This window comes from Lutra lutra, chromosome 16 (assembly GCF_902655055.1).
Source record: "Lutra lutra chromosome 16, mLutLut1.2, whole genome shotgun sequence".
In the NCBI taxonomy this organism is placed as follows: domain Eukaryota; kingdom Metazoa; phylum Chordata; class Mammalia; order Carnivora; family Mustelidae; genus Lutra; species Lutra lutra.
Genome location: NC_062293.1, coordinates 19,120,535 through 19,190,307, shown reverse-complemented (window position 1 = coordinate 19,190,307; position 69,773 = coordinate 19,120,535). Strand labels below are relative to the sequence as shown.

Here is a 69,773-nt window from a genome sequence, read left to right as displayed (position 1 = left end):
CTGGAGTGTTTACTGAAGGGGGTCCACCTGCCCATCTCAATTCCCTTTCTCACCTTCCTTCCATCAGAAGTCCTGAAATCTTTTACTCTTTCTTTTCTTTCCTCAGTCCCTCCGGTCTCATCAGCAGCCGCTTGACTGCTCACCCACGACTCCCGACTCCCGTAAATTCTTCAAAGACCCCAGAGCCCCCTACCCTTCTGTGAATTATGCATGCACAGCTTCGTCTACCTGGGACAGCTTTTTAACCCCTTCACCTGGCACCCTGTTCTGGAAGGCTCCGCTGAAGGAATTTCTTCTTTCAGGAGGCCTCCCCATCACCCCATTCAGGGCAAAGTACCACTCTCTCTTCCGTATTCCCATAGCTCCTTGATTCTCGAACACTGTAGCCCACATCGGAATCACCCAGAGGGCTTGTTAAACCACAGATTGCTAGGCTCACCCCCAGTTTCTGAATCAATTGATCTGGAGCGGGACCTGCAAATTGGCATTTCCAAAGAGATCCCTGGAGATAGCCGAGCTGCTGTCCAACCCCCCGCCGCCCACCACTGTGACCACCTCTACCGACAGAACCCAGAACCGCTAGGTTGCAATGACCTGTTTGTTTGTCCTTTCCTTCCTCAAGGAGGGCTGGGGCTGTCTTTTTCGCCTCTCCATCCTGATGCTCAGCACAGCCCCTGTGCCACAGTGAAGTTGCCCACCAGAGGTTCGTTGATTGAACGAACCGTGCAGACGTTTGTGTGTAAAAACGACGAGCTGGGCTGCAGAGCTCAGCGGACGGAAGGAGGGCAGCAGACAGAGCCTTCCCTTTCAAGGATCGGTTCCTGTCTTCCAGTGGGACGTTGCTGGGCAAGACGGCCGGTTACTGGGGCTCTCAGGCTCATGAGTGGGAATCACCAGTTAAGGTGAACGAGTGCAACCCCCTTCACACAGAGAGCGGGAAACAGGCAAGCCACTGATTCAGCTTCGAGCCAGAGATGCCAGAAGGAGGGATGGGGAGTCAGGACCTCCATTTCACTTTCTCCCTCTGGGCATGCCCGAATGCAGAAGGATGCCAGGGACTATCTCCCTTCCCTTGAGCTGGGTCAGAATCCCAGCAGTCTTTCCTGTTACTTTATGTTCCAGCCACACAGTGGGCTGAGATCTCACCCTTTCCCCCAGACTCTGAGGACACATCCTATGTCTCAGTCACTTCTGTAGCTATCCCTTCCCCTTCTGCACTTAGAACTGTGTTTTGTGCAATTTCTTTAACGCACCCTTTCTTCTTATTTATTTATCCATTTGAGAGAGAGAGAGAGAGCGAGCGAGCCAGGGAGAGCATGCGCAGGAGGAAGGGTCAGAGGGAGGAGGGAGAAGCAGACTCCTGGCTGAGCAGAGCCCCGAGAGCCCAATGTGGGACTCGATCCCAGGACCCCTGGATCATGACCTGAGCCGAAGTAAGACTTAACCGACAGCCACCAGGTGTACCTTGAATGCACCCTTTCTTTCCGATGCCCACACCTTTGCTCATGCTGTCACCCCGCTCAGTGCTCCCTTTGTTTCTTCTTTGCTAGGGGACATCCAATGCAGTCAAGGCTAAGTCAAGGCTAAGTCCAAACATGGCCACCTGTGTGCAGGTCAGAAGCTCACTGTCTCCCCTGGGCTCGCACACGGCAGCAACCTGCTGCCTCTTGTGCTAGTTCAGATGGGTTTGGTTCCAGCCCCATGTGGGGAGTCTTGCCGATGCCTCTGCCTCTGTTCTCCCGCCTGGGGTTCCAGCGGGTGCTCAGGGCACATTGAATCAGATCGCATCTGCTCATCTTGGAGAAGATGCGGGGGTGCAGGAGGATCAGCTTGGGGCATCACTCACGCTTTCACTGCCAGGGCCGCTTGGCTGATCAAGGCTTCTCCATTCCACGCGCATCCCTGTCTAGACATGTGCTCAGCTGAAAGGGATAACAGGTTGGGATGAAGGGGGAGCTAGGGTCCCATAGCTGGTGTGTCTCAGAGAGCAGGCGTGCAGAGTCCAGTGGGAGAGGGCTGGAAGCTTGGTTCTGCTTCTTATCACCTCTGTCAACTTGAACATGTTGCTTGTCATTGAGCCTCGGTTTCTCCTTCTGTAAAATGGGGACAACGACCCTCACTTCCAAGGCTGTGGCAAGGAATAAAGAGGATAACGTATGCCAGGCTTCAGGCATAGGCCTTGGTATGGGTGCCTTCCCCCTTCTTCAGGATAGGGTCCCTAAGCTTTCTCTTGGTATGTCCCAGAAGTGGGCAGCTTTCCTCAGATCCCTTCCTTCATTTTCATGTGGTAATAGAGGACAGCAGTCTGAGAAGGGCTGGGAGCAAGCGGTTTCACCCAGCTGATTTCAGCTGGAAAACCAGCCCTTAGATAGGAGGGAGGAAAAATTATTAAAGGATTAAATCCCAAATAATCCTATAAGCCCCAGGAGGCTCAGAAAGCAATAAGCCACAGACTTAAAATCTGATCTGTGAATTCACGGGGGCGGAATCAGCATCCGAAGGCTGGGAGTGGGTTTCAAGTGTGCAACGTGCGCGGTCAGACCTCTTCTAAAAAGCGGCCTCATTTTCGTTGCTCGGACAGCATTTTTCTTTTTCTTTTTTTTTTTTTCTCATCTTGTCATGGTTTTTAATAACAATGGGTAAGCTGTAGGAGTAGGGGAACTTTAGCTAAAATTGCATAAAAATAAAAATTTAATTAAAATACACAAGTCGTGAAATTCCATCCTTGTAAAGTGAGATGTCTTGGGACTCTGCCCCAGCAGATCTTGCTCCCCAGGCCCCAGGTTCACACTGGCTCCTCCTCGACCCCTTGCAAGGAGGAGAGACTGAGAGGCCGGCAGCCTGGCCTCCCATAGCCAGAGGAGCTGGAGGAGCTTCCGGTCCCTCCTCCCCCACTGTCTCCCAGGTGAAGGAGATCTTGACTGGCCAGAGAGGCTGGGGGGTGGGCGCTGGAGTGGGGGCCATTTTTCGGGACTGAAGGCAGTCCGCTGTGTGTGGGCTGTGGGAGGGACTGACCACCCTGACCTTTTGGGGCAGAAAGTTTGTTTTTCATATTTTCCCAGGCAGACAGAAGAGCACAGACCCAGCCACTGGAGCCCAGGTGTCATACATTCTAGTCCCAGTGATGTCATAACTTGGTGGACCACTTGAGCAACTCACTCCTTTGTGGGCCTCAGTTTCCCCATCTGTAAAATGAATTGATTAGTCTAGACCAGGGATTTTCCAAAGTGCAGACTGAGAAGTCTTAAGGATTTCACAAAACCTCTCTGGGTTCTTGGAGGATTTCCCTTGATGGTTTCCCTGCCCACTTTTGTCTGTCTCACAAACTGGGTTTTTATTTCTCTCTTTCTCTCTCCCTCCTTCCCTCTCTCCCTCCCTTCCTTTCTTTATTATTATTATTTTTTAAAGGTTTTATTTATGACAGAGAGATGAAGAGCTCAAGTAGGCAGAGCAGCTGGCAGAGGCAGAACCAGGCTTCCCACTGAGCAGGGAGCCCAATGCGGGACTTGATCCCGGGACCCTGGGATCATGACCTGACCTGAAGACAGACGCTTAACCTACTGAGCCACCTAGGCATCCCTCTTTCTTTCTTTCTAAGATTTTCATTTATTTATTTTAGAGGGAGAGAAGGCGCGTGTGTGAGAAGGGGTGCAGAGGGAGAGACGGAATCTCAAGCAGACTCCCTGCAGAGTGCAGAGCCCACACAGGGCTCGATCTCACAACTCTGAGATCATAACCTGAGCCGAAACTGAGAGTTGGAAGCTTAACTGACTGAGCCACCCAGTGCCCCACGGATTAGGTTTTCTTGTTAAGATTTAGTTTGAACAAAGAGTGCTGAGCCTGAAAATGTTGAAACATGTCTGTCTCAGGGCTCTTCTGATTGGAACAGCCTGTGATGTGCCCATTAGGGCCTGAGCCCAGCTTTCTTTGCCTGGCAGTGTGCTCCTTCCTCCTGCGCCTGTGCGTGAGGCCTCTTGATCCCCCGCTCCCCACTCCCATCTCCTTTCCCACCCCATCTTGTTTTCTGAGCCATGGGATTCTTCGAGAATTAAATGAAAACTACCAATGCTCCCCCCAGAAAAATACACATAGAAAAAATATATACGTGCTGTGAAAATATAACTATTTTACCATCCAGTCTCCTTTTTTTCTTTAAGATTTTATTTATTTCTTTGTCAGAGAGACAGAGAGAGCACAAGCAAGGGGAGCGTCAGGCAGAGGGAGAAGCAGGCTCCTCGCCGAGCAAGGAGCCCGATGTAGGTCTTGATCCCAGGACCCTGGGATTTTAGACCTGAGCTGGGAGCAGATGCCCAATGGACTGAGCCACCCAGGCGCCCCCAGATTCCTTTGGAGAAAAAAAAACACCTTTATTCAAGATTAGCTGATGGGGTTGTAGGCCCCAGGTCAGGGTATGAAAGGTGGGAGTGAGCACAGAATCAACTATCTTGCATGAGAGAATGGCTCAGTCTGTGAGCCTCTCACCATCCGGCAGGTACCTCCCTCTTTCTGCTCTGGTTGGCCTAGACATGGAATCAGCCCTTCCCCATGACCTCAGTACCAAAAAATGTGTTGCAGACTTGGCTAAAGGTTTGAGGACCAGCAAAGTAGAGTAGACGGAAACCCTTTCTGTACTCAGCCTTTTGGTAGCAAGTGATGAAATATCAACTCAAATTTCTTTAGGGAAAAAAAAAAACCCCAAACCCAGGAGAAATGAAATATATTGGCTCACTTGACTGGGAAGTTGGCAGTGGAACCCATATCCCACTGAGTTACAAAACTCCAGGGAACACCATTAACCCTGTGGCTGTTCTCACATTGGCTCAAGGGGATCCAGGACACATCGTTTCTCATCTCCTTGTCTCTCTTGGCTTGGCTTCTCTTGGAATTGGCTTCATTCTCTTTCCTGGAAAAAGGCCTCTTCCATACAGTTGGGAAGATGGTCCCGGTATTCCCAGGCCTACCTCACACCAGCTAGGGCACCTCAGTATCTGGGGATGGATGCCTTAATTGGATTGGGCTGGGCCTGGGTCAGGGGCTTACCCTGGCTGATGGCTGGGACACTATACTGAGTGACATTTCCAGAAACATGGAATTAGGGAAAAGTAGTTCTCTGGGGATTTTTTGTTTGTTTGTTTTGATTTTTTTTTTTAGATTTTATTTATCTATTTGACAGACAGAGATCACAAGTAGGCAGAGAGGCAGGCAGAGAGAGAGAGAGAGAGAGAGAGAGAGGAGGAAGCAGGCTCCCTGCTGAGCAGAGAGCCCGATGTGGGGCTCCATCCCAGGACCCTGGGATCATGACCTGAGCCGAAGGCAGAGGCTTTAACCCACTGAGCCACCTAGGCGCCCCAGGATTCTATTTTTGTATGAAATCTCTGCACCCCACATGGGGCTCGAACCCACAACTCTGAGATTAAGAGTTGCATGCTCCACCGACTGGACCAGCCAGGCGTCCCAGCAGTTTCTTGTTTTTAGTGGGTGGTGGAAGGGACACTGGGCAGATAAAGCACACACACACACACACACACACACACACATATACAACAACATCAAAACAAAACAAATGTCTCATCTACCTTTCTGGTCCTTGAAACTTTACCCATATAACATTCTTTGTATGGGGGCGCCTGGGTGGCTCAGTTGGTTAAGCATCTGCCTTCAGCTCACGTCATGATCCCAGGGTCCTGGGATCGAGTGCCGAATTGGGCTCCTTGTTCAGCAGGGAGCCTGCTTCTCCCTCTCCTGCCGCTTCCTGCTGCTTGGGGTCTCTCTCTCCCTCTCTCTCTCAAATAAATAAATAAAATCTTAAAAAGACCCAATCATGCTGTGTATGAATGATTCCGTGTGTGTACTGAAGTCATGGAAGGAGGCTGATTTCGACCTCTGGGTGAGTCCAGTTCCAGCAGGGTGATGAGATGATCCACAAACCGAACTAATTTGGAAGAGGGAAGATTCTTGGGAAAGTCATAGGCAATATCCCAGTGTCCCTGGTGGGGCTGGGAGGAGTGCATGTGGGAGGGGCAGATACTGACTTTAGTCAGACTCAGAGGACTGGGGGTCTTAGCTGGAGACACCGGGATCACACACACTAACTATTGCCTACAGTCCTGGGGACTTGGGATGCCTTGAAACCCATCCGGTGGTGAGCCCCCATCTTGGACCCTACTTCCTTCTGGCTGTTATCTTTTATCTTCATGCTCATTCACTCACTTAAAAAAAAAAAAAGATTTATTTATCTATTTGATAAATAAGAGGGAGCATGTTCCTCCAAGCACCAGTGGAAGGAAGGGCAGGGGGAGAGAAGTTTCAAGCAGACACCCTGGCTGACATCTGGGCCAGACTCAGAGCATGACCTGAGCCGAAACCAGGAGTCGGATGCTCGACCCGCTGAGCCACGCAGGTGCCCCATCCATGCGCTTTTTTTCAGGCAGCAGATTCCGAGTCTGTAGCCCCAACCTCACTTGGTTGCCTCTAACTCCGCACTGAGTTGTGATACCTACACTCCCACGAGAATTTTCTAGGCGGTTCTCAAAGGACGACTCAGCAAGCCTGCCTGCTGCATTTGTACCAGATTTCCCGGGGCTCAGGATGAGGTACTAGTTCTAGGAGATTAAAAACATCCCGCTATCCCATCCCTCCCGCCCCCACGGCTGTGAACCTGTCCTTCCCGATGATGTCTTCTCTGGCCCCCGGAGGTGCCAGCTGGAATGAGCAGCTACAGATGACTTGTGACAGGCAGCGCCAGGCAGGAGAGCTGCCACAACGTGGTGTGGGACCTCGGGGTTTACTGCTACCTGTTTTCTTTGGGACCAGGCAACTGGTCCCAAGGATTAGAGACAAGACTTTGCATTTGTCACAAGGAAATAATTCAAAAGACACAGGCAAGAAGGGGTCCACTGGTATGGTAGTGACATTGACAAGTGGCATGCTGAAGGTCCAGTAACGAGGGGAGCAGAATTTTGCCCTGCCGGTCACGTTTCTCCACCTGCCCTCCCAGTTACGTCACGTGCTAGGTAGGCACTTGGCTCAGGCTTCTACAGTGGGTGAGAGGCAGAGCTAGACTTTAAGCCTGAGCTCTTTCAGTTACCTGTGATGTGGGAATCAAAGACTAAAGAAAAATTAAATTTCTGTACTATTCACAGCCCATCAACAGGTCCTTGAGACAGACAGACTGACCTTCCCTTGGGAACTCAGGGCAAAAGGCAATCTTAGCACGACCCCCAGGATCCTGTAAGTCTACTTTAACATGTAAAAATTCCTTTGGAAACTCCCTTTATCTCTACCCCCCCTGCCAAGATATATGTTGGCAATCATCCTCCAAGCAAATGACCCATCAATATACATCAGAAGGGTCTCATGACTATGGTTTTATTGGACAGTAATAAATGACCTTTTCCTAATAATAGCTAGTCCCCTCAAGGTCCTGGAAACCTTGATCCCAAATTTCCTTAGAGACTTATGCTCTCCCTAACCCCCTCCCAACCTTTCCAGCTCTTTCTGCCCACAGGTTCTGTCCCCAAACTTTCATAAACCCACCTTTTCCCACCAAAGACCTCTCAAGAATTCTTCCTTGGTCATCGGCTCTGAACCTCATCATCTTTCCTTCATCACCTGCTCCAATTAGATTCCCTCTGTCTGGTTTTACCACTTGCCTTGCACAGTTCAGGTGAGCTAAAAATGTCTTCGATTTAAAAAATTTTTTTAAATTTTAAAAGATTTTATTTATTTATTTGTCAGAAAGAGAGAGAGAGGCTGTGCAAGCAGGGAGAGCAGCAGGAGAGGGAGAAGCAGGCTCCCCGCTGAGCAAGGAGTCTGAGGCAGGGCTCCATCCCAGGACTCTGGGATCATGACCTGAGTCAAAGGCAGACACTTAACCGACTGAGGCACCCAAGCATTCCAAGAATGCCTTCGATAGATTGTGTTTTACTTGGTGCCAGACACTGTACCAGACACACTGCATATGTGCTCCCATCACATCTTCTCCAGACCTTGTGGGATGGATGTTATTTTAAAGATGATGAAACAGGCTCAGAGTGGGTAAGCCATTTGCCCAGCATCACAGCTGTCTCTGTAGCACTTTCCGGAATCTAGCACTCACTCTGAGCCAGGCCTCAAGTTTCTGGTTGTCTTGGAGGGCTGTGGGTAGAGGCTGAAAGCACAAGGAAATGGGGAGAGCTGATCTGGTTCTCCTGGTCTGCAGAGCCCTGTGCTGAGCTGCCCCTCTCTCAGCTGCAGCCGCCAGCATAGACTGACTACGATGTAATGCTTACTGTAGGGCCCTATTTAGCCAGAGCGATTCCATCTGGTTAAACAGTGATTTTGTTGTTTATACAGTAAAACTTAAACTGTCCCTGCCCCTCCAGGGGACTTACTTAAAAACAAGTCCTGAAAACCAGTCCCAGATAACAAAGCCCAAATACAAGGGCGGGTCAGGCCAGGTGGAGGTATCCAATCAGGGGGGTGTGTACTGTCTCCCTAGTTACCAAGGATATGGGCCCTGCCCTTTGGGCGCCTTTTGGGTGCCAATTCTGACCAAGGTGATAGGCTAGTTTAAATATCTACTATAGGGTAAATTGTAATTCAATTGGTCACTTATGTGTGATCTAGCATGACTGTGCAGCTTTCTCTGTGTGTTACAATCTCATTGGCCACCTGTGTGTGGCCAGGCCTAACCACGTGGCCTTTGCTCTATAAAAGTTAGTCTGTAAGGCAGAGAGAGTTTCCCTCTTTGTAAGGGGTGGCCCCAGCCGGTCAGTTTGATTCTCGATGCTTGGTGTGAAATAAAGCTTTGGTTGACCTTCGCTTTGTATCAGTCTCGCTCCTTTGATTACGGACCCAACACTTACCATCCCGTTACATTGCCACACCTCTCAACAACACAGTTCTCCACGGGCACTGAGCGGGAGTCCCACAGATAAGCCTCAGTTCTGACACTGTGCATCTGGAGATAGCATCAGATCCCAAAGGGTAAGGGCCCAGTCCCACGAGACGGTGGCTCCCACATCCACCCCCATGCCAGACCCCAACAGCAAGTCCTCCTGCGCTTCTGACTTAATAGATCAGAGGTTCCCGTCACTCCCTCCTTGGGTTCAATTAATCTGCTAGAGCCGCTCCTGGAACTCAGGGAAACATTTTACTTACTAGATTACTGGTTTATTATAAAAGGATATATCATGTAGGAACAGCCAGCTGGGAGAGGTGCATAGGGCTCAGCATGGGGGAGGGATTGTGGACCTTCCCCGCCCTCTGAGTGAGCCAGTTTCCGGGAATGATTCAATCATTGGTTTTTGGTGACTGAACTCAATCTCCCGCCCCATCTCTCAGATCCTCCCCAGATATCAGGAGAGGAGGGACCGAAAGTTCCGACCCTCTAATCCCGTGGTTGTTTCCTCTGGTGACTGGTGAGGAGTCCCCTGTCCTCAGGTGGCCCAGGTGTTTCCTCAAAGCAGCTCATTAACATCACGAAAAAACACACTTGATCACTCTGGGAGCTTAAGAAATTCTAAAGGTTTTAGGAGCTCTGAGTCAGGAAGGGGACAGAGACCCTGTATGTTTCTTCTTAGAAATCACAGTATCATACCATGTCATAGTGTCATCATTTATTTATGTATCTGTCCCCCTCCTTAGACTGGAAGTGCCTCGAAGTTTCTGGAGCCCAGCACTTGGACCAGCGCCTGGCACATGACAGGTGGCTAGTAAATGACTATTGATTAAATAAATGAGTTAATCGGAGAAAGTGTGGGTAAGAGGAAGGATGGGGACAGGATCACGGATGAGAGGGAACCAGAGCCTCTAGGCTGGTTGGTTTTGCTGCAGTAACACCCCAGAATAAGCCAACCTCACACAACCAGCGTTCGCATATTTCCCAGCTCACAGCTGTACTTAATCCAGGCTGAGGGTCATCTTCTTGGGCAAGCTGCTATTTGGGACATGCCCCTTTTGTAGCGAACAGCAGGAGGAGAAATTGCGCCTGGAGGCTATTGCTTGGCACTGGCCCCTTGTCACTTCTGCTCATGTTCCACTGGCCCAGACTGGTCATACGTCCAAACCCAACATTACCACAGTGGAGAAATATATATACATACATTTTTAAAGACTTTATTTATTTATTTGACAGACAGAAATCACAAGTAGGCAGAGAAGCAGGCAGAGAGAGAGGAAAGGAAGCAGGCTCCCCGCTGAGCAGAGAGCCGGACGCGGGGCTCCATCCCAGGACTCTGGGATCATGACCTGAGCCGAAGGCAGAGGCTTAACACACTGAGCCACCCAGGCACCCCGGAGAAATATATTCTGCCTGCAGGTCTCAAGGAGGGTGAGAGCAGACCTGAGAACAGTCTACTGCACCCTCCCTTCAAACCAAACCCAGAACCTTCTTTATGCCTTCAGCAAGAATCTAGAAGTGTGCCCGCTGATACCAGAGTTCCAGTTGAGTTCCATGTAATGCCCCCCCGCCTGCCCCATTTCTCTTCAGGTTTATGGCAGAAAGTGACAATTGCCCCCATCATCCATTGCCCCTTTCTTGTTTTTAGTGATAGAACACCAGATTCTATGTAGTTGAGCACATGGTGCTCACTGGAGGCCATGCTTCCCAGCCTTCTTTGCGGCCAAATGTGGCCACGTAAAGGTGTGGCCAATGGGTGAGCGGAGAAGCTGCAGGCACCTTCTGTCCCCACCGGTGTGAGGAGGCTGCCTGTCCTCCCCTCCTCTCTCCTCCATGCCTTGGTGAATCACAGATGGAAAATCAACATCAGTTGGCGAGTATTCCAAGACTTTGCCTGTGGCAGTGCCAGTTGGAGCTCTGTCCTACCATAGGTGACTCACCCCATGGGCTCCGCCCCTTCTCACCCTCACCTTTCAGACTTTCCAACTGGTACAGCTCTCTAGCCACTTTGTGGAATTTCTTGTTCCCCGGCTGTCAGCCTGCTTCTAGCCAAGCAGCACCATCTTGCTTCCTGCCCTCTCAGGCCTGGGGTCCTGGCCACACTCTTCTTTCTTTCCTGGCCAAGACTGGGGAGGTACCTTTTAGCCCCGCGAACCCTTCTTCTTCTTCTTCTTCTTCTTTTTAAGATTTTATTTATTTACTTGACAGAGAGGTAGAGATCACAAGGAGGCAGAGAGGCAGGCAGAGAGAGAAGAAGGGAAGCAGGCTCCCTGCTGAGCAGAGAGCCTGATACGGGACTCGATCCCAGGACCCTGAGATCATGACCTGAGCCGAAGGCAGAGGCTTAACCCACTGCGCCACCCAGACGACCCCTCGAACCCCTCTTCTAAATTCCGGCTTCAGTTCACAGTGACTTGCGTCAGCCCTGGGCCATGTCAAGACTCTGATGATGAAGACTGCGGGTAAGCTGTGACCCAGAGTCCTGTGCAAATTTGACATTTGGAAATCCCAGGATCTCACAATTCCTTCAGCACACAATAGCCTTTGCTTCCACAAGAAGGAAGGGAGAAAGGAAATACCGAATGAGCATCTACTCTGCCCTAGGCATTTCCCAATTTGCTTTCTCCTCTAGCTGCCAGGTAATACGGAGACAGCAGAGGCCCAGAGAGTTGAAGGCGCTTGGCCAGCACCACCCAATCAGTAACTGGAAGGGCTGGGGTTTGAACTGAGGTCTCTCAGACTCCAAAGTGTGGGCTCTTCCTCTGTGCAATCCCCAAACAAGAATGTGCCCAGACCCTCAGGGGTGCGGAGGGGGAGTGTTTGGCCAGAGATGCAAGAAGATAGAGGGGTCAAATGGGACCTGGGGGGCCAGATAATGGAGGACCGAGATGATGGAGAAGGAAGGTGACAGACAAATGGGGGAGCGAGGTGACGGGAGGGTCAAAGGGTTCTGCTTTGACAAGGGACTTAGGATTCAAAGCATGAAGCCTTTTTCCACGCTTGCTTTGCTGGAAACTCCTTCTCTCTCCACATGCGATGAGCTCACCCTGTTGCTGGCACCCACCCGCCTCTCTTCCTGGCCCCGGCGCGGACACACCAACATTTCTGCAGGAGGGATAAAGCAATAACAGGAATCTCATTTTTCTCCCTAAAATAATACTTCTCTGTTCTGCCAGCAAGCCGGGAGCCGCTCCTGCCAGCAGTCCTGTGGGAAGCCCATTCCCAGTCCTACGGGCTTATTCTGCTGCTGGCTTCCCAGGGGCCCTCAGCAAGCGAGGCAGCCCTCGGGCCTCCTGAGCTCCTGGTGACACATCCCTGCCACCTTCCTTAGCCCTGGAGGATCACTCACCTCTGTGACCCTGGGCCAGGTTCTCCAGGGCCAAGGGACATGGCTCTCACGAGCGTGGGCCTCAGGCTCCAGTAGCTGGTGGTTTCTTAGGCATCTCTTTAGGATCTAAGCAATTTCCTACAAGGAAAGGATCATTGGAAAAACCATTTTGAACAGGAAGAATTTAATTTTTCTGCAGCAGGCTTTTTTTCCTCTTAAAAAAAAAAAAAAAAAGAGTCCTCATTTACCTAAAGGTCTGAACGCCTGGAAATTTCTTCCCTATGTGCACATTATCCACTTCCTGGCTTCAGGGATGGAAGGACTCACAGAATTTGGAGGACATTAAACAGATTCGTAATGGGCCCGGCAGTATAAACATGTCTCAAGTGCAGACAGAAATGCCACAAGCTCCTAGTCGGTTTAATGTAAAACATACACCAGTTGTGTCTGCGTTCCCATTTTACTAATAAACAAGGTGAGGAGATGGACTCGAAATTGTCCCCAGGGATCCAGGTGCCCCCATTCCTTGCAATTTCCAGGCTGCTTCTGCCCACAAACAACTCAGAAAAGAACGCTTAATGTAGCCTGGGGCACCACTGCCAAAAGGCAGAGCAAATGGGAGGGGCCCGGCCAAATGGTCTACAACCCTTCCTATCCTTTGCAGGGATACCCCAATGGCTGGGGGGCTCCGAGCCCCTGAGAGCCTGTTACCAGCAGGATGGGCCGAGCGGCCGGTAAGGAGCAGGTTCATCAGGGGACCTGGGTTCAAATGTCGCCTCTGTCCCCAACGCCAGCAGGCTGCGAGATCCCAGGCAGGGGACTGTCCTCCTCCACTTCCCCCTGTGAAATGGGGGAACAGTCCCCCACCTGTGTACCTCACTTAGCAATGGTGAGTGCCTCCTGAGACAAAGTGGGTCAAAGTCCTTAGTCAAGAGGCAAATGATCCTGGCCATTTCCCCATTTTCATTCAAAAGCAGTATTTCCTACCACTGATTCTTTCAAACCCAGAGGTGGAGGGACGTGTCATTGTCAGAAAGTCTAAACACATCGAGGCAGGATCATTGACTCAGGGGCCAAAATGACTAATTTTGGCTCAGCGTGGGGAAGAAGAGCCAAACCAATGAGCCGGCTGGATTGACCAGAGGTTCTGTCCGATCGCGCTGCCCCGGGGCTCCAGCGGGGGCCTGGCCCACATCTGGACAGGGAAGGACAGTAGATGAGACATTGGAAGGATGGATTGTGGAGCCAGGCTGCCTGGGTCTTGCTGGGTAGCATGGGGCAAAGTCCCTAACCCTCCTAGGTCCCGGGTTCCTCATCTGCCAAATGGGGAATAATCAAAGGGCCCTCAAAGGCCCCCGAAGGAGAGGATGGGATGACGTGTGGCTGAAGTGTTTCAGAGGGTGCCGGGGCTCCAGCAGGTGCTCTGCAAACGTCAGCTATGACTTGTGTCAGGGGAATTCTGGACATTAATAGTGAGACGTGTTTCTTTTTTTTTTTTTTAAGGTTTTATTTATTTATCTGACAGAGAGATGGAGAGAGGTCACAAGTAGGCAGCACGGCAGGCAGAGAGAAAGGGATAAGCAGGCTCCCCACTGAGCAGGGAGCCCATCGCAAGCCTCGATCCCACAACCTTGGGATCATGTCCTGAGCCAAAGGCAGATGCTCAGCCGACTGAGCCACCCAGGCATCCCTGCTTTTAGAGAATAAAATAAATTCAGATGAGGAAACCAAGGCGTATCAACGGGACATGACCTACTGAAAGTCATACAAGGTCAACCACCATGTGACGGACATTTCCCAGGCCTTGTGATCATGGTAACAAGCATGTGGTTAACCTTTATTGATCTTTGCTCCATTCCAGGCACAGGGCTAAGCACATCTTGGGCTTTACCTGATTAAATACGCACCAGCATTCTGTGCGGAATACAACACTATCTCATTTTATAGATGAAGAAATTGAGGCTCAGAGAGGGATAGGACTTTACCTGAGCTTGAACAGCTGGTAGCTGGGATTAGGAGAGCTGGGTGTAGGTCTGGGGTCTCAGCGTCCATGTTCTTCCTCTTCTTCTTTAAAAATTTTTTTAAAAATTTAGTTGAGAGAGAGAGAGAGAGTGGAAGCAGGGGAAGGGACAGAGGGGGAGGGAGAAAGAATCCTTGAGCAGACTCCCCCTGAGCACAGAGTCCGACATGGGGTTCCATTTCACAACCCTGAGACCATGACCTGAGCCGAAATCAAGAGTCTGCTGCCTAACTGACCGAGCCACCCAGGCACCCGGAGTCCGTGTTCCTCTTCCCCAGAAGGCTCACCAGCCCTTCAGCCAGACCCAGGCACGTGGTTCTTGAGTCTTGATGCAGACTGTGGTCCTCTCTGAATTGCCCCTGTGACCTCTTTTTATCTCACCTAATGGAGGGGTTTGGGACAGGAAGGCTTCATGCCCAGCCTTGGGCCTGGATCTCCTCTCTGGGGTGGGGAAGGACATGTGTCACCATGTCCCCAAGTGTCCTTGTCCAGCACTGCATTTTCCACTGTGCTCCGTGAGTGCTTGGAGTAACCCTCTCCCTCCAGGTTTTGCTCTGCTCTTATCTAAGGCTCTAAAGATTCTCTGTTTTCAGACAATCCATTAGAAGCCTCAAAGCCTTTCAGAGATGTGGGATGGGAGATGTTAGCAGCTCTGAGGCCTGAGGAGGCCTTAGACCTCACCCAAGAGTTCCTGGCCTTCTGGTTCATACATCCCCAAGGACGTCTGATCTCCCACTTCTCTGACTGGGTCGTGTGTGAATTATCCCCAAATTTGTCCCGAGGAAAATAGAAGAGAGAGGAGCAGAGAATGAGAGCGAGAAAGTGAGGCGAGAAATCTCAAAATCTTGGGGAGAGAAGAGGGATCCATCCACCTTACTATCACTTTGGAGCAGTACCTTCTGCCTTCATTGGGCAAAGGGCCCCTTGACCTGATGGCCGGTTCCTCCAACCACACCTGGATCCATGGGGTGAGCAGTGGGCAGGGTCAAGCGAAGGTGTCCGCCTCGAGCCAACAGCCCCTTCCTCCACCACGCTGGATGTCCCTGGGGCCTGGGGGCCTCTTCCAGGATCTGCACGAAGTTCTTCCCAGAATCCATTGTGCCAGACATGCTCTACTTCTAGCTCTACAGCCGTTTGGGTGTGTATGTGTGTGTGTGTGCGTGTGCATGTGAGTGTGCATGCTCACGTGTGCATGGGTTAGATCTGACAGCTGGGCTATGCTCATGGGTCTGCATGACGCCCTTACACGGCGGTGGGAAGAGGAGGGAGCTCTGGGTGGTGGGCCAAGGGGGGCAGGAGGCCGCCTTTCCCATGCCATGGTGTTTCCTGTTGAGCTCCAAGGAGTCTAACCCCAAAGCCAGACTGGACCTTCCAGATTCTTAGGACAGAATATATATTTTTAAAATTTTATTTATTTATTTGACAGAGAGAGAGATCACAAGTAGGCAGAGAGGCAGGCAGAGAGAGAGGGGAAGCCCGCTCCCTGCTGAGCAGAGAACCAGATACGGGGCTCTATCCCAGGACCCTGAGACCATGACCTGAAGGCAGAGGCTTAACCCACTGAGCCACCCAGGTGCCCCTTACGACAGAATATTTATCAAAGTTCGAGGCTACCAGGTATTTCATCTAAGAGCCTGTTAGTGTCGAGCTCCCCAGGATTCAGATACATGCAAGTGAGCCTCCCTCTGTACTCTGGCTCCAGGCCCTGCACTGCTGGGGTGGCCCTGGTTTCCAGAGCCCCTCTCATGTCCCTTCCCACCTGTTTCGTCACCACAGCAAACCCATGAGCTGGGTCCAATCATCTTTGCTTCCGAGTGAAGACTCCGGAGGCGCGGAGGTCTGGGACACTTGAGAGCACCCGCAAAGCTGGGCAGCGGCCCCTCCAGCTCCACGTCTGGCTCTTCCTCCTCCCTGGACCCCCTTCCTGCATGGGGACCTGAGCGGCGCTCCTCTGCGGGCACGCAGGCCCCGTGGTCAGCCAGGCGGAAGGGGGCACCCGAAGGCTGCCTGGCCATCTCACAGGACAGATGCCCCCGCGGCAGGGGAGGCTCTAACCTGGGGTCAACCAAGAAGAGCGCCTACTTAGAAGAAAGAAAAACGGAGCCTCGTCGTCCTTCAGATTGGCAGTTCCTGACAGCAACTATTTCAAAACCATAACCTCATCAGATTCCCCCCCATCGGCCGCCCTCAAGGCCCCCCTCTCCCAACTTAGAGTTTTCCATTGTAGAGAAGGGAAGAAATGCGGCTCTAATCCTCTTTGTTCCATGATTTCATCTCCTTCTCTGTCTTCCCAGGGGAGTCCCGGCAAACAGTCAGGGGAGGGAAGGTGGGGCAGGGAGGGTAGCCAGCACTCTTTTCATGGTCTGGGGGTGTTCCCTCAGACCTGCAGGGTGGGGGTTTGGGGAGCAGGAGGGGATAATCTACCTCGCCCCCAACAGCCAAATGGGAGCTGGAAACCTGGGAGGCTTCCTTGGGCCACCCTCCCTTCCCTCTGCCCCAGTTCACACACCACTGATTTCACCTCCTTGACTCTGTCCCCAATGATCCATCACAAATACGTTTGCTGCCTGAGTGCAGGCGTCATCATTTCTCACCGGATTTTGCAACAGCTGCCTAAGTGGTCTCCCAGACTCCAGCGTTGTCTGCCTTGGGCCCCTCCTCCACCCAGCTGCCCAAATGAGCCACCAGGCCACCGCTCAGTGGCTCCGCATAAGCCGCGGGATAAAGTCCAAGCTCCCTGTGTGGCGCTCTCGGTCCTCCTGTCCTCTCCTCGCCTTCTCCCACCCGCAGCTATCCCAGCATCCTCTTGGCTCTGGGCTAGTCAGCAACCCTGCAACCCTTATGGTGCTGTCCTTCCCCTCTGAAATGTGGCTCCTGCTGCTTTTCCTCCTCCAGGATGCCCACACACACACACATACATGCATAGACACGCACACTCACTCACTCACTCTGGCTGCACCGACCCATTTACAGGGGCTCCTGTAACCCTGTGCTTGTCTCATGTACACTAACCACTTAACAAAAAACTCATGCACTTCTCTTTCACCCACTAAGCACCTTGAGGGGAGGATCTTCTCCAGGTTTGTACATTTTGGCTTTCCCAGCCCTTAGCAGAGCTCTTGGTCAATCAGCCCGCACCCTCCACCCCCACTCGTGCTTCAGGAAATCAGGCAAGCGACCAGCTCCAGGAAACCAGGCAAGTGACCAGCTCCCTAACCCTCCGCCGCCTCTCATTTACCTCCAACCAGTCTCTCCTGCTACCTGACACAACCCCACCCTAGAGCCCTTCTTTTCTCCCTTTGAAAGAGGGCAGATGAGGGGGTCCTGGCTGGTTCAGTTGCTGGAGCATGCTACTCTTGATCGGGTGGTTTTAAGTTCGAACCCTATGTGGGTGTAGAGATTACATTAAAAAAAAAAATAATAATAATAAAAGAAGGCAGATGAATGTGCACCCGTCAACTTTTGCTCCCTCCCAAACCAAAATCACACTAAAACAACAACAACAACAACAACAACAACAATTTTTTTAAAGGCATGAGCCCACAAGAACAAAGAGACCAGAAGAGGAAACAAGCCACAGCAGAAGAAAACTCAGCCACAGGGATAGCTGAGAACCAATCTGATTTTCACTGCCTGGATTTTAGCGCGGGGAACCGTGACACTGAGAACCCCCTGGAACCTCTGCGGAATATGAGTGTGTGCTCAACTAAAGAAGATTGGTTGGCAATCTGACAAACCGTGTCAGATTCCTGCCACACTCTGAACGACTGGTGGCGCAGGACTTCTCAGGGCCTTTAATAAGCTGCCATGCAGTGTATGTTGAGGCTGTCCAGAAAGGGGATTCACTAGGTAGCATATTATAAACATTCTTTTTCTTTTTTTAAAGATTTTATTTATTTATTTGCCAGAGAGAGAGAGGGAGAGAGAGTGAGCACAGGCAGACAGAATGGCAGGCAGAGGCAGAGGGAGAAGCAGGCTCCCTGACGAGAAAGGAGCCTGATGTGGGACTCGATCCCAGGACGCTGGGATCATGACCTGAGCCGAAGGCAGCTGCTTAACCAACTGAGCCACCCAGGCGTCCCTATTATAAACATTCTGATCCTTGAAATATTTTGTTTTCCACCTTTTAATGTCTTGAGGGACATAGCTCGGGCAATGTTGTAAAAATTAGCCCGTGGCTGGGAAGGGGTTGGGGACACCTGTCAGAGGTTAGTCCAAGTCACCATTTGAGAAACCTGGAGACTCAGGTCAGCTATGTCCTGTAATTCATTCCTTCCTTTTCCCCTTCCTACCTTCCTTCCTTCCTTCCTCCATCAATGTTTATTAAATGCCAGGTTGGGCACGCTGTGGAAACAAAGGTGAATAAGACATCGTTTCCACCCTCATGGGGCTGACTTCCTAGTGGGGAAGTCATTCTGTGCTCCCATAAGGCCCCATCCAGATAACAGAAAGATCCAGCCTTTTCCGTTTCTCTCCCGAGAACCACCTTGTAGAATATTCAGAGGCGTGTTGCCTCTGTGGGCTCCCAGATCATAGCCCTCTGTGTGCCTTCCCTCCTCCCTGGCTCCCCCTCTTAGAACCTGCCCAGTTCCGTCTGGGGCCTCCTCCCCCAGCTGCTGGTTCTCCTGAGCTCCATTAACAGAGCTGGAGGCTCTTACAAGCTTTCACTCGAGGCTTGAGCTAATATGAGGTTTTCAGACAGAAAGCCACTCGAGATTGAAAATCACCCATTGCTAGACCAGGGGTCAGCACACTTTTTCTATAAAGGCCCAAATAGTGAACATGTCCGGCTTTGCGGACCAAGAGGCAAAAGCAAGCATATTAGGTGTGTCTTTATATACCAATAGAGAGAGCGTATTTTCCACAAAATTTTAATTAATGAAATGCAAAGCATAGTGATAATTGAGTAAATTTCTTTGTAATACAGGTCTACTAATGAGAGGAATGGAATCTTCTTTTGGGGGGTAGTAAAACATTTTGTTTAATCAGTGTTCAAATTCAGTGTTTCCTATCAAACTAATTGCAAATGATCACCTGTAAAACCCACTTTTAGCTCACAGGCCTCACGAAAACAGGTGGCAGGTGGATTTGGCCTGTGGACCATGGGTTGCGAGCTCTGGCTTAGACATTCATCAGCCATTCCCTGCCTCCCTCGCTAGCTCTCAAGCTGGGCTGTCATCAAATTGTCTTCTTCTGGCCTTTCTTCCCATCTTTCTCTGTCTACCCCTCCCCCACCCCACATCATTTCTTTATTATGGGAAGCATTTAAATCTGGTTAGGCAAAATGTTTCCTCTCTAAGCACCCCAGAATATTTTCTTCTAAAACAGCTTTATTGGGGCGCCTGGGTGGCTCAGTGGGTTAAAGTCTCTGCCTTCAGCTCAGGTCATGATCTCAGGGTCCTGGGATCAAGCCTCACATCAGGCTCTCTGCTCAGCAGGGAGCCTGCTTCCTCCTCTCTCTCTGCCTGCCTCTCTGCCTACTACTTGTGCTCTCTGTCAAGTAAATAAATAAAATCTTAAAAAAAATTAAAAAAATTTTAAAACAGCTTTATTGAGATACCATTCACACACCATATAATTAAAGTGTACATTTCAATGGTTGTTAATATTTACACAGATATGTGCAACCATCACCACAATCAATTTTAGGATATTTTCATCACTCCAAAAAGAAACTCTGTACCTTTTACCAGACATTTCCCTACTTCCCTAGTCCCCCAGTCTTAAACCGTTACTAGTCTACTTTCTGTGTCTATTAAGAATAGTTTTTATATTTTTAAGTGTTTTTTAAATTTTTTATTTCACTTTTTAGTTTTATTTAAAGATTTTACTTATTTATTTATTTGAGAGAGAGCGTAAGAGAGAGATCACAAGCAGGGAGGAGGAGTAGAGGGAAAGGCAGACTCCCTACTGAGCATGGAGCCCGAAACAGGGCTCTATTCCACGACCCAGAGATCATGACCTGAGTCAAAATCAAGACTTGGATCCCGACTGTGCCACTTAGGTGCCCCTCTAATACCCGTTTTTTAAAACAACTTCTTCTTCTTTTTTTTTTTTTAAGATTTTATTTATTTGACAGAGATCACAAGTAGGCAGAGAGGCAGGCAGAGAGAGAGGAGGAAGCAGGCTCCCCACTGAGCAGAGAGCCCTATGCGGGCTCGATCCCAGGACCTGGGGTCATGACCTGAGCCGAAGGCAGAGGCTTTAACCCACTGAGCCACCCAGGTGCCCCAAGAAATCTTTTAAAAAAACTTTTTTTTCCTTGTGACAAGAACTTCTAGGACCTACTCTCTTAGCACCTTTCAAATACACCATACAATAGTGTTAACTACAGTTATCATATGCGTTTTGACATTCTTATTAGATTTATTACTATTTTTAGAAACAGCTCTGAATGGGAGTTCATGGGGGATAGCCCCGTGGCGTGGTCTGTACCAGCTCTGAGCACCAGAAGTAGAGCCGTGCGTCATTCTAAACCGTCTAGTAGTCATGTTAAAAAAAAGGCAAAGCTGAAGTGGTAAAATTAACTTTCATAATATATTTTATTGAACCCAATATATCTAAAATATTATCATTTTGATGTGCAAACAGTAAAACAGACGACTCAGTGATATATTAGGTATTGTTTTCATATTAAATCTTTTTTCCTTGTTTTCATATTAAATCCTTGTTCCTGTTTTCATATTAAATCTTTGAATAAGTGTGTATTTCACACAGTTTTTTTTTTTTTTTAGATTTTATTTATTTATTTGACAGAGAGAGACACAGCGAAGAGAAGGAACACAAGCAGCAAGGGAGTGGGAGAGGGAGAAGCAGGCTTCCCACTGAGCAGGGAGCCCAATGCGTGGCTCGACCCCAGGACCCTGGGACCATGACCCAAGCTGAAGGCAGATGCTTACCCAACTGAGCCACCCAGTCCCCCAACACACAGTGAGTGCATCCTGATGCAGACTTAGGCACGGTTAAACACCCAGGAGTTACCACGCAGCCAACGGGACCACACTGGACAGCACTGTGTGTCTCCTAGCTCCCCATGTCCTGATTGCCCAGTGCAGGCAACCAGCTATGAGACTCCCTTCACTGACCTCTTTTCCTTCCCTGACATTTCCTCCCCCCAATAAACCATGTGCCCTTGAAGACTTGTTCCAGGGTCTGCTTCTGCGAGAATGTGGCCCCGAACAGGGGGTGAGGGGGCTCTTTTATCCTCCCGCTGCTTCAGGGAAGCTGGGAAGAAAAGTCTCTTTTTCTTTAGAAGGAGTGCTGGGTGCACAGAGGGCCTGAGGGTTGCTGACTGTACCCCAGCAGGCTTGTGACCCAACCACGTGCAGAAGGTAAGTGTTCTCCCTTCCTGCTTGTACCTACACTGGACAAAGTATTTTCTAAACCAGGAGAACAGTGTTTGTTTGCTGCCTGTGCCCCATGAAGGTATCTTGCCCTGTAGACAGTCCTGCCTGGCTGGCAGTGAGATCCCAATGGAGGCTGTGGACACATCCCGAGACATCCGTGAGGGCCAATGGCAGCTGGAGGGGACTTGGGCTCCCTCGAAGGGCATGATGGGAAGATTGCCCTTGGGTCCCCTAACCTCATATATCCAGCAAGGGCAGCAGACAAGATCTCCTGGAGTGGGGGGGGGCTGGGGGGGTGGGGTGGGGGAGGCAGGGAAGGAAGGAAAAAAAAAAAATCTCCCATCTGTTGAGTATTAACCTCTGAACCATTTAACCAAACATTGGCTTCTTCTGTCATTTGATAAGGTGTATCCAGCGAAGGGAGATGAGAAAATTGGGGGGTTATTCTTTTAAATGACATCAGCAGGGAGTTTGTTCCTGCCACAGAGCTCGGAGGGTCCCGTCTGAGCCATCACATCACCACCAGCACACTCAAGGACAGATCTGAGTGCTTTCCTCTGCCTGGGCGTTCAGGCATTTGCAGGGATATTAAAAAAAAAAAAAAAAAAAAAAAAGGAGAAAAGAAAGAGCAAGAGGGATTTGAAAATAAAGCCCATGCACGGCAGGCTGTCTGCCCTGGGCCAGTGCTGCAGGAAGGGTGATTATGGAGGAAGGAATGGTTTGTGTCACCGTCACATGGAAATGTCCGACGGCTTTTCTGCAGAGACAACACCTCTCAGTCTTCCAGAGACTCTGTGTGCAGACTTCCGGAGCTGTCGGGTACCTCCGAGGCCATCTTGCCCGTCCCGGCCCCCTTGAGTGGAGTTTCTTGGTGGGATGGGCCAACAAGCAGTCTAGACAGATAGGGACCTCCAGGGCTGGCCAGCTGGCTTCTGCTGGCAGATCTGACCTGTCGAGAGGACATTGGGTCCTGGACTGAAGCTGGAGGAGCCCAGGCTTTGGCTGCTGTCTCTGGTCCAGCTCTCCCTCTCCTGACCTCCAACTGATGGGAGCAGGTCATCTCCCCAGGCCACACCCAGGCCTCCTGGGAGGTGAACTGTGTCCTGGAGGGAGTCAGGAATCTGTTATAAGTGCCTTGTATGACCCTGAACTAGCTCCTTCTCTGTGGGCCTCAGTTTCTCTGTGGGTCAAAGGAGCTGGATGAGGTGGTCTCTGCGATCTTGTCTCTGTTGCTTGGCAGGTTTGTTCATAGCCTTCCTTCAATGGGGAGGAAGCTGCGCTCTCTGCTTCTGCCGGTGGCCCGAAGCTGGGTGTCAGAAGTCTTTTCCGCCCTCTTTTCTCGACCTGTCTCCCTGAAGCTTTACTCTCTTTCTCAGGCCCTCCCTCCCCAGTTGCCAGAACTGACAGGGTCTCACTTTTCACCTGTCTCCTCTCCTGGACTCACTAGTCTTGTATGTCCTACATCACTTCTCTGGGGGAAGAGAAGGGCAATCTGCTCTTCCTAAGTCCTGACGAGCCCCAGGCTCCGGGCTGGGCTCTTTCGTACATGTTAGCTCATTTAACCTTCCCAGCCCTTCAGAGACAAGGATGAGTCTCACTTCAGGGGAAACTGAGGCTCAGAGAAACCATGGCTTGGCTAAACTCCCACACTAGGAAGAGGTAAGCCAGGACTCAGACCAGATCAGTTTGATTCTAAAGGCCAGATTCTTTCCGCTGTATCATAGAACACCTACCCTGTGTCACTTAGCCTTCTGGAGTCTTCCTGGGCGAGATTCCTTCCTGGGTGAGGCTCCAGGCTCCTTCAGGGCAGAATGGTAGAACAGGCCAACCATGGAATCTTCCTCTAAAGACCTACCTCCTCACAGACAGGGGAAGAGGAAGGTAAGTAATAAGTCTCCGAAACTGATCGGGACATGAAAATAATTAACTTGAGCCCAGGGTTCCCCTGTGTGTGACCTCATGCCAGTTCCATTTTCCACCTCAGGCCATGCCCAGTTTCATCCACCAACCTGGCTCACTAGAGTTGACTTCTGTGAGTCCCACACAGCAGCCCAAAGGGGCATAAGGCAAGGTGCCATCACTTCCCACACAGTATAGCTGTGTTACCTTGGGTTAAGTGGCTCCAACTCTTAGAACTTGGTTTCCTCATCTGCATAATGGCCATAATCACCCACCCGCCTTAACAGACAGTGACCGTGAAGGGACTTCATTGGTTCTGATGTAAAAAATGCTCTTTTCCCTCCTCTGTCATAGTGCCTATCCCAAGGGTCACTGGTAATGCAGGCCTGGAGGACATTTGTTGGATGCATACGAGTCACGAACCTTCGGACAGCCCTTTAAAGTTTACCAAATGCCTCTACACTCTAGAGTCGTCACTTCTCCCAACAGACCTTTCAGAAGGCAGGGCTGCCCTTACTCTTGGTCTTAGTTTACAGTCAAGGAAACTGAGGCCCATCTTTTATGGCTCCCAGTGGGCCAAGGGGTTGGGCGCTTTCCGCTGACAGCTCTCTGTCTTTTTGTCATTTGGAGAGAGCAGGCCTGGAAGGGCAGCTCCGCCGCCAGCTGCGGCCCAGATGTGGAGGCCTGGCCGGCCACAAAGGAGGTGGATGGGTGGGAACATCCTGCCATTTCCTCCCTCGAAGACAAATGGCTCAGGGGCCACTGGAGGCTCTGGAGGTTGTGGCTGGATTAGGAGGCTCCCCAGAGCCTCAGTGAGGCGGGAGCCATGCTCATCCTGAAAACAGCTCCTCTGTGTGAGGTGGCCACTGGGAGGATGCGGTCCGAGGGCCTGCGCTCCGTAAGCGGCCTCCCCTCTCCTCAGAGCACGATTCTCTAAATAAGTCTGTTGAGGCCCTCGGTCCTGAAGTCCCTTGTGCTGGTTTCATTTGGTTTTGGTGGGGGGCGGGGGAGGCAGCATTTTGAACTCTTTCTGATGGCTGTGGAGTGAACAGACACACATTCACACACAGAGAACCCATACACATAGTGTACACACTCACGCACCCGTACACACGTACACACACACACCATGTTTGTGTGCGCACACGCGCGTTCATCCACACCTCCCAAGACCAGAAGTGAGCTCCCTGGAGCCCTCGGAGTTCCCTTAAGCCCCTCAGGGGAGGAGGGAAGGAAGCCGGGTGTCATATATCATTTCTCTCCAAACAGGCGGTGTCCTCTCTGCCCAAAGTGGGGGTGGGGATGGTCGGCAACCAGGAACGGGTCTCGGGAAGGAGCCCCTCTGACCCATATTTCACAGACACCCCAGACAGAGCCTGCTGTCAGGAGCGCTGTCTAATTTCCTCCCCTGACTGCCGGCCCAGATCCCCCCAACAAAGAGGGGCATTGTGTCCTCCTCGCTGCCCCTGGCATCTGCTCCACAGAGATCCGTCAGGGGACGTGCAGAGGGGATTTGGGGGATGAAGGCGCTGTATCCCCCAGAAGGGCCACAAATTCTTGAGCAGAAAGAGCTCGGTCCGGGCCGAGGGGTCCCCCAGCCTCCCAGCAGTCCTCTGGGCCCCCCTCCTCCACGCCCTGGAAGAGTTTCTCCTCAGGTCTTTCAGGGAAGAGGTGGGTGAGGAAAACATTTACAGGGTAGTGGCCGCTGACGAGAAAGCATTTGAAGGGGGCTGGGCCTCCCCACCCTCTCTCGGAAGAAACGCAGCCTTTAGCCCTTGGTCTCCCCTTCTGGGGGGGACTTGCCGGCCTGTGGGGGCGGCCTTCAGGGGAGTAGTACTTGGTTTTTGCTGCTCGACACATCTTTCGCAGGTTGGGCATTCTGAGAAGGGCATGGGGGTTCCGGGAGGCAATGCTGAGCCTGGACAGAACCAAGGGAGAGTGGCTGGCGAGGGGGGGCTCTGGGACCAAGAGCCACTGAAAGACTTCCAAGAATGCGGGCCAGCCCTGCCCTGGGTATCCACTTTCTGATTCTCTCCTGGGGACACCTACTGAGAGGCTGCTCCTCTCCAGGTGCCAGGCCACTGGGTCAAGTCCTCAAGATGGCCTCCCGTGGGGACTGTATGTGTATTGGCTGGGGGGGGGCGGTGCTTCAATAGCTGGATCACCAGCACAGGGTGCACTTGGATGGGGTGGGGTGGGGATGTTTGCAGTCACAGCGTGGAAGTGGACAGGGCTTTGCGCTGGGTCAGCAAATCCAAGGCGAACATGGAGCCGGCATCCTCCACATCCTTGACCTCCATCACTATCCCCTGGGGCTTCTCAGCAGGGCTTCTTATCTGGACAGCTTCATGCTTTGAAAACATTTTGCCCCAAGTGTCTGTTCATCTTTTGAACTGAAGGCAGAGCAGGCTCTTAGAATGCTCAGGAAATTGGTCCCGGGGTAAATGGCTTGCTTAAAGTCACACGGCAAACAAGTAGGAGAGCAGAGCAGAGCCCAAGACACAGGCCTCCTTCTCTCTATTTTGTACTTTGTTGTCACTGGGTTGCAGCCTTCCTGTAGAAGAAGAAAACTCTGTCTAGAACATAGTGTGTGTGTGTGTGTGTGTGTGTGAGAGAGAGAGAGAGAGAGAGAGAGAGAGAGAGAGAAGAGACAGAGAGGATGGGGGACAGAACAGACAGACAAGAGACAGAGGGGTCTCTCTGAACCAGGCCCTGTGCTAGGTTCTCTGTAGACCGGACCCCATCGTCCTGGGGACAGGCTGCCTCTATCTCCACTCACCATGCCCAGGACTTCGCACATAATTGGCACTCAAGAAATGTTTTCATGGAATGAATGAATGAATGAATGAATGAATGAAGTCAACCCTCCCTTCAACCGGTGAGCAAAACACCATCTCTATAGAAGCACTTTTCAGCAGATGTTTTCAAGGACAAGTTCTGCAGGTCCCTGGGATGAGAAAACGAGGCTCAGAGAAGTGAAGCCACTTCATGAAAGTCACACAGCCAGGCAGTAGCAGAGCCTGTGTGGGAGCTGAATTCAGTATGTTAGTCTCTACAGCCCGTGGTGGTGGGGGGAGGGGGTGCAGAGGAGGGAAGCGGGTTGGAGGAAGGGATTCCTCCTCCAGCAATGCAGAGGGCAGGAAAGGAAAGCAATGTGAAAGGAGCAAGGTCCCAGAGGCAGGCGGCCCGCTCTGCTCTCTAGCCAGGTGTGCAGGGTGCTTTAGACAGGATTTGTGTTCCTGGAAAACCGGTTTTAAATCACTTTTAAAAACACAAATAAACCCATCCTTTTCAGCCACCGGGGAAGCCTGCAGCTTGATGGAAGTCTCCAGCACGTTTTCTTTTACACCACAAGGGACTCTGTAGAGACTGGGGAGTTTGCCCTCCTGGATTTTCTCAAAGCGTGGTCAGTCTGCAGGATGGTGGAGAAATCCCACCGTGGGGCTCTGGCCCAGATGAGCACAGCTCTTCAGGGGGGCCCACAGACCCAGCTGAGCCTGCTGCCTTCCCAATAACGCTGGAGTTAAGCCCAGCCATGGGCCCCAGCTCCGGGGACAGGCTGGAGTCCTGAGCCAGCAGCTCCGGTTAGGAAATTAATAAAGAAAGAGAAGCTCTTGCAGCCAGGCCCACGGTGAGAGACGAGTTAGGTCATGTCTCTTTCTGTTCAATCGGATATTAGTCCCGACCCTGATGTCACCTTCAAGCTATTAAACATCACCCTCAGAAATTCAGCGTGAATTGCTCAAGGCTCTTATCAGGCGTGCCTCTGAGCTTGCTGTCATCAGGGGCCAGGCAGTGATCCTGCTTTTGTGCTAACTGCAGGTCAAAGGGGAGATGTTCCTTTAGAATTCAGGCAGGACTCGGGGCTAGGTGTGGGGGAGTGAGTGACAGAGAATCTTGGTCCTTTGGCCAGAATCAGAGATCATTTCCTTGGGCCACAAAAACAGGGTGGGTGGCCAGTGTCTCTCTTTCAGGGTGGCATGGCGGACCTGGTGGACTCAAGAGACCTGGATGGCATCAAGCCAGCCAGTTTAACCAGCTTCTGGACCACAGCCTCCCCTACATTGTGGGCTGTGTGGCCAGCAATGGGCACTTGCAAGATGGGAAGCTAGGCGATGCCCGTAGGTTAGCAATTCCCTCTTCCATCCATCCGTCTATGGCTCCGTGCACATGGATGGACATCCAGTGCAATAATTATTTTTTGAGCACTTACTGTGTACCGGGCATCAAGCTAGCATCTGGAAGGAAAGCAGTCAGGGAAACACAACCCCTTTCCCTCCTCTGGCTTGGAGATCAGACCACAAATGAACATGCAAACAACAAAGACAAGAATTATAAATTATGGCACTAGCCGTCAAGGAAGAAACACAGGTGGGAAGACAGAGATGAAAGGGTAGGAGCGGCCTAGGGAGGATGTGGCAGTAGAGAAGGGTGTCAAGATATTTTTGAAGGTGTCTGTTCAGGATTTACAGCGAAGGGGACTGAAAGGGTACAACCAGGAAGAGAAGGAACATGGGGACAGCCCAGAGCCGTGGTGGCCAAGAGCTGATGTGATTGGCGATTGCTGTGCTGGTAACTATAAGGGATTAGCTGGTGGAGAATATATAGCTTTCAAGGCAAGGAAAGAAAGCCACCCACCCCAAGCTCTCCTGGTCACTGCAACTAGGGTGCTTTAGGGTTACAGATAGGAATGCGTGGATCCTTGCCTGACACCCATTCTTTTCTTAGACTAGAGTAGCTATCAGAAATGCATGCATCCTTCCCAGGGCCCCAGCCCAGGCAGGTAGATTTCTGAAGCCCTGAGCCTCACTGAAGCCCTTTTACTGGGAAATGGATCCCCTATTCCCTTTGCTTCCTCTCTGCCTCTCTCTGAAGGGCAGTCGCACACTTGCTTGTCCTTGATGCCCTCTCAAGGATGGAGAAACCCATTATTGAAAAGTTACTATATGGGAATTCTTGGCTGTTTGGATTCCTACCAAGCTCCCCTTTGTGTCACCGTCACTGGTTCACATCGGGGAGTCGTCAGTGGGTGGTCTTGCTTCTCTTGTACAGCTTGGCACCCGAGATGAGGCAGAGGATTCTCACGCATTTGAGGAGCGGCCTGTTCTAGCTACCGTTCGCTGGTCAACCAGATGCCGGTGCTGCGGCGTGGGAGGAGCGCAGGGACTGCTCCAGAGAAACCAGAAAACATTTGATGGACGTGCGTGTGCACCTCTTGTTTCTCCATGAGACTCCCCACAACAGAGTTCTTAACTGTGTTTATTGGGGGAATTTAATTTCTCACATTGAAAGAGACTTTTTTTTTCTATTGGTTTTAGAAATTAATGTTGCTGCTTGATGTTGAAAATTAGTTGGGTCATATTCGTACATTAAAATGTGCTCTGTGTTCCTTTCCAGGAGTCCCTTCAAGTGCTCCTAGATGCCTAAGTCCTTGGAGAGGGAATGAACCAGGAATGTAGGAGAGAAATCACATGGGGGGCCCATGTGTGTATGCAGAAGGGTGAGTGGTTTGGTGTTGCTGGAGCACAGAATTGTGTGGCCGGGGTGGTGAGACAAAGTGGTAGAGGTAGGCAGGGGTGAGGGCAGGGGAATTTTGGAGTCCAGCAAAGAGTTTTGAACTTTATTTTGTAGATGATGGGACGCCATTGACCAATTTTAAATCTGGGGTGATCAAAGTTGGATTTTGTGTGTGTGTGTGTGTGTGTGTGTGCATGTGACTGTTCTAGGGGATGGACTTTGTGGAGTCTCAGATCAGAAGGAAGGAGAGCTCCTGGGTGGTTTCATTCAAGTGAAAGATGTTGACAGTCTGGACAAAGACAATGGCGTTGGAGAGACAAAGATCACAGTGGGAATGAGGAGAACCTGCACAGGAAGTGAAATGAGCAAGACCTGGTAATTGATTGGCTCTGCGCTGCAAAGCAGTATCAACAATGTGTCCTCAGTCTCCAGGATGCGTGAATGGGTAGGTTGTGGTGTCGCCAGCTAATATAGAGAATTCAGAATACGGAATATGAGGTTTAGAATCTCGGGGTAATGGAGATTTTCTCTTAAATATTTTGAGTTTGAGATGCCTGTAGTCACCCAGGTGGTAGGAGCAGTAGGGAGCGGAATATGAAAACTTAAGCTCCCAGGTCCTGTGTGGGGAGGTTTGGGCTGGGGCCAGAATGCCTGGATTGAAATCCCAGCTTTATCACTGGCGGTCAGTGCTCACACAGTGGTGCAGCAGTAACAAATGATCCCCACATCTAACGGCTTACGGCAAACTTCTCTGTCCTCACTGATATACATGAAGGTTGTGAGTTTGGTTTTGGCTTTGTTCCACACTTTCTTATTCCGGATCGCAGGCTTATGGTGAAATCCTCATCCCAGCCTTGTGCAGAGGGAAAAGCGCCATGGCAGAGACATGAGGACTCTAAAACTTTCGCTAGCTGGGGCGCTCAGCTCTTCTATTCACATTCTATTGGCCAAAGCCAACCACACAGACAAGCCTGGGGTCAATGAAGTGGGGAAGTACACTCCTCCCACGGGAGATACAGCATATGGCAATGATCAGGGAGCCATATTGCCCCAGTGGGAAAGGGAGGAAGTTGTTGGGCCCAATCGTATGCTCTACCACAACCACTAACCAGCTGTAAAACCTCGGTGGTTTACTCAACTTTTCCCTGCCTTGGTCACCTCATCAGTAAAACAGGAATTCTGGTACTCACTCTTGGGATTGTTATGTAAAGCACTTAGAATAGTGCCCAACACAGTACAGAGTAAACAGTATATGAATGTAGGTAGATGGAAGGGACGAGGGGAGGAGGAGTTCTCTTTCCATGGGTACAGCATTTCAGTTTGGGAAGATGAAAAAGTTCTGGAAAGGATAGTGACCACAGTTGTACAACAGTGGGCCAGTACTTAACGACACAGAACTGTATGCTTAAACATGGTTAAAATTCTACGTTATGCATATTTTACCCCAATAAAAAACATGTAGGTAGATGGAATCATCTGGGCAGAGCGTGAAGAGTGGGGAAGGCAGTAGGAAGAAGGCAGAAATTCAGGAACTAGCAGTGGGGGCAAAAGCATGGGAGACAGAGAAGGAATATTCTGGATGGACAAGGAAAAAAAGCAGAAGAGGCCGATATCCTCTGAAGCCAGGGGAGTAGAGTTAAGAAGGAGTGTTGGAAAGCTCGAGGGTGTCTGTTTTGCTTGTCTTTAAACCTGAACCTTCTCTTCAGCACCTTGATTTTGTGGGTCTCCTTTCCTCTGCCAGCTCCTGATGATGTCATTTCTGGTCAGTGCCCATGCTGTGCCCCGACTGCCTCAAGGCTGAATCCTGGCCTGGTCTCCTCTCTTGGCTCCCTCCCTCCCCCCTCTGTAGCCAGTTCTATTTTGTCCGTGACTAACATCTTGGTGAGACCAATCTTTTTAAATTAAAAAGACATAGGATTGAGGACATTTCTTCTTTTTTATTTTTTATTACTATATGTGGGTATTGTTCTATTCTGAAACCACAAAACCTCCAAATTCTGAACTTTAAAATTAGGTGGGGATGGGGGGCACCTGGGTGACTCAGTCTATTGAGCATCTGATTTTTGATTTTGGCTCAGGTCATGATCTCAGGGTCATTAGATCGAGCCCCGCGTCAAGCTCTGTGCTCGGTGTGGGAGTCTGTTTGAGATTCTCTCTCTCTCTCTTCCTCTGCCTCCCACTACCCCTCAGTTAGGGGTGGTTAGTGGTCAAGATTCCTTTATTAACAAAAGAATTCATCTTCTGTTTACAGAACTTTAGTGATTTGATAAGCCATAGGTGAGGCAACCTGACAGCTAACATTTTATAAGGGGAAAGGAGCACAACACAATTGCAAAGGGAGGAAAACAGTTTTTCCCAATGATAATGTTTGCACCCCCACATTTTGAAAAACCTAAAGGGGGATACCTTGGTCCAAATGATTTCTTCCCTTTTTTTCTTCCCCTTTTTTCTTTCCCATTTTTAGACATCGTCCAGGTGATCATCACACGAACCTCAGAGGGCTGCACACAGAGAGAATGCGGTTCTTAGCTCTGCAAAGAAAAAGGCCCGAGAACTATCCTCTTCTATTGATTTTATTTCTCCAAGAGTTTTCTTACTAAGTGAATTAACCTTGCACCGTTAACTTGACGTAATCTTAAGAAAATATATGAAATATGCTTTAGAAAAAAAATGACACGTGCTCTAACCAGCCATCTCATTTGGCAATCATTTTCCAGAGCTGTTGTCCTTTCAGGATGGGGACCTGGGGTTCTTTTTACATCTGAGTGACTGAATCTACACACAAGAGCTCCAAACTCTTGCTGACCTCCCTCTGCAACTCCAGTTGGTATCGGGAGACACAGCACTGAGGCCGACGGGGGTCTCTCTCCAAGGCTCAGGTCACCCCAGGCTGTCTGGCCGTCTGTCCTGGAGCGTCACCCCAAAAGATCTGGGTGGTCCTCATACATAAGCTTAGCAGCTCCTCCTGTCCTAACAGCAATCATGGAACACACTGGAAGGGCTCAGATGCATTCTGTGGAGAAAGGGGATTGTTTTTTTTGTCCCCATTTGCAGACAGAGTCTGTTGAAAGCACAGGCTACTTCCACAGCAAGGTTCCACATTTCCAGGCTGTCACTCACAGGGCTTAGTACGATCTCTTCATCCTCAGAACATGGGGGACACTTTCCAGCCCTCAACTCAAAAATGTGAGCATCTGGATAGGTGTTCAATCCCCAAACTGTGGCCTTAAGAAGAACAGCTGTTCTGTGGCTCAGGGGCACAGCTCAGCAGTCCCAGCTGTGTCCCCAATTTGACTCCGAAGAGGCAGGAGCTGTCCTGGGTCTGTTCTCAGCCACGCAGTCAAGCCCGTGTGAACAGGCCCGCATGGGGACCACCCACACCAGCTGTTTTTCCGACAGTCTTCCTCCAGCCCGTGTTACAAACTTACTCACTTAGCCAACAACTTTGGACTGGGTTTCTGATGAGCAGCAGCTGAGTTTCTCTTCTCAACTCTCCTCATACTGATTCTCCCTGGGGTTTTGGGACACCTGAGGGCTCCCCAAAGCCTCAGATACAGAACCCAGAAAGGAAGGGTGGTCTAGAGTGTGTGTGTAGGTGTGTTCTAGTCATTTCCTTCCTTTGGAGCATTTGCTTTCCCAGGTCACTAGCTGGTCCCAAGGCTCCTCTCCCAGCAGATCAGGTGGTATCCAGGCCTGAAGGAGGGCTCACTGGTGTCGGAGGGAGGTGGTAGCAGGAGAGGGGGCAGCAGCCGAGACACCCCGAGCAGCAGTGTGCCTGGAGCTGTTCCCCAGATTTGCATGGGTCCAGTCGGGCTGCTGTATGATTCCATGAGAACTATGAGAAGCAAAGGCCTTGGGAAGGGGCTGCTAAGACAGAGCAAAACTGGATAGAACTTTCTGGAAAACTTCCAGTCTCCCAGGGATGCTGGACAGCTTCGTGCTTAAGAGTTATTGCAAGACGTAGAGAGGTTGCCCTGGGGTGGGTGGGAGAGGGTGAAGGCGGGATTGGGGTGAGGACAGGGGTGTGGGTAGTTGGGTAGGGGGCTTGGTCCTCAGTCTGTCTTTCTCCGTGGAGAATCTCACTCTGAACTTGGAGAGGCGGCAGAGTCCCCATCCTCGGGGTCCTGCCCATTGGGAGAGATAGGCTGACCCCCTTTCACACGCTTCCACTTCATCCTCCGGTTCTGGAACCACACTTTGACCTGACAGAGGAAGCAAAGGAACCTGGTCATTTCAAGGGAGGTGTAACTACCTTCCCACATTGGCGCTCAAGACAGAAGGTTGCCTTCCACGGACCCCAGCTTGAACTTCCGCTTGTCCTGGTCCACCCCTCCAAAGACACCAGGAATGGAGACAAAAGGGAAGACACATCAATCTGCCCAGAGGTCTGTCTTGTGTCTCCCTAGCCTTGTGTCAGAAAGACTGCTGGTCTGGGGACAGGGTCTAAAAGTCACCTTAGCATTTGGCCCCACCCCCTTTCATATGCCCCTCCCCTCCCTCCTCCCTCTAGCTTCTGTTACCCGAGGGTCTGGGAGCAGAGGCTCACCAGCCTTATCCGCAAGCACATTCATAAAGCACTTGTCAGTTTAGATAGCTCTGGTCCGCATATTTTCTCATCTCAGCTTCAGCATTACCTGCCAGGTGGGGTCATGACCCTGAGACCCGGAGAGGTTAGGAGACGTGTCCCAGAGGTCACAGTGCGAGGAAGTGGTAGAGGCAGGATCTGAGTTTTAGTTTTAGTTAAGCCACTGAGCCACCTAGATGCCCCTGAGTCTTAGTTTTCTAAACCAAGCACTCTGGCAGAGCTCCTCATCAACTGAAAGCTGATATCAAATATTATTATTATTATTATTATTATTATTACAATACTTTATTCCATGTTAGAGCATGGGTGTGGGTTGAATGCTCTGAGGGAAAGCCCCAAACAAAGGGGCTAGGAAGTTTTTTTAGAGGTGTCCAGGAACCACCTGGCAAACTTACTAGAAATGCATATTCCCAGGCCCACTTATTCTTCCTACAAAGTCGGTCTTCAGAGTTATGGAATCTGCATTGAACCCATGACCCCAAGATCAAGAGTCACCTGTTCCACTGACTGAGCCAGCCAGGCACCCCTTCGAACCTGCATTTTAAACAAGGCTTGAGGTGATTCCAGTGCACATTCAAGTTTGGGAATAACCAGATCAGAGGTTCCAACCCTGGCTGCACTTAGGGGCCCTGTGAAAAATGCGGACGTCTGGGCTCCATCCCAGACCAATGCAAACAATCTCCAATGCCAGACATCTGTGTTATTAATCTCTCTGCCCGTGATTCTCAGGCAGAGCCACATTTGAGAACCACTGGACTGGGCCGAGGAGGAAGACACAGGAGAAGGTTCAGGGAGGAGTGGTGGGAAGGGAGGGGGTTTGAGAGAGCAGAGGGAAGGAGGGATGGCCAGAGGAGGGGGACCCCCCACCCCGGACAGCACCTGCCGCTCAGAGAGGTCCAGGTTCACGGCAATCTCGTATCTCCGGAGCCGGGTCAGGTAGTTATGGTGAGCAAACTCGGCCTCAAGCTCCCGCAGCTGCTCCTTGGTGAAGGCTGTCCTCTCCTTGCGAGCCTTGCTGCCGCCCTCAGGTTTCCCTCGGTTCTCCTGGTTGTCTGGGGAGAAAGCATCCCAAACAGGAAGATGAAGCCGCAGAGGTTCCCTTTGTTTTGTCCTTAAAAGCCAGGGCAGCCTTTCCTTGTCTCTCTTGTTTTTATTTTTATTTTATAGTAAAGATTTTATTTATTTGAGAGAGAGAGAGAGCGCATGCATGAACGGGGTGAGGGACAGAGGGAGAAGCAGACTCCCTGGCGAGCAGGGAGCCCCATGTGGGCTCGATCCTGGGACTTGATTCCAGGACCCTTGGATCATGACTCCAGCTGAATGCAGACACTTAAGGGCTGAGCCACCCGGCGGCCTGACCAAAGACTTTTTTTTCATCCCCAAAGCACGAGAACCTGCTCTTGGCTATTTATTGATTTCTACTATCCAGCTTCCAACTGCCCCCACCCCCTGTTAGACATTGGTAGTGGCTATAAATCTGTGGGGCAAGAGGTTCTAAAACTTAGGCTCTCTGTCCTCAGTGACATCACCATCACCGGAGACCTGTCAGAAATGCATATCCTGGGGCCTCATCCCAGACCTACTGAATCAGACACTCTGGGGGTGGGGCCCAGCAGTCTGTTTTAACAAGCTTTTGAGGTGATTGGGACACACCATCAAGTTTACAAACCACTTCTCTAAAGACCTCACTTCTTTGCAGCAGCAGGGCCCAGAAGTTGGTCAGACTTGCAGGATCTCAGGCCCTGCCCATGACCTGCTGAATCAGAATCACATTTTAGCCAGATCCCCAGGGGAGCCGTGTGCACATGTAAATTGAGAAGTGCTGCCTTAAGCCTCTTTCCCCCTTTGATACCGGGAGGGGCCAAGTCTGGAAAGTTCTGGGCTTTGCGTTAGACACAGCAGGGGCTCAACGGCACAGCAGGGGCTCAATGGCTCAATCTCGGGGGAGCTAGCACCATACAGGTATCGGCCACTTACTCCTCCCAATAACTCAGCCAGGAGAATTCTTGTACTAGCCCCACGCTGTGTAGACCAGAAAACTAAACACAGAGACGTTTAAGCAAGTTGTTCAAGTTCATCCAGTTCGTCCTGCTGGTGACTGGCAGAGGCAGAAATCAGTTTGACTCACGTGATGTTCAAGTAAAATCCACGCAGGAAGGGTTTACAAACTGTAGAGTGCTGTACAGCCCACGGGGACTCTATGTTCTTTCCCGCCCTGAGCAAGCTGGGAGGCGGCTCCTCCTTCACTTGGGCCCGCGGAGCTGGGTGGGGAGGCACGCGGGAAGGAGACCAAGACACCCACACAATTAACAATGCGGGCCACGTGTCCGGTGAACGGCTACAGGAACCACTTTTCCTGCCGGGCTCTAAAGTTTGGAAGTCTTTCATTTCATTGTCCTTTTACAGACCTGCAGGCCCGTGACTCAGAGTTAGGCGCTTTACTGAAAGCGGCGCCCCACCCTCTGCTCCCCTAAGAACCCCATGCCCGCCCGGGTGTGTGTGTGTGTGGGGGGCAGAATCCCTGTTGTCTCGAGGCTGGTCTGGGGGTGGGGGCCGCTGGGAGCGCTGTGTGGGGGCTTTTAGACGGGGTAGGGGAGGACAGGGAAGCCGCCCCCACTCTCCCCTTCCCCCCACCCCCACCCCAAGCAGCCACATTGCTTAGCCGGTGGGGGAACCTCAGCCCGCCGGGTCCCTTCTCCGAAGTTCCCTCTCTTGCTTGCCATTCAGTCCCTTGAGTTCCAGTTTCCAGGGTCTCCATCCCAGTCGCCCGGGAGCCGGGGAGAAGGGCGGGGGTGGCGGCTCCCGGCGCGCTGTGGATGAGGGGGGGGGGGGCGCGGTAAAGCGATCGCGGGGCCCCGGCGGGAAACAGAGAAAGCGGAGGTGCGTGGCTGCACGGTCGGGGTTGGCTGCCCCCGAGGCGCGCCCGGGGCAGGAAGGGGGCGCGTCCGATAGCCCCGGTTGCCTGTCCCGCGGGCTCGGGAGAAGGCTGGCCCAGACCCCTCCGGAAGCAGGAGCGGGAGCATGGGCTGGAGGGAAGGACGCGCAGCCTCCCCCCCAACCCCCCACCCCGGCGGGGGATCCCCCGAGTTCGCCGGCCTTGGCCACCAACGGCCCGGGGAGGGAGAGCAGCCCGGGGAGGGAGAGCAGCCATCCCGGAGCCCATCCGGGCTGTCAGAGACCCGGCTCATTTCCCACCCACTCCGGTCCCAGGGCTCAGGGTGGTTCGCAACCCTTCCCTTTCACCACCGAGCGGGTGTAAAACCAAGATGACTCGTGTCAGGGTTTGAGGCCTTGGATCTCCTCACTGGGGGCCTTTGAGGAGGTCACTTAACCTCTCTGGGCTTCAGTCGCCTCATCAAGAAATTGGGGAAAATAAAGCACCTACTTCCCCGGCTTACTGGGAAGCCTGGATCAGCTCTTGGGTGTGGAAAATGCTTTAAAGCGCTTGAACAAAAACGTATTCTTCCAATTCTTCCACTCTGCACGATGCCATCTGTGGGGCCGGGGTAGTACCCGCTGTGCTTTCTTGAAGGCTTCTATGTCCTCAGATCCATCTAATCCTTTCCACAAAACACCCCTAGGAGGAGGTATTATTATTGTCCCCTTTAGCATCCGTTGTGTGGATTTGGGTGATAATTTGATTAAAGCCCTCTCTTTCTCCCCCCTGGACGAAACTGCTTTCTCTCACTTGCTACTGTACCTGGTACAGCACTTGCTAAATGTTTGCTAGATTCTACTCAGTATCCAGAGGAGGAAGCAGGCTCAGAGAGGCCCAGGAACTTGCCTGGTGCGCATAGCAGTTTGGGCGGGGGTGTAGCACTGAGATTCATCCGACTAGAGGAGATGTGGTGGTCAGTGCTGGCTTCAGGTCCTCCTGCATCCGGCAGGCTTAGAGCTGGCCCCGGGGTCTCCACACCCAGGGCTCCTGGAGGCTCTGTCCTGGGTTGATGCCCACACCCCCACTCCTCTTCTCCCAGGCCTGTTTAGGTGCACACGCGTGCCTATGGAATCCCAGAAAACAGCCGTCCTCCCCAGTTCTCCACATTAGCCTCCCAAGAGAGACAAGGGGAGGTAGGGAGAGGACCCCTTCAAGCTGGTCTTGGACTGGTAACTGGGCCCCTCCCTGCCCACCTCCCCGCTCCTCCTACTGGGGGCTTCAGGATGGGAAAGAAGAGGAAATGGGACAGAGAAGCTGGAGCTAGGAAGTCAGTGAACCTGGGGCATCACCCAGGAAAGGGAATGGGAGAGTGGCACTCAGAGAACACTTGTTCCTCATCAGCTTCTCAGGGAAGAAGCCCTCTTCTCACCGTTAGAAATGAACAAAAGGGCCTGAAGTATGGGAGGCCGGCAATGACAATGGAAATGGACGTTCTGGTTCTTTTTGTTCTGCAACATAGTCATCAAGATAGGAAAAGAAGGATGAAGACAAACCAGGAGTCATTTCTGGCTGGGAGGAGGGCAGGGGTTAGTCTTCCTGCTTACATGCACGCTACCCTCCCAGGAGATCCCAGGAGAGTACACCTTGGCTGGGGTGCCTGCCTCCTACTCTGGGCCTCAGTTTCCCCATGGGTAGGAGCACGGGGGTTAGGGTGTGTCAGAGTCCTCTCCCAGTATGCAGCCTTGACATCCTCTTCTCCTCTCCCTACTCTCTTTTCTGTTAAGAACCCCTGGCCTTGAACTTGAGGCCCCGCCAGTTGCAAATATTCTTGTTTGGGTCCCTAGTTCCTCCCTTCAGTCAGGTCTGGGGTCTCGCTGTGTGCTCTGTCCCAGGTCCTCTCCGGCCTTTCCAAGGTCTTCAGCTCAAAGGTCAGGGCTATGCCCAGGAATTTCTGTCTTTGACTGATGTGCAAAGCTTCCCGGCCCGAGCTGAATGGAGGAGATGGGTCTGAGCAGGCTCCAAGAAAGAGCTCCCTGACCTTGGGCAAATCTCGCAAGCTCTCTGAACTTCAGTTTCCTCCTTTGCAAAACAAGAACAGCTACACACGCTGTGCTCGGAAGGCTGCCGAGAAGGTAAAGGGCCATGGGCAACGTGTGCTGGTGAGGCTCTGTCTGGAAGAACCATAAGAAGAGGTTCTACTGGAGACGACCTTGCAGAGGTAGTTCATGGTGGAGGTTAGAGATGCTGTTTGTCCGGTGCCACCAGAGTTGTGTGAAAGGGATGCCTCTTCAACGTCTGGCCTTTTAACTGTTTTCCCTTCTCTGCTGCTTCTTGGTATCTCTGCTTGGGTCTGTGTCTGGTCACTACGATATCAGCCTCCCAGTGGGGGCATAGTTCCAGGCACAGTCACCAGCACGGACCAGAGTCCCATCCCAGCTGTCCTAGCCCTGCTACTCTCTCAGGAGGCCCAGGTGTCTCTTCCAGGAAGATGGAGGGAGGAGGCTGGTGCTCAGCGGGCGGGCTCTGGAGCCCCGTCCCGCCCCAGACCCTGCATGACCCTCCCTCCGTGCCAGAGCTGGCCAGTGGGGCTGTGTTGGGAAACATATGCCCAGAGCAATGCAAACAGGACATATGCGTGATTGTGGTCTGCACCACGAGCTTTGACACCATCCAAGGTAAACGATTTCATAAATAGCTGTTAGCTTTGGCGGGTCTTCCTAAAGTCAGCAGACAGCTTTATCGGAGCTACGAGGAAGTTCAGACAGACTCTGGGGGACATGCCTTTTTGGAGGCCTGTCTCCTTACTCCCCAATTGTCACAGAGCTTAACATAAATGTCTCTCCAAGACCAGATAGAAAGCCACATGCTGTTGACAATGGATCTCTTTTCCCCAGGGGTAAATGTCTTTGGGGGCTTTCATGTATGCTATGGTATCAGAACAGTAGGCATCATAGAACAGTAAGTACCACTGGAAGAGACTTAGAGCGGATCTCTGGGCACTTCTCCATTTTACAGGGGAGCCTGGAGTAGGCGAGAGGGGACCTCAAGACAGGGCTGGACCACAAACCCAGATTTCCGTGACCGGAAGCCATTTCCACGAATTAGGTTGCTTCCTGTTGCGTCCTCTTAAGTATAATGCGGGGTAGGTAAGGTCCACATCAGCCCATTGAACAGAGGAAATGAAGACCCAGACACTAAGGGGCTTGCGGGACTTCCCTGGGACCAGTCCGGGGCTGCAGCCACTATGTCACACTGCCCTGGGAGGGGGGTGGCCAGCATGGAGGCTGTGCTCGCCCCAGGGGTGTGCCTGTGTGTGCATCCAGGGCGGGGAGGGGGAGGGGAATCCCTGGGGCATAATGTCAGCAGGGGAGACCGTGGCAAACCCTCTGAAAACGGTGTCTGTGGCTTCCTGGGCTGTCACAGTGCTGGCCTTTGACATCCTTGTTAGTTCTAATACTTTCAGCTTCAGGAGCAGTGAAACCCATCGAAATAGACAGGACCCAGATGGAACCAGCCCGAGACAGTTGGCCATTTGCCCCCAGGACCTCCCTGGCTTCCTTTCTCACTGGGTCCCAGTGAGGCCCACAAACCTTCGTGTCTGGGCCCTTTGTCTCTCCTGTAGGTGCCCGAAGAGCCATTGGGGAGGGCTCCCAGCCTCTTCAAGGAGCCCAGCCATGGGCGGGGGAATTCAAAGTATGTTTTCTAGGAGAGAAGCCGATTCTTCTGGAAAGGAAATGCCTGGTGCTACAGTAGACTTTGCTGAGAGTCTCCTGTGGGGTGGGGCAGTGCAGCTAGGTGGTACTGAGGGAGAGTGGAATGGATGGGCGATGAGATGGGGTGTGGGGGGCCGTGGAATGGGGGAGCAGAGAGGTGAAGGCCAAGAGAGGCAGTGGAAATGGTGGGGTCAGCAGCCAGCTTCTGAGCCGGGTTGGGGGGAGGTATGGGCAGCTCTGGACTTTGTTTGTGTTATACGTTCCAGATGTCGCCCTCAGCTGTCGCCAAAGGAAGCGTGGGCTTCGGGACCAGGCCTCACTGCCCGCACTGTTCCTCCACCACTGCATTCAGGGAAAACATGAACTAGCAAAGCCTGGCGTTGGGGTTGGGGGTGGGGGAGGAATCCTGGCCAGAGGCCAGGGAAGGTCAGCTCCGAGAAAAGAGAGGGCACTAGGGGAAAGGGGCTGATTCCCGGGGTCTTCAGGGGCCTTGAGTCCTGCCCTCAGAAAGAAAGAGCTACTCTGCCTCTGGGATCATCCCCACCTCCCTGAGCCCAGATACCCTGACTTGCTCAAGCCAGAGGAAAAGGCAAGTAGGGCAGGACTCCTGAGTCCCCAGCTTGGCAGGGCGATAGGCAGGGCTGAGGCTCCCTCTCCCTTGACCTCCTTAGAGCCCAAGGGTGTCTTCGGTGCTGGTCAGAATTTTGCTGCTTTGGTGGATACTGACTTCCTGCAGGACTTCCAGACTGTATCTGGGTGGTGCCTGAGCGGGCTTGGGTGCAGGTTTTGCACTGATGCCTCTGAGTTTAGACAGTGGCCAAGGCCTAGGGTCCTGATGGGGGCCCCAGTCTCTGCCTGACAGCGAGGGGCAGGAACTCTCACCGGGAGGCAGGAGGAACGTGGAGTTCCTGCCTCTCCTTCCACACTGGCCACTCCGGCTTCTTCCTCGCTGGGAGTTCTGGGGTTGGAGTTGGAACGAGAGGGACTGCTGCTACTGTGGGCCCCTCCGACCATACCCTGGTGGGCACTGCAGGGACTCTGGACTGGTGAACCTGCAGACACACAGGACCGCCCGGCTGGTAGCAGGCTTCCAAGGCTCCCTCTGTCCTGGGGTCCCTGCCTTGCCAGGTTTGAAAAGCACAGGCCACCTGGGATGCAGCCAGGACCAGAGAAGAATTAGAAAGGAAGAGGGCTCCTTTGTGGGTTTGGGAACAACGGATTGAGGGGCTATCAAGTGCTGGCTGTGCCTTTACATCTATGATCCCATCTCGTCCCATAGCAACCCTGTGGGGTAGGCACTGCAATCATTGTTTGGAGAACGGGACTCTGAGGTGTGGGACTCGCCTGAGGTCACACAGAACGGAAGCCGCACATGGGGACAGGACACGTTCTGGGTCTGCCCTGACAGTGCACTTGACTTTAGTCCCTGAACCCCGCCCCTGCCCCGCCCCCTTTACGAGGCTGCAGCCCAGCAAGCGGGGTGGGCATGGGTAGGAGTCACCCAGCATGGTACTCTGTGTCCCTCCGCTGACCCAAATGACATGGACGTTGTCTGTGTATTTCATTATCACCTCCGTTCCTCCTTCCTCTGCCAAACACCCCACTTCTAAACCAAAAAGTGTTTCTCCCTGTAGGTATAAGATAAGCATGCCGGGATCTGTTTGTAGCCAGAAACGATGCTCTAAGTGGGGAAGCTGGAGTGGCCAAAGGGACCCAGGAGCAGGAAAACTCTGAGGTCACTCACCCCTGTGAGATGCTATTTCATAAAGGAGTTTTTAACTGGAGCATTGGTGCCACTGCTAGAACCTTGTCCTTGTCCCTGTGCCTCTCGTTTATGGGCTGAATTGCCTCCCCCGTGAATATGTTGAATAACCCCCAGGACCTCAGAATGTGACTGTGTCTGCAGATAGTGTCATTCAAGAGATGATTGGGTTAAAATAAAGCGCTGGTTAGGGTAGGCCCTGATCCAAGCCCACTGGTGTCTTTACAAGGACAGGAGATCAGGACACATAGGAAGACACCGGGGATGCCCAAACACAGAGGAAAGACCGCAAGAGGACATGACAAGGATATGACCCTTTGCAAGCCCAAGAGAGAAGCCTTTAGAGAAACTAAACCTGCTGACATCTTGAGCTTTGACTTCTAGTTTCCAGAACTCTGAGAAGATAAATGTCTGTTGTTTAAGCTTCCCGGTCTACGGTATTTTGTTACAGCAACCTGGGTGGACTAAGACGCAAACCCCCACCCCCCAGAAATTCTCACAGCCTGTGCTTACCACTAAGGAGAGGGAGCAAGGCCAGGAGGGGTGCTTGGCAAGGCTGATGCTCACCCACAGGAGACCTCTCTGCAAATTAGAAAAAGGTGCCCTTTCCTCTAGCCCGGAAACACAGCCACGTGTCCCTAGGACAGCTGGGCCCTCTAGCCGCCCAGCCACACAGCATCCCCTAACCACCCGACCAAGGTGGGTCTCCACCTCACTGCTCAGCCACAGCTGCTGTGGTGGCCCTAGTACCTGGGAACTGACCTTAGTACCCCGTGGAGTCTCCCGCAGGAGTCAGCCCAGCCTGCCTATGCAGCTGTTTATGTGTCTTTCCAACCCCAGCGCTAGCCCTGACACTGGCTGGCTTTATGATCGAAGTCGGGCTCCCTGCACACGGTTTCATGAGCGAGACTAGAAAAGTCTTGATGCATTTTACAGAAGTGCATCACACGTGGTGGGAACCCTCAGTCCAGCCGGTGGAGCCCCTCTCGGAAAGAAGGGGAGACAATGAATGAATGAACCCCAGGCTGTCATGGAGACTGTTGAGCAGACAGTGAATGAGCTCCTTCTGGGGTAAATGTCCCAGTAGGTGCAAGGGAAGGAAGATTGCAAAGGCAAATCATATACCATCCTGGACCCCCAGACGCTACAATTTTAGGGAAAAGGCAGCCATAGGCTCTAACTCTGGATGAAAGGCAAACTCATACTCAATGATGCAAGACTGAAAGCTTTTCCTCGAAGATCAGGAACAAGCAAGGAAGCTCCCTGTTGCTACTTCTCTTCAACATAATACTGGAGGTCTTGGCCAGAGCATTCAGGTGAAAGAATAAAAAAATAAATAAATAAATAAATAAAAAGCATCTAGATTGGAAAGGAAGGAGTAAAATGATCTCTGTTTGCAAATGACATGGTCTTGTATATGTAAACCCCTGAAGTTTCCAACAAAACAAAACCCTTTCGGAGCTAATGAATGAATTCAGCAAAGTTGCAGGATAGAACATCATCACACAAAGACCAGCAGTGTTTCAATCCATGAACAATGAACAATCTGAAAGGGAAATTACAAAAACAATTTACATTGACAGTGGCATCAAAAAGAAGAAGAAAAAAAAAAACCACTTAGGAATAAATTTAACTAAGGAGGTAAAAGACTTGTACGCTAAGAACTCCAGAACATTTTGAAAGAAAAGAAAGAAGATACTACAAAGTGGAAAGACATCCTATGTTTACAGATTGGAAGACTTCATAATGTTAAAATGTCCTTACGACTCCAAGTGATCTACAGATTCAGTGTAATTCCCATCAAAATCCCAATGGCATTTTTGGCCAAAATAGAAAAAAAATCATCCTAAAATTCATATGGAATCTCAGAGGACCTTGAGCAGCCAAAACAATCTTGAGAAAGAGAAACAAAGATGGAGGGCTCACACTTTCTGATTTTTAAAAAATATTTTAAAAAATTTATTTATTTGACAGAGAGAAAGAGATTACAAGTAGACAGAGAGGCAGGTAGAGACAGGGGGAGGGGAAGAAGTCTCCCCGTTGGGCAGAGAGCCCAATGTGGGGATCCATCCCAGGACCCTGAGATCATGACGTGAGCTGAAGGCAGAGGCATAATCCACTGAGCCATCCAGGCACCCGCACTTTCTGATTTTAAAACACATTACAAAGCTGCAATAATCACAACAGGATGACATAGAGACATAGAGAACGATGGAACAGCATACTTATGAAGTAAACCCTCACATATATGGTCAAATGATCTTCAACAAAGGTGGTAAGGCTACATGGGGGTGGGAGGGGGAAGGACGACCTTCAATAAATAGTGTGGGGAAAACTGGATATCTACATGCAAAAGAATAAAATTGGACCCTCACCTTATAGCATATAAAAAAATTAACTCAAGATAGTTTAAAGGGGTACCTGGGTGGCTCAGTCCGTTAAGCATCTGACTTGTTACTGGCGCAGGTCATTGTCTCAGGGTCATGAGATTGAGCCCCGCATTGGGCTCCTTGCTGGGCCTGGAGTCTGCTTAAGATTCTCTCTCTCCCTCTGCCCCCGCCCCCACCATGCAGGTTCTCTCTCTCTTTAAAAAAAATAAATAAAACAGCTTAAAGACCTAAGCATAAGATCTAAAACTATAAAACTCCTAGAAGAAAACATAGGGAAGAAATCTTCATGACATTAGGTTTGGCAATGATTTTGTGAATATAACACCAGAGGCACAGGCAACAAAAGCAAAAACAGAGAAATGGGACTACATTAAACTTAAAGACATCTATGCAGCAAAGGGACCAACCAGCAGAATCCAAAGGCAACCTACAGAGTGGGAGAAAAATACTTGCAACCCATTTACTGATGAGGGATTAATATCCAGAATATATAAAGAACTCCTACAAGTCAACAACAAAAGTCAAACAATCCAACTGAAAAATGAGCAAAGGACTTGAACAGACATTTCTCCAATGAAGATCTATAATGGGCTGACAAGCATATGCAAAAATGCCCAACATCACCAAGCATTAGGGAAATGCAAATCAAAACCACAATGAGATATCACCTCATATGGAAAAGAGTAGGGGAGTTCCTCAAAAAATTACAAATAGAATTACCACAGGATCCAGCAATTCCACTTCTGGGTATATGCCCAAAAGAACTCAAAAGCCCAATCTTGAAGAGATATTGGCACCCCCATGTTCATTGCAGAATTATTCATAATAACCAACTTGGAAGCAACCCAACATGGAAGCAACATCAACAGATGAATGGATAAAGAAAATGTGGTCTGTGCTAACCATGGAATATTATTCGGCCTTAAAGAAGGAACACCTGTTCTCTGCTACGGCACAGATGAACCTGGAGGACATTGTGCTAAGTAAAATAAGTCAATCACAGAAAGACAAATACTGCATGATTCCACTTGTCTGAAAGATTGAAAGTAGTCTCAGTCTTTTTTTACATCAGTCTTTAATAATACTTGCTATTAAAAGGCAAAGCGAGCTGGTTATTTATTCCTCAACCAGTATAATGGTACTGTCCCGCATTAGCCCTACTCTGGCCACCACCCCTGCGAAGCCTCAGGCAGACTAAAAACCTAAAAACCTGTTAGAGTAGTCTAACTCTAAGAAACTTCTAGAACATAGATCATTATTTGTTAGGCCTGGGGGAGAGGGAATAGGTGGGTTGTTTTCCAATGGATATAGGTTTTCAGTTTTTTTTTTTTTAAGATTTTATTTATTCATTTGACAGACAGAGATCACAAGTAGGCAGAAGGGCAGGCAGAGAGAGAGGAAGGGAAACAGGCTCCCTGCTGAGCAGAGAGCCTGATGTGGGGCTCGATCCCAGGACCTGAGATCATGACATGAGCTGAAGGCAGAGGCTTAACCCACTGAGCCACCCAGGCGCCCCGGGCTTCAGTTTTATAAGATGAAAAAGATCTAGAGATCTGTTGCAGGACAGTGTGCTTATAGTTCATACTATTATACTATATACTTAAAAATGATTATGATGGTAAATTTTGTGTTATGTTTTTTATCACAATTTTTATTCACTTATTTACTTTTCTCAAAGATTTTATTTCTCAGGACTCTCTGTACCCAACATGTGGCTCAAACTCACGACCCCAAGATCAGGAGTCACACGGTCCCCTGACTGAGCCATCATTTTAAAAGAGGAGATTTCAAATACAAGATGTTCCATGGTAAGAAATCTCAGAAGAGCTCCTTTATGAAGTTATCTATTTAGGAGCTATCTATTTAGAAAATCAGGACAGGTTCTAGTGAAAACTAAAACTTGCAACGTTTTCAACAGCTTTCACTGAAATGTTAGAGACAAGTGGAGCCATACATATAAAAAAAAAAAGAGAGGAGACATTCTTGGAGGGAGGTGGCTTTTGGGCTGGATAAAATGAGGGCTTCCATAGGCAGAGGAGTAGAAGGACAGGAAGGAAGCCTGAAGCAAGGCAGGACGGGTGGAGGTGGGGGTGGGGAGCAGCAGCAGGTGGGAGAAAGAGGCCGATTTGGGGAGAGTTTATAAACCTCAGGAGCAATTGCAGGCTCGTGTGGCTACGCAGAGGCAGGTGGGGAATCATATCTCATAGGGGAGAAATCGAGAAAGGGTAAGCCTGGGAAGGCACCCATGTGGAGGCGAAGGGGACAGGACAAAGCGAGTCTGAGGAAGGCAGGGAGAGTACAGTGAGAGCACCGGAGGCGAGCAGGGCTGAGCCCAAGCACGGGGGGCTCTCCCAGGTGGGCGATCGGATTCACCTACAGCCAGGCGGATCATGAGCGACCTTCCCTTGAACCCCGCCAGGAAATCACCGCGAAATCCCTCATTCCCATAAATTAAAGACAACCACGGTAGCGAGACGGATCAGCAGATCGGGGGCAAACAACAGTGGCCTCGCAGCTGTCCCTGCCAGCAGGCGTCTTTAACACCCAAGGGCCTGGGGCTAGTCGTGTTTGAGGTGATGGTCTCCTAAATCAGTTCTGTGCTGTGAACCCACAGAAGGTCTCTGAGTGGGAGCCAGGGACCCCCGCTTTCCTAGTCATTTACTTGAGCAAATCAGCTCCACTTCAAGTGGGAATGACAGGGGAGCAGCTGGGGCTGGCAGAAGGAGAGGGGAGAAGAGAGAACGTTCCTCTTGAATCGAACTTCCAGTAACTTTCTGTAGCTGGGGCTTCCTCTGCCAGCAGGCACGGGAGCCTTTCGGCACACCTCACCCCGCCAGCCTCTCCAGCAGATCTCTGGGCTCCAATCTCTTAAATGATAACTGGATTTGAGGACCAACGATGCTTGCAAGGAGTTCCAAGGTCTTATACCCCAGATTCAGGAATTCCTGAATCAGTGTATTTGAAATATTCAGTTCATTGATCGCCCCCTCCCTGCTTCTGTTCTGAAGGCTAGTTCTGGAAATACGGGCCTAATCACACTCAGAACTGCCCCTTATGGAACCCACGTGCCAGGCACAGCGCTAATCTCACGGGTCACTGCTTTCAAACTTCACAGTGACTCTGTAGGGAAGGTGCTTTTGTTAGGAACCCATTTTACAGCTGGGAAAATGGAGGCTCCAAAAAATTAAGAAGTTTTCCAAAGTCCTGCAGCCCAAGGTTGTGGTGCCGACAGGCCCACCGGTCGATCTGCCCCTGAAGAACTATGGAAAACACATTTCTGATGGATGGCTGGTTAATCTTCAGAGACAGCATAGCACAGGCCACGGTGAGGCACGCGAGGCACTCACGTTGGGTGGCAAAATGTGAGTGGTGTCAAAACCCCGCAGTCATCAAGACAAATAATATTTTTAATGCAGTGTTTTAAGAGATCAAAATGAATGCAAACCAATCCGTGAGGAACGAAACATCGAAAGTCTAAACTGAGACTCCACGCGGTGGCTCGGGATTGGTGGAGTGGGATGCGGGTTCTCTGTGGGTTTGTCTCTTGGATTCCAGAAGCCTAGAGTTGGTTGGGGGCCTTGCCTCCCCCCCCTCCCCCCCCCAGCCGCTTTTCCCTCCCTTCAGGCTCTTACGAAGCTGATCTTTCCTACCTCCTTCCCCTCCAGGTCAGTTCCAAAGGAAACTCAGGCAGCAGGCGGGGACAGAAAGATGTCCATGCTGAACACAGAGCGGGTCTGGAATCCCAGAGAATGAATGAAACCCAGCTTTCCGTGCTCTGCCTGACTCCTGCCATTGATGCTGCTCCTGGGGCCGCTCCTGGATCAGAACGGCCCCCCACCTCACCTCACCCCAAGAGTTGCAGGACATTCAGTGGAAGGTGTCCATGTGCTCTTGGGATGTCCAGCTGTTTGGCATGTATGCTCCCTCCCTAATGTGGTGCCACGGACCACCGGCCCAAAGGACAGAAGGCCCATGTGAGGCTTGCTGGAATGCAGAATGATTATGCCTGAGCCCAGCCCTTTGCCTGTGCTTTCCAGTGCCTCGGCTCCCAGGCCCCTGGAAAGGGGCTAGATGCGACCAATGGAGGTGTGGGCAGAGATGGAGGGGCTACGGGCGGTAGGAGCCTGGGTGGGGAGAGCTCTTCAGCCAGGCACACAGCCAAGTCGCTGAGAGCCCCTTGGCGAGGAGAAGCAGAAAGTGCCCCATCTCGGCACATCTCCAGCTGGGGCTAGGAAGAGTGGAGGATTTAACCAACTGGGGATTTAAAGGGCCCTCCTCTTAGGCTGTGGCCCTCCCCGGTGAGCACGGGGAGGGGCTTCTTGAAGCATGGAGATCAAATATTTCAAAATGAGGACTATGCCTGAAATCTGCTGAAGGGTGTGGGATTTGGGCTCTGAGGTCCAAGCTTGAACTTGATTCCAGGGCTGCCAGCTATCCTGATTGGCTCTGGGGCTGAGGGGTTTCCTGGAACCCTGGACTTTCCGTGCTAGACCCAGACAAGTCCTGGGCCAATCCAGATGAGGGGGGCGCTCTCTAGACCCTGTTCTGGCAATATCCTCCTCAAACTCTCTGTCCCCCCTCTTCCACACGTACAGGGCAGAGATACTGGTGAGACCTGCTGGGCTTACTTCGCGCACTCGAGTGGGACTGCGAGGAGCTAACGTGTGTTTTCTGCAGCATCTTCAACCCCTCCCTGATTGTACCTGTAGCACCTTGAACCCATCCCTGAGCCTAGCACAGCCACTGCCAACAGGCATCCGCAGGCCTCTCCTCCCTCTCAGTCTGAGCCCTCTGGGGGTGAGACCTCCGTATTCATCTCTGCACCATCCCCACCCCCACCCCGTCCCCTCCCCAGCCTTGGCCAGTGTTCGGCGAAAAGATGCTGCTTGGGACATCTGTGTTACACGGGAAGTGCTCTGCAAAGCCCCGCGTGTTCTTGCTGGTTGGTTGGCACTCTCGTTTTCTGCCTGCTGCTGGTTAGCCCTGCGAGGAAAGCCCTCTCCGGGTTCAGACAGACAGACTGCTCCGGGGGCAGCTGTCAGGAGGACACCAGACAGAAAGTGAATGGGCAACGTGAGAAGGCAGGAGGGCCCCATGGAGAGATGAGGACACACGTCCCCACCACAGGGAGGAGAGGGACGGTAGCTGGGATCTTAACAAGCAGGCCGGCTCCATCCTCTGGCCTCTGGGGCTCTGGCGACGAGCTGGCACCGCCTGCTTTCTGAGGTCTAGGCCTAGCCCTTGGCTGCCTGCCTCCCTGACTTTCCCAAGGCTGGTGATCCCTCAGGAGGACCCCCTGGGGGTTGCCCAGACCTTAGCATGCTGAGCTGCCCTCTTGGCCCAGGTACCTCATGGGCAGTCTGTCCCAAAACTCTGCACTCCATCTGCTCCCCCCCTTGCCTCTCCCGTCTCAGCCCTAGGCCTGCTTCTCTGCCTCTAGGCTCCTGGAGACAGAGGGTCCTGACTCTGACACTGCGGGGTTCCAGCCTTGGTTCTCCTAGCCCTCCCAGCTCCCATCTCAGCGGACTCCCCCACCCCGTGAGCAAACCCTTTGGCTCCGGGACCATTTGGAGCCTGCCAGGGGGACTTGGGGTGGGGGCAGAGGGAGAAGCATGACTCAGAGGCAGCCCGAATTCAGGAAAGCCCTCTCCAGCCCTTGCCAGCCCTGCACCGAGGCTCCATCCCACATATCCTCCCAATCTCTGTGGATCTTATTTCATTCACTTGCTAGCATAATCTTCCTGGGGTCCGGGAGTGCTGGGGTCCCAGATACAACCCCCGTGACCAGAGAGTCCTAGAGCTCTGAGTAGAAGAAACCCCAAAGGCAACTCTTATCTTTGGATAGATTAGATAATACTGTTTGCAATTCATGGTCAGAGCAGCTCGGCTCAGAGAGGGCCAGCCACTTAGCAAAGGAACGCTCAGCCGCTCCTCAGCCACATACCTGAACTCTCTTTTTTCCGTCTGGTTGACTTCTTCTCCGTCTCCTGGGCAGTGCTCCCGAGGACCTCGTAGTCCTCGCCGGGGCCTCCCGTGGTGTCCACCAGGCCTGGGCTGCTGGCCCCCATCTCCCTGGAGCCCCCAGCTGGGCCCGGGTTGAGCCTGCGCCGGGCCTCTGAGATGGGGAAGTTCCAGTCGGGGGGCTGTGGGAAAGCGGGGTGCTGCTCAGTGAAGATGCGCTCCTCCCGGGGAAGGCTGTGTGGGGTGGCTGCCAGGCAGGAGGCCGAGAAGTCGGGGTACGCTGCCGCCGCTGTCGCCGGGAAGTCGGGTTTCTGGTGGAAGGAGAACGGCGTTGGCGGATAGTGGGGCAGCCCTGAGCCCCCACTGGCTTCAGCGTGGGGATTTCGAAGGCAGCCCCAGCCGGGACCCGGGGGCTGGGGGTGCCTCAGACAGCTGCTGGCCACGGGATCCATCTGCCGTCCGCTGCTGTGCGCCTCGGTCTTTTCAAAGTTTGGATTCTCACACTTTTTTATATTCAGATTTGTTTAAAAATGCAAAAAAAAAAAAGATAAATAAATAAATAAGAAGGGGGAAACGTTCAGCAGAAAATTCACCCCAGGAACCAAAACAAAAACCAAAACTCAAGTCTCTCCTTCAAGTACACACACGTGTGGTCAGCTGTTCGGACGTGTGCGCACACACACACCTAGGTCAGACCTTGCTCCAGGCTTCCTGCCCCCGCCCCCGACACACCAGCCTGCGTGCGTTAGTGGGGTCCCCTGGATGTGTATGGGTCGCCGATGACACTAAACATTTTCACTGTGGCAGCCCAGACGCACCCGCTGATGAGTGCTTGTCTTGGAGCCCAAAGCAAGTGGCTGCAGAGGGCCGGCCCCGGGGGCTGTGAGACACACTTTTAAATCCTGCGGTGGGGAGAGAGTGACAAATTTCTGAAGTGAAACGTGAGAGAGGAGAGGGAGGGGTTAACCAGCACACACACAGATCCCCTCCAACCAAAACCCGAGCAGGGAACTATTAATCATCAGAAACCTTATATGCACATCTAATGGGATTTGCAGATGGAGACTTTTAAAGAAACATTGTCTGTATTTCTTTTTTTAATTTTAAGGAGAGAGAGAGAGCACAGCACACACACACCACGTCTTTAATGTGCCTCCCGTATGCTATGAAGTTATTTTATTGCGCTGTTAACAAAATTCCCCAAGTCTTGGATTTGGAAAAAGCCTTAAGTCAGATCCAGAATCCGTCAAGTGCCAAATTCCGGGGAGTGAGGCGGGAACTAAGTGCAAGAGACAAGTTTGCTGATTGCATTTGATTTAAAGGCCCTTCTGCTGCTGCTCGCAAAAAGGAAGGAGGATTAAAAGAAATCTTTTTTTGCAAGTCTCAGCGGCCCACTAGGGTCCATAGCATAAAGACACAGTCCAGAAAAAAATTATTTCTCTCTGCCCCAAGTGACATTCTCACTTTCTCAGTAACTTAAAAAAACAATCAGATTCTTCCTTCCGTTCTTTAACCCCGACTTACATGCCAATTAGCCACACTCTTCGCTAGGGGGGTTTCAAGTCGTTTTTCTCCATGGCAAAGAGAAGGCTCCTAGATAAGGTTCTGGAACTTTCTCCAGGGCCCCCTCACTTCCACCCACCTGCTTCCCCTATCCCGGCCCCCGAGGCTACAGCTTCTATGGAATCTGGGGCGTGGAAATAGGAATCAGAGGGATGCTCGTTCCCAAAGGAGTTCTCTTTGGAGAACAATCATGTGGTTTTCCTGGCCCGTGCCTGTCACAAGAGGACCAACTCCCCTTTCAACTGGTTCGTCAGTCTACTTGATCCCCATGCCCTGCTGGTCGCTCAGGAGGGTTAATATAATTTCTGGGAGGTTGACATTCCAAGCACACGGGCCAGAGCTCCCCTCCCACTGAATCTTTCCACGGCCCAGAGCAGCGGGATTAGGGCCGAAATGGGCACGGACATCACTGCGTGCTGGTTGGTTCCAAAGATGCCAGGAGGGCCCAAGGGCCTCAGCCCCGCAGCCTGGAGGCCGCGCACGCACTCTTCATGAAACTGGCATTGGGCTTCTGGAATGGGCATGGTGTTGGAGACCAGGAGAGGAGATGGGATCACTGCCACGAATCAGACTCATCTCTCTGCTTTGCCCGGGGACTTAGCTGTTACACACACATTTCTCCTCTGGACTTCATGACTCTCCTCTTATGGGTCAATTAAGAATTATGTTCAATATTTTACAAATGAAAATGAGGCTTAGTCAGAGGGACACAGCGAAGAAAAGGCAGAACTGGGAGTTGCCCTCAGGCATCCCGTCTGGGGCAGCTTGACGCAGAGGAAGGAGCGTGGACTGTGGATTTCAACAGGTGCGGGTTCAAATCCTGGGTCTGCCGCTTCCCAGCGACATGCCCTGAGACAAGTCACAGCTTCTCTCTGAGCTTCTATTTCTTCTGCTGACCTTCGCCCAGAGACCTCAGCACCACACAATATTCCCCCAAGGGATCCTCATAAAAGCACTGTGAGACAGGTGCTTTTCTCATCAGCCCCGAGTTTCAGAAGAAGACTTGGGAGCACAGACAGGCTGTGTAACAAGCCCGGGGACACACAGCCGGGAGGTTGGAGGACCCAGGATTCTGAACCCCGCTGAATTCTGGCCCTGCTGAATGCCCACCCCACAAACACCTGAGAATCTAAAGGAGTCATTTCTGGGAAGTGGAGCTCTGAGAAGGTGATAGATAATCACAGTCCCTTATTCACCTATCTCTTTCTCCTTAACTCGAGGATTCCAAAAAGAGACTGTGAGGGAGGAGCACTGAGGAGATTGTACCTCACAGCCTGTGCAGTCCCTCAAGGGGCTTCTGGCTGTGGGGGGCTCTAGAAGAATCCACAGGAGGCTGGGAGGAAGCCCTGGCCTGTTAGCTTCCCCAGGAAAACCTCCCAGCGGTTGTAACTGGACTCCTGGGCCTCTGCAGCTGGCCTGGGGAGCCTAGCCCAGGGAGGCCCAGCCCAGGGAAGCCCAGCCACGGCCTTTGGCCTCTAGGAAGGGGTGGGCCGAGGGGTCAGGGGTGCAGTGAGAGGGGCACGGCAGGGGTGCAGTGCACTCGGCTAGGCCTGGCAACCCCCTGCACCCGGGCGCCCGAGCAGCTGCCTGCGTCTGTCAGCCACCCCGCAGGGCGCGGCCAGGGGGCCCCCGTAGGCCTCTACATCTTCCTGACAGGCCTCTCTTCAGAGGCCAGGAAAAAACAACAGTCCCTCCCCTCACGGCAGCCCATTTGTTAGATGAAGGCCGGGAACCAGCACCTTTAACCTCCTCCAAGTCAGCATTTCCCCCTCCGGGCCCCGCAGGCCCCCAGACAGAGATGGATGGAAGTGGCTGTTTGTGGAAAAAAAGCCCTGTGACTGTGTGGCCAAGGGGAGCAGGGTTTTCAGGAAGGGAGGGGACCCCGCTTCTGGTTGTTGTTGGGGTGGCAGGAGGAGGAAGAGGAAGAACGTGCGTCAGGAGGATGGTCGGCCACACCTGAGCCATCCCAAGGAACTTTTGGAATTTCCCCCATTGTGCGCGACAAGCAGGCTTGTCCTTGGCGCCAAGGACCGGACCTGCTTCCCTGTGTGCTGGGCCACCCCACCCACCTGTGCCTGGAGCCGCAGGGTGTCTGGGGAGGGAGCCTGGGGTCTGGGGGCGGAAGGCTGGGCGTGAGGCAGGGCCTGGCCTTTCAATGGCTCAGCGGTTTCAGGCAGGTCACATCCTTCTTCTGAGCCTCAGTTTCCCCACTGGCAAGAGGGAGATGACAGTTCCAGCCTCGTGTGGCTGTTTGGGGGCTACATGAACGGATGTCTGTGACCAGAGTTGGCTGGTGGTAATGGGTGAGGCGGGTGAGGCTCATTGTGCCTTCTCTTTCCTTACTCTGCCAGAGCGCTGGGCAGGTCACGTCTTCTTGGAGGGTGAAGATGGCCCAGCCTAGCCCCTCAATACCTACCCCCGCTTCTTCCTCCTCCTTTTCTTCCTCTTCCTCTTCCTCTTCTTCAGAATGATTTTATTTATTCTGAGACAGAGAAAGAAAGCAGGCGGAGGGGCAGAGGAAGAGGGAGAAAAATCCCCAAGCAGACTCCCCACTGAACGTGGAGCCCAACGCAGGGCACCTGAGATCATGATCTGAGCGGAAACCAAGTCTCAGAGGCTCAACTCACTGAGCGGCCCAGGCACCCCTCAATACCTTCTTCTATGGCAGCCCAACAGAAGGTCATGATCTTGGCCCTGGGAACCAGGAGAGTCTGGGTTCAAGTCTCAGCTCAGCCATGAGTAAGTGGCATGGTTTTGAGCAGCTCACTTTATTACTTGAGCCTCAGTTTCCTCATCTGTAAAGTGGGGAGAAACTTTTCCTTCCTCCTCCATTAAGGATGGGACAGGAGACAGACAAGTTCTGAATATGGCAGAAATGTTTCTGAATCAGGGTGTTTACTCCTGGGCCTGGGATTTATCTGGAATGTGTATACCCTTGGCTTCTTGGAAGGCCTTTTTATTTTTAAGATTTTATATATTTGAGAGAGAGAGAGAGAGAGAGTGCCTGGGAGTAGGGTGGAGGGGCAGAGGGAGAGGGAGAGAGAGAATCTCAAGTAGACTCCCCATTGAGGGCAGAGCCCACCCTGAGCTCACGCCCTGAGCCAAAATCAAGAGTTGGACGCTCAACCCACTGAGCCAGCCAGTTGCCCCGCTTCTTGGGTTTGAGGCAGCACGATTGTTACTGCTCTATGGGGCTTTTGTGAGATTCAGATAATAGGATGGTCAGGAGAGAAGGGAATAAAGCCCAGAATACAGTTCTCATGATGGTCACAGATGCCTCTGCAAAGCCTGCAAGGTGGGACCGGGGCGTTCCACCCTCGGGAATCAACGACCGGGTCTTTCCCTACGGCCTCGAAAACACCGAGTTCAACAGAGCTAGCCACCTTGGATGAAAGTTTTCTCTTGTGCGCTTATCTCTGGTGCTGCCCGTCACTTGTCTGCTCCCAAGATTGTGGGCGGAGGACTGGAAAACCCAACAATGCACTCAGGGGCCTGCGTCAGAGCCCTGGCTCTTGGAGGACAGGTGACCTCAGTTTCCCCAACTGAACAGCGGCAGCTCACTGAAGACAGGAGGTACAGACATTCAAGATGTGCTCCAGAAACAGGGCCCTTTCTGGGCTTCTGAAGGAGCTGGGGTGCCTGTTGACTTGCACAGGGGCAGGATGGTGTCCCTGATGGGGAGGGGCCCCCCACAGGGAAGGGACAGGGGAACTTGGGTCATGTAGGGAGACCCAAGTTTATCAGAATAACAGAAGGGGAAACGCACACAGAGTCTGTTATTATCGCCAAGAAAAGGATCTGAGGTGGCTGTCCAGCTGGGGATAGCCATTCACCCACGTCATCAGGGCCACACGCACTGTCACTCTCTATGCCTCCTGCCTCCGAGGGTCTCCTCATCCAGCTGGTGGTTCGAGTTCTGCTGTCCCGTCGGCATTTCAAGTGGCAGGAAGGGGGAAGGACCGACAAGAGTTCCCCATCTCTCTACCCCATTCAAGGGGGCTTTCTGGAAGTGCTGGTCAACAACTGATCTTAGCCCCATTGGCCAGCACCTGTCACCTGGCCACCCGTAGCCTCGAGGGAGGCTGGCCCCCCAAACCCGGCCTCATCTTCCCTGGCAGAGCCCCTTCTCTTCAGAGAAAGTCACTAAGGTAGGGCAGCTGGAGAAAATACAGGGTGCCCAGTGGGTATTTTCCACATAATATTTGGGACATACTTGGGCTAAATATTATTTGTTGCTTCCCTGAAATTTGAATTTCACTGGGGATCCTTCCCGCGCCCCCTCCCTGCCCCACCCAAATCCAGCAACCCTCATCTGAGGCAAAACTCATCTTTGAGCCAGAGAGGATCAGGGCCTTAACTTTCTTCTTTTTTATTATTTTTTTTTTAAAGATTATTTATTTATTTATTTATTTGACAGAGAGAGATCACAAGCAGGCAGAGAGGTAGGCAGAGAGAGAGGAGGAAGCAGGCTCGTTGCTGAGCAGAGAGCCCGATGTGGGGCTCGATCCCAGGACCCTGAGAACATGACCTAAGCCGAAGGCAGTGGCTTAACCCACTGAGCCACCCAGGCGCCCCAACTTTCTTCTTTTTTAAAGAGTTTTTTTATTTTTTTAAAGATTTTACTTATTTGTTTATTTGACAGAGAGAGAGATCACAAGTAGGCAGAGAGAGAGAGGGGAAGCAGGCTCCTTGCTAAGCAGAGAGCCCAATGTGGGCCTTAATCCCAGGACCCTGAGATCATGACCTGAGCCAAAGGCAGAGGCTTAACGCACAGAGCCACCCAGATGGCCTTAACCTTCTGAGCCAAGATATGTGCACTTTGACCCAGGGCTCTGGAAGGAAGGAGCATTCTGGGGAGCCTGCCAGGGGGAGGGGTGGCAGGCCATCAGGTAGGTCTGCCTCTGGGGGTGGCTATCTAGGAGTTAGAGTTCAGGGTCCCCCAGTAAGGTCTCCCTTGAAGGCCTTTTGAAATGAGACAAAGCAGCAGGGAGGAGGAAGGGTGAGCAGGTGGAGGGAGTGAGGACAAAGGTGAGCACCCCGGGGCAGTGAGTGCTGAACGAGAGAAGCAGGGTGGCCATGGGGCTGGTTGGGGCTCAAGTCTGGGAGACCCTGGAGCCGCCCCCCACTTCCCGGGGTACACTTTTGTAGCATTCCCCTGTGAAGCGGCAGTGCCATTATTTGAGCGGGGGGGCGGGGAACCAGCTAACCAGATAGGACAGCAAACCGGGGATTTATGTGGTGTGGGAAGAGCTCGGGTTTCCCTCACTGTTTATCCAGCAGTATTTTTTAAAACAGAAATCAGCGCGGGTAACCACAGCTGTGAGTGACTGGCTCTGGCTGTGAGGGCTGTGTGGGTGGGGGTGGTGGGGGTCTCCTCCACAGTGCTCTGCTCTGCCTGGGCCCGGAGGTTGCTGAAGGAATGTGCCTCTCCCCAGCCAGGGTCCAGGTGGGAAGGTGGCTCTGGGCAGGTCCCCGATGGCTCTCCCTTCCCTGGGATGAAGGCCAGCCTCCCTGGGGCAGCTGGGATGAGTCAAGGCCTAAAGCCTTACAGATCACGGAGTCTGGGGTCACAAACCCACTTGGGGCCAGGCAAGTAGACACAAGCTAGGGGAGCCAGCCGAGGGGGATGGGAGCAGGGTGTAGTGAGAGACGGAGGGGCCCCCACAGCGACTTGGCACAGCCTATTTTGTCTGGCAAGAGCGTAGTCCGAGTTTTGCCATTACAAAAAAAAAAAAAAAGAGAGGGCCATGATTCTAGATTTTTCTCTATTCTTAAATGTTGCCAATAAATTTCAAACCCTACTAGTCAATTAAGAAAGGCCTCTGGGCAAAGTTTAGTTCTCGAACTGCCAGGCTCTGGTCTTCTCCAAATCTGCCTGCTTCCCATTGTACGGATGATAAAACCGAGGTCCAGGGTGGCCTAGTGGCTCACCCAAGGCTGCCCTGGTTGCCATGGGAAAAACCACGGGTCCAGGAAACCTGTCCGGTGCTCTTTGCTTGAGCTCGCAGGCTTGCTGGCCAAGCCCTCAGCCTTCCCAAGCAGTTCTTAAGTGCTTCCTGAACACCTCTCATTTGTACAGACATGCCATTTACATACACACCCATAACCCACTTGAGTCTGGCAATGACCCCAAGGGAGAAGGTCTGGCATTAATTCCATGTTTTACAGGTGAGGAGCCCGAGGCCAGAGAAACTAGGGGGCAAGCAGAGTCACCCTGTCAGGCAGGCCTGGAGCCAGAGCCTCCAATTCCAGATCTGCTGTTTCCCACCCCCAAACTCTGACATCCTTGGGGGATACAGCCAGAGATGGATAATAAACTCCTCCTACAAGGAACAGAAAATGGATGGGGTACTTGGGTAAACGGAGGATTCTTCGTAACTTAAAGTTAATTGAAAATCCATAGGTTATCAATTTTCCAAGCAAGAGAATAGGAGGTATTTCAAAGAGCGATTATACGAGGCATGGTTTAATCTTTCTTTGATGATTCTGACGGAATGTAATGCCTCAGGGCATCGTTATGAACACCAATAATTACTGCGTCGTAGGGCTGGGAGACAAGCTCTCATCCATTCCCCCTGGCTGTTTGGGGCAGAGAGGACGGAGAGCACATGTCTGTTTCATGCGGCTCGCTCTGTCTTTGTCTGTTTCAGGGAAAGCGCCGTGTCCCCGCAGGGATTTTGCTAGCCTTCCTCTCCTTCTCCTGTACAACGGGGCTAATGCCAACTTCCCTCTGTATTCACTGCGCCGGCTTCTACCTAACAAAGGGCCTCCGATCTCACTCAGCAGAGCGGGAAGGAGCCTCCCATCATTGTGTGTACTAGCTTTATTTAACTGCAGAGGAGGCTGAGGCCCAGAGAAGTGAGGGTATTGTCCAAGGTCACTGCTAGAATCTGGGTTTTTGGCTTCCTAGACTTTCCCGAACACCACGCGGAGGCCAAAGAGACCTCTGAGAACGGAAAGATGAACATGGTGACCGATGTCAACGGAGACGCCCGAGAGCTTTCTGGCCGCACAGAGGCAAAGGTCAGAGCACCCCAGGCCTCAGGAGAGGGCCTGCTCAAGTCCAGAAAGGAGGCGAACCCACCATGAGGTTTATGGTTTCATGAATGTCACAGCATTTTAAAATGTGGTAATTTCGAGTGTGCAGCCTCCCAGGGCCTCTCTTCTTTTAATTGAAAAAATAAACAATCCCCCCTAAGGCATGCTCGGCCACAGAGAAAGGCAGGTGCAGTGTTCATCAAGGAGAGCAGCAGCCTGGCAGGACTCTGTGTCACGGAGGAGGAAAGAGAGAACAAGCTGGCTTTGCCTGAGCCCCAGGACAGGCAGGTTGCAAGGGGTACGCTGCACACCTAAGCACATACACACACATACACACACACAGCACAGTCACAGATGCTCCATCAAGGTCCTCCCAGCCACACGCATGCAGCTAGATGTGCTAGGAGGCACAGCAGGACAGAAGTGTCCCCACATCCTTCTCCCTCTACACAAGGGAAGGTTCACTGTCACCAGCCGCTGTGGGGTACCGTTTCATGAGTCCAAACGCTCAGACCGTGGAACACAGAGACGAGTTCAGAATCTCTGAGGTGCACGGGCTCTCTGGTCTGTCACACGCGCGTGCACACACACGTGTGCACACACCGATGCATGTCCTCAGCTTTGGCTTAGTCTGAGTGCTGATGGGAGGTGACATTTTCCAGCTGCAACCATGTTTGTCTGCTTAACTCCCCATCATTGCTCCCGCATTTGGCGCCCAAACAGTCAGTGTCCCAGTTCTTGGACCTTCGAAGCTTCTCACACCCTGGTCCAAAGGGTCTTCCCTTGCACCCTCTGGAAGAGCTTTCACCTACGCTGAGAGGAAGAAGACGAAAAACTGGTTCCAGGATTTAAGGCGAAACATTTTAGCGCTAGGAACAAGACGATGAGCCCTGGGGCGCCACCTGGTGGTATGAAGCAAAATGGCAGCACATTCTGCAATGGGCCCCCACCTAAGCTTCTACCTCCCGAAGTGCCTGGGGGACGGGGTGTCAAGCTTCTATGTTCACCTTGCAAACAGCTGCATGAAGACATGGAGGGCGGGAAGAGAGCTACCTGCAGGTTACTGAGCCCCTCCCTTCCAACACAGCCTCAGACTTCTGTCTGCCCCGACTTCTCTTTTTTGGATTTTAAATGGAAGACCTGTGAAAGTCGGTGGGGTGGACTGGCTGTCCTCACTACAGGAATTTGATGTCCCCTGCCAGTGAGACCCAGTAGCACAGCTGGAAGGCAGATGCAATTAGAGCCTGCCTTTGCCTTGTTCATGCCTATGGAGGCTTTCGTAAGTAGGCCATCAAAGGTGGCCACATCTTTCCCCCAGATCTTGTGGTGATGGCTGCCCAGGGCAGACTCTTGGGCTGGAGAAAGTCCTGGTCTTCCCTGGGTACAGGGTTGGCTTGGCCAGGGACCCCCAATCCATGCGGACAGGCTGAGATTCTCTGACTCCTCCTTCCTTGATTCCACAGCTCCTCACTGACAGCCTTCCTCACTGCAGACAGGGGATGATGGGCAGTGGTGTGGCCTGTATGGGGTATTGGGGCTGGGGGGCAGGACTCCGACCATAGAGAGCTCCTGGAGGGCTGTCAGGATGGGCGTGGTATGATCAGATCTCCATGCTGGAAAAATCTGGTAGTATTCCAAGACCACCTTCCTGTTGGCAAGTTGATCGTGACTGATACTGCTGAGAGTCCACACGCGCTGAGTTCCGTGCATCAGGGTGTAGAAGTCTCAGGGCCCTTTTCAGCTCAGAGTCTGAAAGTCTCCAGTGGCTAGATTCCCTACGCAGTGAAGACCTGGGAAGGTCCTGGGAGGGTGGGGCTGGGGCAGGGCGAGGAAGGAGGGGTAGGACTCCAGAGGCCTGAAGGCTGGAGGAAAATATGTGAGCTCTAGGTGGTAGGGGTGTGTGTCGGGGGAGAGATGGGAAAGAACAAAGCAAGAATGCACACGGGGCAGCCCAAAGTCAGGGCGGTGGGGGAACGGGAACAAAACCAGAAGGGGAGGTTCAGCGTCCTCCTGGAGAGCCAGAGTGCAGGATGGAGAATTGGGATAAGGAGTCTGGAGGACAAGGGAAGGGGCCGAGATTGTGGGGGTGGGGGTGTGAGTGTCTGCACCAGGGCACTGGGCTGCCCCAGGGTGAGCTAAGGGAGGCAGGGCCTGCAGGGGGCAGGGGAAGAGGGGCCTCCCAGGCAAGGAGGCCACGGGGGGAATCAGGGAGAGAAATGGCCTGAGGTGGGCTGCTGCAGGTGGGGAGCAGAAGGCAGCAGGGTCACAAGAGGCTCATGCTTCCCGGGGCTACGAGCTCAACAGGTCCCTAGGGTTTGACCCTGGAATGCCCCTGGGCTGGCAGCAAGCTCCTTAAATTACTACCAGACCTGGATTATCTGGGTCTCAGGGTCTTCTATAAATCCAGAGGTTGGGGAGGTCCCTGTATTTAGGCCAGAGGAGGCCAGCCTGCCCTGAACAGAGTCACTGAGCTGCACACTGAACTTGAAAAGCAATCAAATCTAGGCAGAGGGAGGGGCTGGAGGGCAGAGTCAACCCCCCTCACTCCCAGCATGAGACAGAAGATTCTCGAAGGAAGATTCTCAAAGGAGCAGTGGGTGTTCCTTGGGCCTCTAACATGTCCTGCATTTCTTTCTTCACTATCTCCCTCCCTCCTTCTTTCTTGACTTGGAAATCAGCAAAGAAAGTTCAAAGCCTGGGGCGCCTGGGTGGTGACCGACCCTTGATTTTGGCTCCGGTCCTCATCTCAGGGCTGTGATCTCAGGCTTTGCGCTCAGCAAGCGGAGTCTGCTTGAGATTTGCTCTCCCTTGCCCTCTGCCCCTACCCACCCCACAAGTAAATAAATCTTAAAGGGAAAAAAAAAAAAAAAGGCAAGAAAAGAAAGTTTGAAGCCTGGCTTTGCCCATCACTGGCTGTGTGACCAGGGTCAGGTCCTGCGACATTGTGGGGCTCCCCGGGATCCTCGCTAGCTGGGGCTAGGGCACAAATCTGAGAGGGCTGTTACCACGCTCCGGGGCTCTTCACCTCCCTTGTTTAAAAATCTTTTCTCCTCTGAGAACCCTCTTCTCCTTTGTGCTTCCGTGCTCACACTGGCCTCAGGGGGGCTTAGGCTGCAGTGAAAGGCCAAGATGAAAGGTCACACTGCTCCTGCTTTCCTGGGGGTGAGACAGAGTCCCAGGCAGCTCCCGTGGGAGGCTCAGAGGCCCCTGGGCAGCCCAGGCAGAGGCTGTCCCTGGGTGTGGCAGGGGCTGCTTGAAGGGACCAGAGCATCTGCCTCTTCCCCAGAAAAGGGCATTGTGGCCCTGCTCCTGCGTCCCAGGACACGTTAAATCCCTCTATTGGTGGAGAGTTTGGGCTGTGGGTCCCTCCTCGACCAACCCGGCAAGGCTGGTGAAAGGCCATGCCTGGGGGGCCCTCGCTGGCACAACCATCCTGATTGCCCTCTAGTGGAGGCCACGTCTGAGGGACCCCAGCCTCCAGCCCCATCTTGTTCTTCTTGGAACAAAGCCCTGTTTCCAGTAATTAGATTTGATGGCTTAGGCAGTGGGGAGGAGGACCCAAAACCCCGAGCCTAGGAGACTCATGCCAATTCCTCCTTAGGGGAGAGAGAAGACAGCCGGGACAAAGACTGGCAGAGTTGGGGGGGGGTGTTGGAAGGAAACCTCACCTCTACTGACCACCAAGCCCAACCCCAACTCCCACGGACTCTGACTTGGTATTATTTACCACAGAAGCTGCATACACTGGCCTCTGATTTCTTCCTCCTTATTGGGCACCTGTGACGTTTCTTAGTTTTGGATCAGAGACCACCAGTGTCTGCATGGTGGCCAACCTTTGGCCCCTCAGTTACTCTGGGCAGACTTCTAGAGGGGAGATGTGTCCCTTCCCGCTTGGGTTTTCTGAAATGGCAGAGGACGACCCCTCCTCTCCTCCATACATACTGCCTGCAGGGACTCAGGGATCCGGGGTGCCCTCTGCGATTTCAGCAGAGGCACCGAGAAATCCTCAGCCTTTCCATCATCAACCGGGAGCAGAAGCTGGGAGCGTGTTGGGGCGGGGGGGTGGCGGGGGAGGAGGGGAAGGCACCTCAGGTTTGCTACGGGGGGGGGGGGGGGGGTGTGCTGATAATGCCCAGGGGCCGCGGGCGTCGCTGTCCAGGGCACTTCCAGTTTCTGGGTGCAAGAGAAACGCCCTGGCAGGGTGGGACTCCCACGACTGGCTCCAGGGTGACCTCCGAGAGAGGAGTCCCGGGTCCCAGCGGTCTGGGCTCCAGGCAAAGCCGCCTTTAGGGCGAGTCCGCCGCCGGCTCCGGGGCCCCAAGGCCGCCCGCAGCCCCTGATCGCCCTCTGTCGGCCGAGCCTAGAACTGCAGCCCCACCGGGCCATGGTCTGTGGCCAAACACGGCAGGAATCAGGGAACAGCCCTGCAACACGGGAGTGAGGACCCACCTGGACCATTGCTCCCTTTTAGCTGCATGACCTGGGGCAAGCCGGCTGACCTCTCAGAGTCCTCCCTGTGACGTGGGAATAATAGTTGCACCTTTTCAGGGTCGACCTGAGGATTACATGGAACATATGGAAAGCACCTCACACACAGTAGGTGATTTTTTAAAAAAAGATCTTATTTATTTATTTGACAGCCAAAAATCACAAGTAGGCAGAGAGGCAGACAGAGAGAGAGGGGGAAGCAGACTCCCGGGACTTGATCCCAGGACCCTGGGATCATGACCTGAGCCGAAGGCAGAGGCTTTAACCCACTGAGCCACCCAGGAATCCCACACAGTAGGTGATTTTTAATGGTAGTTATTCGGAATAATGTCCATCTCACATGCTGGCTGTGAAAGAGATGAGGTCCCAGAAGGCTCCTTATAAAGGTCAAATAATCAGCAAATGATGAGGTGAGGCAGCCGGTGTGTTACTAATACTTCCTGCGGCAGTGGGCCCCCCCCCCGGGGGCTGTCAGGAGTCACCCTCTGTTTTATTATGGACACTGGCCTGTTCTTGTTTTCTTCCTTTTATTTACTGCTTATTCTGGGGATGGAAGGTGTGGGGATGGGGTACAAATGCATCTCACCTCCCAGGGAGGGTTTGAAGACTGGCCCTCCCAGCTTGGGGAGGGGCAACTATCTGCTGCGAATGATTTGCACTTGGCCTTTAATAGGCCATCAAGATATACCAAGAAAGACCCAGAAATGTGGAGGCCGAGAGGGTGTGGGGTGGGACCTTAGGGGAGAATATGGGGACGATCAGTAAGCAAGGGGGTGCTGGATTTAGGGACAGTTGTGGTGAGGTGGTTCCCGAGGCCCCTTCCTGAGTCTGGAAGGGCTGGTGAGTGGACAGCAAGAAGGACCAGTGAAATCACTTTTGCCAGTATACATAGCTGAGACGGTCCCATGGCCTGTGCCCCGGGCCCTGCCATTGGATCGTCCAGTCTGTGCCAGGATGGGAAGTTGGCTCTGTCTCTTCACCCATTACCTGGACCCCTGGAGCCTTAAAGCAAGCAAGCCACAGGTGTGGAGATGAGTCCCCCCCACTTGTACTTGGGACGAGGGCTCCAGGGAACAGAGGGAACCCTCTTACACACAGGTCTTCTGGAGGGTCTTCCTCAAGGGCTGAGCCCCTTGGGGAGGAAGGGTCATGCCTTCATCTGAACTGCTCCAAAAGCCGTCTCATCCCATGGAAGGGCTAGAGGGTGATGGGGGCCAGCTGGGTGAGGCTGAGAGGTGAGGAGGAAAGAGAGGGAATGGCGGGGGAGGGAGGGAGGGTGTTTATGTTTATCCTCAGAGAGTGTGGGGAGAGGCCAGGCCGATTTGCTGCTCCCCCACCGTTCTCTAGCTCTGTTGGGGTGGGTGGACGGTCCCAGCCTGGGCCACACCAGATGGGCCTTCATGTCCTTGCTCCGTGTTCCTCGGAGAACTGGCCCCGAGAGACTTTCGTTCAGAGAAGAAAATGGCTGGCTGATGGGGAAAGACACTGCAGATGGAAGGGAGCTCAAGCCTGCTGCCCTGAGTATTAAAATGATTTAAGAGAGACAGAGGTCACCGTCTCATGACTGAAAGCCATCCTGAAATGAGGGTTTGCAGCTACTTCTAGGCAGAACTGTATGATGAGATAAAATAGCTCAACTCCTGACCATTAAGTCATGAAGGCCATGGCCATCGTAAATCTCGGTCCCGCAGCCCTCTCTGTCCTGCCTGGAAATGCAGCCTAGCCAATGCCCGCTGGTTTGGGCGGACCCTTACCCAGCCTGGCAGTGCCTCTGGGGCTGCCTTCAGTGGCAAGGATTCTAGGGCCCCCGAAAGCCATTCTGCACATTCGCCATTTTTTTCCTGGGTGATCTAGAAGTCTTCCAGATCCGTTCCAGCTCAAATCTTCCACAACTCACATCGGACAAGCGGACCCTACCATTTGGATGTCCGATCACTTCGGGTGGGTAAGCTTCTCTTCCTGAATCTTAATTTCTTCGTTTTGGAGCATGCGCAGCAATAGCTCCCGGGCAAGGTTGCTTGTGAGGATGAAATGAAATAATCGTAGAGTGCATCCAGCTACAACACATGCCTTGTGTCCTTTTCTTACAAACCCTGGCTTAAGTTCTGTCCCCTTTTCCTGTATGTCCTTCCCATATTGTCTCCCTGGCCAAGTCCTACCAATCTGAAAGGGCTTCCTCCATCGGGGGTGGGGAGGAGATTTTCCTGATTCACCCAAGTACAGTTGAGCTCCTGCTTCTTTCCAAGATGGCATTTAGGGCCCTTTGGTATTGTGGCTTTAAGATTTAGAGGCAAGGTGACTGATGAATGAAAATGGCTGGGTTTGCTTTGTGTTTGAGGAGCTAGGGAAGGGAGATGGAGTTAGAGAAGGTAGTGGTTAGGGGCAATTTCAGACTGAGAGATTTGGGGTTAGGGGAGATGGGTTTATTGGAGTTGGGGTTAGAGTTCCATTTCTGGGCTGGGAGATGGAGGAAGCCCCTGCCTGACACCTCCCAGACATTGGGTCTGCAATTTCACAGATCGCCACCAGGTGTCAGTGGTCTCCCCAAGGCAGGGAGGGAGGCCCCTGAAACTGAAATTATCGCTTGGTGGGGGGGGAGGGGCGGTAATCAAGGCTGGTCTAACCCCATATTAATGTGGTTAGACCTGCAGTTCTCGCTTCTACTGCCCTGACACACCTGTGATGATATTCACTGGCACCCTGCTGGGAGTTCTAAGAGTCCTATCACACAGGATCTTTGGGAGGATTAAATGACTTAATACAAGGTCAAGTGCTGAATCAGAGCCAGGCCCGTGCCTGGGCTACCTGAGTTCATTAGCTCTTATTCTTATTAGAAAAGGCCCCACCCTACCCACTTACTGTTCACTTGTGTGAGATGCCAGGTTCAGAGCACTGTTCTTTTAAGATGGTACAGAAAGAGCTAGGTGGGAAGGAGCTAGTCAAAACCGACCTCTCATCTAAGACAGCAGGGCTGGCGCCATGGGTGGGGGGACCTGTATGGTGACACCGGCCCCGCCTTAGAAGGCCTCACATTTAGTTTCCTGCTCTGCCGTTGCCATCTCAATATTCTACTTCTTAAAAAAAAAAGATTTATTTATTTGAAAGAGAAAGAGAGACTGCATGCAAGTGGGGGGTGGGCAGGGGGAGATGGGAAGGAGACTCCTCACCGAGCGTGGAGCCTCTGGATACTGAAGGCCCCCTGCCTTCCTCCTCCTCTGCTCACGTCATCATAGGTGGGCGCCCCTCGTGGATTTGCCCCAGCCTTTTCCCGCCCCCCAAACCAACAATTTAATTAAAAAGTTCAAGCATATACCAACACTGGAAGAATTTTAGAGTCCACACCATGTACCCGCCATGAACCTACCGTGAACATTTCCTTTACCTGCTTCATTTCACATCTATGGTGAGGATTTTGCCACCTTATCGACGCTCACTCTGGGTAGCTGTCAAGTACTGGGCTCTCATCTCTGCTTCTGGGAGAGCTGGGAGCTTCCGGCCCTGCTGTCTGGCCCAAGGAAGACTCCTGGGCTCCAGGCTCAGATGGGTGGCAGGAGGAAGGAAGGCAGCTGGAAGTTCTGGAAAACCCACTGGGGAAAGGTGGGGGGATCAAAGTTCCACCAGTCCTGTGGGATGGAGGTTCAGAACAGATTAGGAGAGTTCTAGAATGCCAAGAAAGATGTCATTCTGGAGATTGTGGACTGAGATTCCTGCTTGTGACCACAGTTCCCATTAGTTCCTTATGTGCTTTCTGATGCCCCACATGGGGCTCCAAGCATTTGTCACAAATGTGGTCTGCTGGGCAGACCCCTGAAGCCCTGTGAGGGGGGCAGGGAGGTGATGCTTCTCCTTGCTTTGCAGTGAGGGAAACTGAACCTTACGGGTTCCTTCAGTGACCTGCTCAAAGTCCCAGGGCTCAAAGAGGCAGATCTAGGAACAATGTATAGGTCCTTGGACCCCCCAAAACCAGCCTTTCTTTTGATCCCATGAGAGGAGGGCAACAGTGTCACATTCCCCTGGGTAATTTGAGAAAAACCAAACCACACCAAACCAAAAAACAAACCAAAAAACAAAACAACCCCCCCGCCAGCCCAAGCCCTACCCCCCCAAAACCCTTTCTCTTTGGGAAAAAAGAGGGTATCTGTACTGTGATTTACCTCTGAGAGTGTGGTTGATCACACTTCAAAGGGTTAGAACTCATTTCTCCAGTTTTCCAGCTTGGGCCGGGAGCTCAGAACCTTGGGCCGGGAGCTCAGAACCTTGAGCTTCTCCCTGCCCCGCCCACATCCCCGCCCCCTCCCAAGTGCCACAGGCGGGCGACACCTGTATTATTGCTAAGGGTTAAAAAGTCCCCGAATCAATAAAACCCATTAATGAGTGTTGGTACCTCGAAGGCTACAGATAAACCCCTTCTACTCAGTGAGTTCAATCCCATAAAACAGCTCTCCCCTTTCGATCCTGGCATTCATTTGATAGAAAATGTGGAGAAATTTTTAAAAGGTGACTTACTAATTGCCTGTAAAATAAAAGGCAGATGGAAGCTTTATTACAGTTGAAGGAAGTCGGGAATATTAAGGTAAAATGTCAAATAACAATTGATTTTCCTCAGACATAAAGGGGCGATTTATAGCTTCCTAGTTACTACAAATGAGAAATTATTTGAAGTTCTAAAAAGTATGAGGAGAAATAAAGATTAAATAGAAGATGAAATCATAGGGATTTCTCGGGGAGGTGACCTCAGTGCCCCCTGGGGGCTTGAATTCATGTGGCTGAGGGCCCAGGCAGCTGGGGATCGAGTGGCAGCTTCAAGATTTAGAGGCGAGCTGGTCTCTAAGGGGTATTTGCTTTGTTAGAGGAATGAGGAAGGGGAGATGGGGTGAGAGATGGTAGCGGTTGGGGTGACTGCATTCAGGATGAGGGCAGATGGGATTATTAGAGCTGGAAGAGAGCTCTGACCCCCTCACTAGCAGGTATTGGGGATCTGGGAGAGAAAAGGGCCAGCTGGCTTCCCTGGGACCACGAGGACCATCTTCCAGGCAGGTGGGAGCCCGGCCTTGCTGATCCCTGGACAGCAGGGATCACACACCCGTCTCATGGTGCCATAGCACTAGCCAAGGTTCTGTGGTCACTTCCTGGTCTGGGCTAACCTGGTCTCCACACTGAGAGCCTGAGTGGACTCACTTCCTGGCTGTCAGACTCTGTGTGAAGGCTCGTCTTAGCCTGGGGTCCCCCCAGAAGCTTACCTGAGACACATATTTAAGGGCAAGCTGTTTATTTGAGAGGTGCTCCCAGTAAACTCCAGTAAGAGAGCAGGGAGTGAGGCAGGGAAGGGAAGGCGGCTTACAAAGGCCTAACATGAGGCAAGTCGCCCCAGTGCGTGATGATGGCTTTATCACTGGAGCTTAGGCAGCCAGTGTGGGAGCCTCACCTCCCGAGTTATCCTGCCCGAAGGGGAAGGGAGCTGGAGTATTTATACACCAACTCCACTGTCACTGGGGGGATGGGGACATTCATCCTCTGGCACTTCTAGGCCCTCAGGGACTCAGACGTTTGGTCCTGTGGGCTCCAACAAGATGGGGTCCTGGGGGTCTGGGCCAAACACCCACAGCTTTGGCCTCTGTGCAGAATGGATTTGTGTTAATCCTTGTAATTCCCGTTACATGCATATCAGAGCTCACGTTTTGTGGAAGAGACACTGGGGCTGGGGAAGGTTTTGACTTCTCTGCTAGTCATTAGGAGGGTTCAGCCCAACTAGAAGGGTACTCCATGATTTCTGACCTTTGTGCCCGATAAGTTCTTCATGGTAAGACACACCTGGGAAGTGTGTTAAGCTGCACGTCCTCCCCCCCCCCCCCCCCCCGCTCTGGCAAGGCAGAGTGTGGGGTAAGAGGGGTGTCCAGAATATGCACTTCAATGAGCTGCCAGCCAGGACAGGCAGGGCCACCAGCCAGACTTTGAGAACCGACTAGACCACAGCCACAGCTGGCCTCTTTGTCCCAAGTTTCCACCTTCCCTCCTCCCTTCCATTTGGGTCTTTTTCTGGGGGCTCCCTCTGGGCGCCCTCTGAGCCACACCTCTGCCCCTGAGGGTCCAGGGAGGGAGAGAGGAATCCAGACCCCCACAGCTGAACTGAGGGGGGGGGGGCTCTCTGGCTCCCAAGGTCATGAAGGGTGGTGGGGAACAGGGCTGAGAAGGGAAGAGAGTGCAAGGGAAGTGTCCCTGGGCAAGGCTGCTGTTTCTGCGGCCTCTCTGGAGTAAGAGAAGTCCTTGGGAAGAAGGGGGAGAGGTTAGGGTGTAGTGATAACCCGCGGGGGGGGAGTGGCTTCTTCTACCAAGACTGGTGCATCAGACTGCAGAAAAGTCTCAAATGACCCAGAAAAATGAGAGAAAAGCCCCCACTGCAGCCC

General features: G+C 52.1%; 1 protein-coding gene and 1 long non-coding RNA gene across 6 annotated transcripts; one reads left to right on the top strand and one right to left on the bottom strand.

Annotated features, from left to right (window-relative positions):
- Positions 1 to 23,357: 23,357 nt before the first annotated feature.
- Positions 23,358 to 31,540, top strand: LOC125087767 (uncharacterized). 2 transcript variants are annotated; one of them, XR_007123513.1, is made up of 4 exons: positions 23,358 to 23,456; positions 28,527 to 28,674; positions 28,872 to 28,974; positions 31,456 to 31,540. It is a non-coding gene; the product is annotated as an uncharacterized LOC125087767 (long non-coding RNA). The 2 variants fall into 2 exon arrangements; XR_007123512.1 differs by lacking the exon at positions 28,527 to 28,674.
- Positions 31,541 to 31,546: 6 nt separating this feature from the next.
- On the bottom strand, positions 31,547 to 51,822 carry MEOX1 (mesenchyme homeobox 1). Of its 4 annotated transcripts, none has more exons than XM_047708411.1 (4): positions 51,805 to 51,822; positions 50,264 to 50,783; positions 34,456 to 34,628; positions 32,883 to 33,193 (listed from the first exon to the last, which is right to left on the bottom strand). In XM_047708411.1, the coding sequence occupies exons 2-4, from the start codon at positions 50,730 to 50,732 to the stop codon at positions 33,071 to 33,073; spliced, it is 765 nt and encodes a 254-aa protein (XP_047564367.1). In that variant the 5' UTR covers positions 50,733 to 50,783; positions 51,805 to 51,822; the 3' UTR covers positions 32,883 to 33,070. The 4 variants fall into 4 exon arrangements, with proteins under 4 accessions (XP_047564368.1, XP_047564367.1, XP_047564365.1 ...); XM_047708409.1 differs by lacking the exon at positions 51,805 to 51,822 and adding an exon at positions 50,966 to 51,190; XM_047708410.1 differs by lacking the exon at positions 51,805 to 51,822 and adding an exon at positions 51,099 to 51,130.
- Positions 51,823 to 69,773: the final 17,951 nt, after the last annotated feature.

Excerpts from the sequence above, each read along its gene's own strand:
- MEOX1 (XM_047708411.1), bottom strand. The coding sequence starts at position 50,732 with ATGGATCCCGTGGCCAGCAGCTGTCTGAGGCACCCCCAGCCCCCGGGT. Across the intron at positions 34,629-50,263 it reads ACGGAAAAAAGAGAGTTCAG|ACAACCAGGAGAACCGAGGG; the intron begins GTATGTGGCTGA and ends CTTTCTCCCCAG. Across the intron at positions 33,194-34,455 it reads TGGACCTCTCTGAGCGGCAG|GTCAAAGTGTGGTTCCAGAA; the intron begins GTGCTGTCCGGG and ends TTCCTCTGTCAG.